Source organism: Nesoenas mayeri (assembly GCF_963082525.1).
Source record: "Nesoenas mayeri genome assembly, chromosome: 5".
NCBI lineage: Eukaryota > Metazoa > Chordata > Aves > Columbiformes > Columbidae > Nesoenas > Nesoenas mayeri.
The window spans coordinates 4,900,058-4,971,185 of NC_137548.1; the positions used below are offsets into that span (position 1 = coordinate 4,900,058).

A 71,128-nucleotide genomic window follows, 5' to 3' on the forward strand; every position below is an offset into this window, starting at 1 on the left:
GAGGTTCTTGGGGACATGGGTTAGTGCCAGGGTTGGGTTAATGGTTGGACTCAATCTTGAGGGTCCCTTCCAACCAAAATGATTCTATGATTCTATGTCTTGAGTTGATTTTGACCCCACTCCAGAGCACATCCATAGGGTTGGGAATGGTCCAGCAGGCGTCGGGGATGCCCTACACCTCCGCAGCCCTCGGGCCCCCTAATGAAACGCGACAGACGAGCTTCGCCTCGCTGCTCCCTGCACTGATAGAGGGAAAACCCATGGGCTGGGAGCCAGTTTCCCCAGACCGTTGGGGAGGGGAGAGCTGGGGCCGGAGAGATAACGGGAAACGCCGGTGCCAGGGCCCGGGGTGGGGGGTTGATGCTGGAGCGCTCGGTGATGCCGGCCACGAGGCTGCCGCTTTGCAAACACACGGGACAGATCTTAAAGGTCTTTTCCAAGCAAAATGATTCTAGGACGGGGCTACACAGGGTGCCAGGTGCATTTTTCCTCCCCTCCTTCTCAGCCTGGGGAGATGTGCTGGGTGCCAGCATAGGGTGCTTTCCCGCAACTCCGCTTCCCAGCAAGCGGCTGCCCTGAAAGGGCCTGAATAGCAGCTGTGAATAATTGATGGTGTGATTTGGGGATTATTTTTTTTTGTCTCCACTTCTTCCCAGTAAATCACTTCCAAACAGACACTTTCTACTGTCTGGCCGGCTCCGCAGACGATGGTGTTGGAGCCATCAGATGAATTATTTGGGACTCTTGGGTTTTTTCCTTCTTGCTGACTAGCAGTGGATAAATGATAGTGGGTGTTTCCTCTAACAGCCCAGAGACACCAGCTCCAGGGATGGTGATTGAGCATTGCGTGACATTTGGGTTTTCTTCAAACCCCAGCTCCATGGGAGGAATTCAGCCTTCCAGCCTGTACTTTGTACTTGTAAAGGCAAATGAATAGGAGGCCTTCTAGATGTGGAGAAAAGCCAGAATGGGACCAGCAAAGACTCAAAAAATCTGATGGACAATAGAAGGCGGTTTAATATGTTGTATATTACAGGAGAAACATGGGGGTGTGAGATATTTGAGCCTTTGGGATGGAGATACCCCCTGTCTCTTGGGCAAGTGCAAATCAGTAGTGTGGCAGCGTAGCCTTTGAGGTCACTTTCAGCCAAAAAAACTCTACAGATTGATCATGTTCTGGGATCAACTCAACAGAACATAGCATTTTCCATCTAGAATATAACTTAGACTGACTGCTTGCTGACAGCACCATGTAAAGCATCCACAGGTGAGCAGCCTCTGAGAGCTGGTGTAAGTGGTCAGGGAAAGCTCTGTTTGGGACAGGTTTTGCTGAAAGAATTTGCAAACTTGGGCGGTGTGCTGGATGGAGGAATTGATCCAACATCCCTGGAGGTCCTGGGGCTGTTTGAGAGGCCAATGGGGATAGCAGCAGCTGAGATGGAACATGTTCCTGCATCCCCGTGCAGCATTTCTGCCCCATCCTTTACTAAAACATGGGCTGTGCAGAGCAGTGTGATTTGCTGCTGCAAGTCTCCAGGTGACACTAAGAGTCCAAGGTGAGGATGACGAGTGGTACCAAACCCATGAGCCAGGCAACGGCGATGCAGAGGAAGATCAGGGACAAGAGTGGGGACCTGGGCACAGCTGTTGTGAGACACTCAGGCACTGGGCAGGGAGCTGGAAGGAGAATTTACCTGGGATTTATCACATTCTTCATCACATGGATTCAAACCTTCTGCTTACAACTCCTTCTGGCTAAAACAGATGTCAAGAGGGTGCTCCAGAACCCACCAGCCCCTTCAGACACAAAGTTCAAGGATCCTTCTGTCCTTGGGGATGACTGGAGGCTGATTTGGGGCACGTTGCCTCCTTTTTGGGCCAAGGCAAGAGTCACACTCGGTGGAGGTCACTCCTGGCAGCCGGAAACATCAGAAGGACAAAACTGCATGATAGAAAAAGGATAAATGATGGCACAGGGAATAATGTCAACAGGAAACTAGTGCCTGATATGCCGAGTCAGGAGAGCCAGCAGAGTTATTTGTTATGAAGAGCTGATTGCAGAAGAAGAGGCTGGGGAACAAACCTCCCAGCCTGAGTCTTCCAGAGCTCAATCGAGCCCGGTTCCTGGAAAGAAGGTGACAAGGGGACAGAAAAGAGCCCTGCAGGGAGGTTTGCCCTGCAGCACAAGCCCAGCAGGCTCCAGCACACCGCAGATGATGACAGGCACATGCAGAATGGAAATGAGATGTGATTTTGTAGCTGTAGGGCAACAAAACCTTGGCTTGACTTAACAAGGGAGGAGCAGCTCGCTCTGGCTCCACGTCTCTTATCTGAGCGTAGCTATCTCTTGCAAGCTCGGATTTCTTCCAGCTGCAGGGATGTATTTTGTAACCTTTGGGCATGAAGGACCAAGCTGGATCGTTGTGATATAGTCTCAAATCTTGGTTCCTAGCTTCATCGCATGTGTCCTGGACCATCAGGAGGAGAGATCTGGACACTTGATGGCTCTCGCTTTGGGTAAGGATGCCCATCTTGGCACCAGTACTGCCAGATGTGTTTCCACATCAGGTTGCCTGAACTTCCCTTGGAGCAACCAGGACAAATGTCCCATCCTGAAGACGTGAGGACTTGAGTACACAGCCCTGTTCCTGGTCCTCAGACTTTGTGAGGATACACAGTGCTGCTGTATGTGTCCAACCCCGGGCTCCATGTACCACCCCAGCTCTGATACCTGCAGTCATCTCCTTTCTCCCCACAGCCGGTGGTAAAACCCAAAGGCACCGCAACAGCTATGAACAGCCCAAAGATGAGACAAACCCCTGGGAATTTCTCTGACCTCATTCATCAGGAGCAAACATCACATCCAGCTGAGACGATAAGCCTGGAGTAAGACTACGCACGAGCAAAGTAATGCGATTGCATCGCTGGAGTTGTGTCCTAAGGGGCATAAGCGAATTTTATGGAGGTATTAGTAAGGTATAGAAATGCTGAATAATCTTTGCAAGATCACAAGAGGGAATTACTACAGTCTAGAAAGACTGAACCTCCACATCTCAAGTGCTTCTTCAAAAACTTGATCCCAAATATGACCCGTCCTTTCATTACAATGATGCTGAATGAATGCACGTTTGTACAATATGTAGCTGTAACAGCTTCATTACTGTGCATACACATTCAGAAAAATGAAAAAGCCAAGTCACACGGACATTTCCGAAATGACAAAATCAGGGAAGAATGAATGTGGCTGGGAATAAACAAGGAAGCGGAGTTACCCGGCATATTTCCTTTGCTGGGAGCGCGACCTTCTCTCTGCTGGGAAATGGTCATTTGTGACAAGCAAACCTTGGCGACATCCAAAAGATGTTTGGAGGTGGAAGGAGATGAAGAGACACACAGGAAAAAACACCCAGGTGGTTTGGACCCCTCTCACCTGCTCTTATGTGATGCTGGAGATGCGGGAGCGGGAGAGAAGTGGTTTGTGGTGTCCAGTCATTGACCAAGGTTATTTCTAGTAATGCATTTTAAAGGGACTCAAATAACACTCCAGGTTCCATGTTGCTTAAGGGATGTATGTAAAGAGCTCAGAGTAAAACTGAGGGAGGAGTAAAGAGCTTGCAAACCCCGTGTGAAGAGGTGTAAAGGAGCACATAGGCAGGGAGGTGTTAAACCCAAAAAGTGCTGGGGAAAAACAAGCATCTGCATTTCTCCTTTTTGGGGTTTTCTTTTGAAACTTTGCCCTTGTTAAGGAAGAATCTGCAGATGGGGAATATCGAGACCCAGGTGAACCAGAGGGATGACGGGGGCTGAGCAGGTCTGCCCACCCCCGGGTCAGAGCGCATCGTGCTCAGTCACGCTGGAGCATTTGAGGAAACGGAGCTTTTGTTTATGCGGAGGTTTGGGGAATTTCTCTGTCTCTGCATGTGCAGAGGGGCCCGGTGCTCAGTCCTGCTGCTTTTCCTGCTCCAGTCACCCAGCTGAGGCACCCAAATGCACAGAGCAGATTTCCAAGGCCGGTCACCCTGGAAAGAGCCAGTCTGACCGGCTTGCCCGGAGCAGCCGGGTAGGAAAACCAGCTGGTTCCAACAACCGCACAGTTTTAAAAACCAAAAAAAAAAGAAGGCAAAACAAGTCGAATAAACCCACGACAGGGAAGGAGCCTCTCAGCTTCATCGCTGATTTCCCAAAGATGCCCAGCTGAGTCATTTCATCGGAAAAGCATCCCGGCTTCCACGGAGCAGAGGCAGAAGGAGCGTCGGGCCGGGAGCTGCGCTGCCGGCAGATCTGGTAGGTATCATCCCCGTCCCGATGGAAGCGGCCGTGTGTTTCGGCACCTTATTTGGCTATTGCTGCTAGTGCAGAGCGAGGACTTCTTGCAAACAGTGGGAAGAGCCGTGGGGATGCTTGGCTGCCTCTGACGCAAGAGCCTCGCCGGTGCATTTTTGACCTTGCTTTGCGTCTCGGCCGAGTGTTGGAGATGACGCTGCCCGCCTCTCCGCACACCCACCGCTGATCCGCAGCGCTGGGAGGGACAGAGAGCCCTGGGGACGGCATTGCCCGGCCCAGCTGGGACAGAGAGCGCCCTTCCCCATCCTCAGTTAAAAAGAAACTCCGCGAATGGTTTTAAGAGTGTGAAAAACCGGCAGCTTCTACCCGACAGCGTGCAATCAGCTGTACTACAAGGTTACTAGCTCTGGAGGAGCCGTGTTGAATTGCATCAGCTGGGAACCTCGTCCAAACCGTTTGGGTTGAGAGTAACCCTTTCTATTTATTGCCCTATTGTTTTGCCCTGGAAGAACACTGAGATACAATCTCTGAAAGCTTTATTGTTACAGACCAGCTTTTCCCTGGCTTCCCAAGCGGTCAACCTGTAAATTACACTCCTGCTTCCAAGTCTGAGAGGATGAAATGGGGGTTACATTGACAGGGATTAAGGCCCTGGGAGGATTTGGTGGGGAAGGTCATCTGCTGCCCATCCTTCCAGCATTACCTAATTTCCCTATAGCAGCGTCAGCCACACTAGCCCAAAGCCCCTGTGCTGTTTATATGTCAAACCTGGCTTATTGTGCTCAGAGGAACTTTTGGAAAGCTTTATTAATGTGTATGGGAAGACAGAGGAACAGCCCTTTATAAGTATCTCCATTATAACAGCAAAAGTGAAAAGGTGGCCGGACTTTAACATCCCCATTAAGAGGTTTTGGTTGTCTCCATGACGGCAAAGCTCCCGCTGCCACTCGCAGCAGATAATGCGGGAATGGTGCTTGTGTGAAAGCTCTGGGCTGGCAGAGTCATCCTGGAGGGCACAGTTTTGTCGGGATGTGGCTTCCCACCGCCCGGCACAGTGTGGGACACATCCTGCCTGCTGCCACCAACCACTGTGTCGGTCCCCAACACGCAGCTCCTCCTGCGCGACGGTTTTTCAGGAAGCCCGGTTGCCTTGGCGGGATGTATGTATCATTGGGTGGAGAGCTACAGGAAGCGGATAATACTTTTTTTTCTCCATTTGTGCCGGTTCAGACTCTTTATTTGAAGACAGTTCCCATTTCCTACGCTCGCAGATGATACGGATGGAGGGAAGCAGTCTCAGCGCGGGCACGGCGCAGGCCATGAACGGCGATGCTAAGGTAAGGGGGATGCCTACGGAGAAATATTTTGCTGATGAATATGGGGTTTTTAAACACACAGTGTTTCAAGAAAAACACCGTAAAGGCAGCAGAGTGGGCAAGGCTGCCACGGAAATGTGCTCGCAGCATCCACGCGTGTTCGGGACAGGGAGTTTTCACGGGTCCTAGAGGATGCTGTGCGGGCCGGATCGGGGGGTTCCTCCTCCGCACACCCCGGGACCGCGGAACACCGCGCCGCGGGGGGAACGGGGCTCCACTGGCTGCGCCCCGAGGCGAGAGCCGAGGCGAGCCTTGCTAAGCCGAGTCGGGCCGAGCCTTGCTGAGCCGGGCCGAGCCGGGCCGCCCCCCGGCGAGTCCCGGATGTTGGAGCGGCCCCCGCTTGCTCCGTCCTTCGCTTCCATAAAAGGCCAAGGGGCCCGGCTGCGCGGGGCGCGTTTTTCCTTTAATTACTATCCCCCTCCTCCTCCTCCTCCCTCTCCACCCTCCTCCTCCTCCCTCTACCCGCCCGCCCCTTCTCCTCCCGCGGCGGCCCCGCAGGCAGCGGCTGGGGGGCGGCGGGGCAGCGCTGCACCCCCCCGATCCCGCCCCACCGCGCCCCCATCCCTCCCCCCCGGGGCGCGGAGGCGGGCTGAGCCGAGCCGTGCCGAGCCGGGCTGAGCCGAGCCGAGCCGGCGGGCGGGCGCTGAGGCGCGGCTGGCGGCGCAGGAGGCCGGGGCCATGGCGCTGGACGGGATCCGCATGCCGGACGGCTGCTACGCCGATGGGACGTGGGAGCTGAGCGTCCATGTCACCGACCTGGGCCGCGACGTCACCCTGCGGGTCACCGGCGAGATCCACATCGGCGGTGTCATGCTGCGCCTCGTCGAGAAGCTCGGTGAGTGTCCCCGGCACCCCCCACCCAGCACAGCACCCTGCCCCGGCACCCCCAGCACCCTGCCCCGGGGCTGTGCTTGTGCACCTAGCACCCAGCACCCTGCCACAGTGCTGTGCTTGAGCACCCTGCCCCAGCACCCCAGACCCATCCCCAGCATCCAGCACCCTACCCCAACGCTGTGCTTTGGTTTCCAGCACCCAGGACCCCGCACCAGTGCTATGCTTGAGCACCCAGGACCCTGCCACAGCGCCCAGGACCCTGCTCCAGTGCTGTGCTTTAGTTCCCCGCATCCAAGACCCCATCCCAGTGCTGTGCTTGAGCACTCTCTGCCCTGGCACCCAAAACCCTCCCCCACTGTTGTGCTTTTGCCCCCTGCGTCCAGGACCCTGCCCCACTACCGTGCTTCAGCTTCCAGCCCCCTCCCACAGCACGCAGGACCCCCTCACAGTGTGGTGCTGTAGTTCCCAGCACCCAGCATCCCACCCCAGTGCTGTGTTTCAGCACCCAGGACCCTGCTCTAGGACTGCTCTTTAGCACCCAGCACCCTGCACCAGTGCTGTGCTTGAGCACCCAGGACCCTGCCCCAGCACTCTGCTTAGCACCCTGCCCTGGCACACACACCCTGCCCTAGCACCCCATCCCAGCACCCTGCCCTAGCACCCCATCCCAGGCTGGGGCTGCCTCTCCCCCCTATGCCCTACCCAGATCCCCCTGCAGCTGCAGCACCCCCCATGCTCCCAGCCTGCACCCTCTACTGCCACCTCTCAACTTGCCTCGGCCCAAAATGACCCAAAGTTTTACACCCCAGGGCTGGTTTGCCTGTGGCAGGGCCTCAGCCCCTGTCCACCATCTGCTTTGCATGGAGGATTTTGCCCCAAGCTGGGAAACATCTTCATTTATGGAGTGAGGGGGTTGGATTCTTATGGGTGCCCTCCAGTATACAGAAAAACTTAATTCTGAAGTTGTAGCTTGTGCCGCGCGGCTTTGGACGAGGGAAGCGCCTCCGAGGGCCCTTTGCGAGCATGGGGTGGTGAACGGGGCAGTGTGGGTGAGGGGACGGGGGACACCGCGGTGTCCGATGGCTTTGGGTGCACCTGGACAAAGAGCCCGTTTGTCTGGGACGCGTGGGAACGCGCGGCCCGAGACGCCGGGGTGGCTTTGTGGCAGAGGAGCCAGCTCGGACGCGCTCCCCGCCGAAAGCGGGCACCCCGACTCGCCGGCCATGGGGAGCCCCGTCCCGCCAAACCTCCCCCTTGTCTTTTCTTTTATCAGCTCTTTAAGGCTCGGGTGTGTTTACTCAACGGTATAGTCCATGCTGATTACTGTAATTGCTCAAATAAAATATTAATTGCGAGGTCCCCGCGCGTGCCTGCGGCTGTGGGAGTAGCAGAGCTGTCAGCTGCGGGTCCCATTTGAATGCAGAGCCCTTGTGCGGCTTTAAAAACGCCGTCTTCCACCATGCTTCGGGTTTGATTTATTAATTATCTGAAGTTAAAGGAAGGAAGAGACAGATATAAATATGCTTGTTTCGAAAGGAAGCAAGCGCTCCCATCAAAGGGTCTCGTGCTGGAGATAGCCTTCACTCTCTGAAAACTTGATTTTTGTGTGTGTGTGTGTATTATTTTTATGCTGGAGCTGCAGAAAGATTTGCTGCAGTTGAGCACTTGGTGGCTGGGTGGAAAAAAACCACACATAGCTTTCTAGAAACGATAAAAAGTCAACCCGTTGATCACAAATGAATAAGCGATGCTCCCCTCAGTTTCATGCTGCGCTGGGTGCCGGGACCAACTCGGGTGCTGAGAGCCGGACGCGTGCATGGGGACGAAGCCCAGCGAGGACCTAAATTAGCGCCTGACGTAATGCATCTCCCCCCAAAAGTGTCTGCCCGGATCCTCTCCACTTGTTAAATTAGGGATTGTATTAGAGGGAAGGAATGCAGCGGCCACAGTGCTGGAGGGGGGAGCAGGACGGTGCTCCCGGGGGGCTCAGCCCCAAATCCCCCTCCCCAGGACCGTCAAGACCCGTGGATATCACCGGCTGTTGCCATCCCTTTCCCCTTGGCTTTTGTCGCTGAGCCAAGCTATACGTATATAGTTCCTTTTAATCTTCCTGCGTGTCAGCTCTTCCAGCCCTCTCATTATTTTTATGGCTCTTCTTTGAGCTCCTGCCAGTTATCGGGGTCGGGTTTAGCAGAGCGGGGTGGGCCGGGACTCGCTCCTCATGTGCCTCCTCAATGCCGTCCTTCATCCAGCCTCTGCTTCATCTCCAGATATATTAATTTTGCAGTTTTTCCATGTTGAAACCCTTTCCTTGCATTTTTAACCTGTTCCTCCCCAGTGTTAAAAAAAACATTCCTTTGTGAAGCAGATTTTCTTTTTTCTGTGAATTTTAAGGAAATGCCTTTAAAAAGTTTCCTTGCAGATCCCCTATGGACTGCTGTGTTGTGGGGGGGAGGGGAAAAAGTTGCCTTCGCCAACTCCATCCTTTGGGATAAACCTTCTGGAGGGCAGGGAAAGCAGATTCTTGTGGCCTGCCCAGAGCTTCACAGAAGTTTAGGGCATCGCTTTGAATTTGCAGCAGACCAGCCCCAGTCTGGTTGTGGGATGCTGGTAGAAGCTCTTCATTAATGAGAAGGGGGGGTAAAAATGCCTTCCCTCCTCCCAGGCTTGGAAAAAGGGAAAATCTGGATTTACATTAGTATTTTCTCATGTTTGTAGGAGAAAATCTGGTCAACTCAGTCCTTGCCTATGCGGAGGGGCTGCAGTCGGACTGTTTGGGAATAGGCAATTAAAATCTGTCATTAATGCAGGCAGGGATTTGGACAAAACCCAAGCGGCAGATAGAGATTCTGGTTACTCAAGTGAATTGCAATGACCTGGTCGCTCCCCTGTTATTTATCACCCCGCTGGATTAAGGCACTTCGTTAATTGAGCCGTGCTGTGTGCTTGGCAGAGTCCTCTCTGGAAAGTAGGCAGAAAAATGCTGAGGTTTTCAGAGCAGTAGTATTTAGCTGGTCTGTGGTGGTTGGGGTCTGTATTGGAAACTCCTGGTGCTTGCCCAGGGGTTTTTAGGAATTTTGCCACTATTGACTTACAAACAACAAAAAAATGAGGCTTAAAATCACTGGGAGCAGAGGAAGGAAGGAAGTGAACGCGGGTTATTGTTGTTGTCAACTTAAGGCAGTTTTAAACACATGCAAGAGAAAAAAACTCTGCTTTTTTGAAATGCGCTCGGGAGGAGCTTTGTGGGATATGCATTAAACGCAGGATTTGGGGGATGCTCTATATGGTAGTGGGAATAATGGATTAGCTGACAGAAATGGAGAAGGGGGGGACAAATGGTGGCTGGCAGAGGAATGGCTTAAGACAAATGACCTAAATGTGCACTGAGCAGATTCAGAAAGTCCGTGGATGGAAGTTTTGTAATGGAAATGCAGATTTTTCTCTAGGTTTCTTTTACAGGCGGTATATGTGTGGCAGCCGGCTCCAGCTGCTTGCTGGGAGTGCTGGGGGAGGACCGAGCACCTTTAGGGGTTTGTGCTGAAGAAAATAAGTGAATGAAGCAAAAAAAATCAGCTGGGTTTGGAATGAGGATAGTCCTTCTGGACTTGAAGGTGTTAACGCTTGCAGCATCACCCAGCCAAGGCAGCAAGACGGCTTGAGGTGCTGCATCTCCTTTTTATCCAGGCAGGATGGATGTGGGGACCGCACCTGGGATAAATGTCAAAGCAGATCCCTTACCCTCCATAGGCAGCAGCTGATAACACCGGGCAGTGATTACATCTTCTAAGGCCTTGGGGTTGTTTTTGTGAATCACATCATCAGGGTTTGGGCAACTCCATTGTTCCGCTATCTCCTTTCCATCACTTGGGGGATGTCACCTGAGGACTGGCACAGGAGTTGTCACATGCAAAGTGTTTTGTTTTAGCACATGGAGCTCTTTCTTTTGCAGGTTTTAGCCTGCAAATACGTCTGTGATTGACCAGAGAGGCTCTGTTCACCATGGGATGGACTCTGCCCTTGTTATCTTGCCAATGGCTTGAGCTGCACTCTTTTGCAAGATCGATTGAAAATATTAATGTTCTCTGTGTAAAGTCTCTTTTTCTTAATGGACCCCTTAAGGGGTTATCAATAAAATGCCAAGAAAGTGCAGCGTCATTGATTTCCCCAGGTTTGTGTTTGAGGTCTAGGTTTTGCAGTGCTTATAAATGCTCCAAGCTGTCGTGAGACTTGCTGGGCAAATTCTTTGCCTTGAAACTGGAACGAACTCTTTGAAACAGCTTAAGGCTATGTAAGAGAAATGCAGAATCCTTGCCCCAGCCCATTTCTGTTGCAAACACGAGGCAGGATGAGTCTGTGGTGCTGTTTTGCAGGTGACTTGCTCCTTTTGCTGTGGATTTGTCCCAGGAGACTTGGGTAGGGGCTCACTAGGTGGCCACCTGTGCTTTGCTGTTAGAGAAGGCAAGAGAAATGGCTGAAGGCTACAGAGAAATAAAGGAAGGAGTTTTATTGTAGCCATACTTTCCAAAAATACTTATTTGAGCATCAGTGCTTGCTGTATGGTCCGGGCATTTCTCCGGTCCTTGCCACCAGGATGACAATGAGCACCTTCATTTGCAAGATCTGCAGATACTTGTCTGGCTGTCAGTTGAGACAAGGAGGATGTTTTGCTTCAAAATCAGCGCTCGGTCACTCCTCAGTATTGCTTTTCAAGTCCATGACGTTCAGGAGAGGACTCTGAGTGCCATTTAATATGCCGGCAGGCTTGCGAGGAGCTGTTTGCATTCCCTTTGAGGCAGCGTGGTGAGTGCTTGACTCAAATAATGTGATAATTGGTGACGGTGTTTGCTGCCGCATTTTTGGCAGGCGGGACCCCTCCAACGCTCCTCACCGATCCCACTCCAGATTTCCCCAGGAAACCTCATCCCAGGCTTTTAAACAGCAAAACCTGCACGGGTGGGATGGTGAGCACAGAGTCCAGAGGGATCTGGCACACTGCCGAGCACAAAAGTCCTTCTGCTCCAGAAACAGGCAGTGATTTTGGGCCATTTTGAGGCAAAAGTGTTACCCTGGATGCTGCCCAGCAGAGATGCTCCAGGCAGGGATGCTCCTGCTTCAGCATCTTCAAGGAGACCAGCAGAGCTGCTAACACACCCGGTATTTACATATCACCACTTGATTAATATCTTTGCTAGTGACCTGTGCTGAATCTTTATGCCTGGAATAACACATTCTTAATAGCAGTTAGGTGAGAATATCCAAGTGCCTGTTAACGCACTCTCCGGCCGAGCACATTGATCCATGCAGGGCCGGCTCTTTACATCCAGCTTTTGCCTCCAGGAAGCTTCTGCATAGGGCCTACACCAAATTACAGGATCGTGGCTCAAATAATGTCCTCTTTGTTAGCATAAGTGGAATACTCAGCTGAACTGCCAATGACCAGAGGAATTCGGGGTGGGGGTAGGTAAAAGCCGTAGGCAGGCGGCTCCAAGCTGCGGTCACAGCAATTAATATTTCTACGTAGGGTGGCGATGACTCTTTGGAAGCCAGAAATGAAACTGAAATGTTAAATGTTTGTTTATTTATTTATTTATGTTTAATTCTTTCGCTACGAGTCGCCTGGTGTGACTCGAAAGAGCGCGGCCGATGACACAGATCCCAGTCAGAGGGGGAAGAGGACGGGGTGGGAGGTGGCAGCGGTGGCGTCCCCGCCAACACCAGAGCCTGGGTTTGTCGTACCACAGACAGGAAATTGTTGGGTTTGCTGCTCCCACCCAGCCCAAATCAGTAGTTTCCTCTTCCAGCTCCCTCAGGTTTCGATTTGACGTAAGGCGTGCGGGGAAGCCGGCGTGGGGAGCCGCGTCCACCACGCTCACGTCACTCCGAGAGAGCTAAAATTATAAAAAACATCACATTCGCACACTTCCCTTTTTTTAAAAAATAGATATATTTATTCTTTACACCCCCATAGCCATCCTTTCCTTTTCCCCACCGCTCTCCATCAGCGCTTGCATTTCACCCAGGCATCTGGCCGAGTCTCTCTCACCCATATAAAAACCCAAACAAATTGTACTCAAAATAGTTTAATATTTCTAGACAGAAGCCAAACGCCTCTGGGTGTTCCCTGGCAGGGCTTTTTGAACCTTCTTTCTGTGCTGTTACGTGTGCGATGGTTGCATTCATGGCAGGCACCGTCCTTCTCTGGGTATGGGGGTAAAATCATGGCCCACCGCTGATTTTTGGTGTAGAAAAATGGCAATGGGTAGTTGTCACTCTGCAGCTTGCAGGCCGCTGCGGGTTTATGAGCGAATTCTTGCAAACCCACTATGGGACGTTATAAAAAGCAAACCAGGAACCTTGACTTTAACCCTTGGTTTCTGATTATGGTGGGGGAAAAAAAGGATTGCGGACAAGTGCATGAAATTGTGGATGTGGAGAGTGTTTACCGAGTTGGGAAAGAGAAGAGGGAGTATTTGCACTGCAAACTTCAGTTGTTTCAACATCACTGGTGACACCACCACTGCGAGCTCCTATTTGGTGTATTTCGGGGAATTTTATTTTTGAATTCTCTTTTTTTGGTGGTGGTGGTTTTCCTTAGAGACAAGGGGAAAGGAAGGAGTTTTATGATGCTCATGGCACACAGACTTCAGCCCAGTGTCCAGCCCTGGGCATGCTTGGGGGAGAAAGTGTGTTAAAACATCTTAAAGATGATGCATTGATTTGTTCTCGTTCTGAAATGTTAATTAACCAATAGCTTAGAAAGGGCAGAAAAAACTGAGCAAAACTTCTCAGCTGCTGGGATTTGGTTCTGAATGTTCTCAAGGGCTTTCAAAGCTTTTCAGGTTTTATAATTTAGAAAATTACTGAAGGTCCCCAAATTTCTGCTGGATGGGGAAATAAAGAGCTTGAGCAGAATTGTTTTCTCTCCCCGGTTTGCTTTTGCACATTGCTCTGGTTTTGATTGTCCAGCTGGAGCTTCCACCAAGTAGAACTAATGGGGCAGGGGAAGCAAAGTGCCCAGCAAACCGGAGGAAAGCTTGTTTATTTTCTGTTTTATTTTTGGAGAACTGTGCTGCTCGGCTTTTCTTGTGCTCACCGGGTTTCCCAGCGAGTTTGCAGCAGCTCTGGGTGCAGCTCATGCTTATTGACTATTCACATATGATGGTCGGTCGGGAGCTGGTACACGGGATGTCCCTGGGCTGGTGTCAGTCCCTCTCCTGTGGACCAGGTATCTTGGAGACCTCTAAATTTCAGTAAAATGTGGCTGAACTTGGAGAACATGTTGGGAACAGCGTTGGGAGGGGGTGCGTGTAGGCGAACAGACACAGCAGCAGTTGCATAAACCTTCCCCTTTATCATCTCAGCTGGGTTTTAGCTTGCAAAACCAGACGGCAAGCAAAAATTCATCTTGCCAATTATTACATTTTAAATCTCTTACCAGCCGATTATATGTTTGTTTGTGGTTGGTTCCCCCCCCCTCTTTCTCCCTTCAGGCTTATGTACTTTTGGAAGAGTTAATTGCCGAAACTCCAAATTCAATTAGAAAGTCTGTGTTTTATGAAATTGCCTGGAAAGAGCTCTATCTCTGTCTTGCTGAGCTTCCCTTCCTCGCTGATAACACGCAGAGCTTTGCTCGGCACGACATCTGCAGCTACATTTGTCCTCGCTGCCACCCACGTGTCCTGCCCTACCAGGGGTGGGTTAATGTTTGGACTCGATGTTCTCAAGGGTCTACTCCAACCAAAATGATTCTGTTATCAATGAGCTTGGGCCAACATGCAGAAATAAGTAAGAAACATGGTGAGGTTTCCTCCGCTCCCCTTGGCTCTGCAAAGGACCTAGAGCAGGGACCAACTCCTCATCCTCATCTTGCTTTGCTCCAGGAGTTCATCCCAAAACACATGCAAGGGAAGGCTGGTGGCACCTGAAGCACTTCTGGCTGTTGTCACTGCGGGGGCAGGATGAGGCTCCTTTCCCTTATGCTCTGCCCAGGGTGTTGCACTTTGGGTGAAACCTGGAAGATCTGTTGTCCCCCTCTTGCAGACCAGTGTCCTGCCTGATCTCCAAGAGAGGGACAACTCTGGCTTGCAGCTTTGGTGTGGGGTGAGGCTGCCCGAGGCATCATGAGGGCTGCAAACCTTCCTTTCCAGGGGGCTAAACTTATCAGAATAACCATCCTTAAGGCACACTTGGGGAATTGCCTGAATTATATGTGAAGCCTCAGCTGAGAAACCAGGAATTCAGGTTGCCCATTCGGTCCTCCTTTAACTGCCATAGGGTCCCGCCAAATGTCCTCTGGCTCTGTTATTGGGTATGATGTCTTTTTGGCAGGGAAGGGTTCCCTTACGCCTTGCAGGTTCATTGGGGATGAGTCAGGGTTGCAAACTGCTGGCATCGTCACCCTGGGGCACTTTTCCTTGCTGGTGAGGGAAGGGAACAGGCTGGTAGTCAAGGCAGCTGAGTGCTCCCTGGAGAAGTGGTTTTCCTCCCTTCCTTCCTTCCTCTGCTGCTCTGTTGTGTCTGTGCTGCTTATTTTCTGCCGGATGAATCATGGAAACCACGCTTCTTAATTGAGTTTTCTGCCATTTCTAGTGGTTCCACAGGAGGCAAGGAACAAGCCAGCGAAAGCCTCCTCTGGAGGGATGCTTGCTGCAAAATCAGCTTGTTAAGATCCGCATTATAAAATAAAATATAAAATAATAAAATAATAATCCACCCTTGCTTTCCTTTATTCCCTCCTGTAGAAAAATGAGCGAGCGGAATTGCTCTGGTGCAAGGATTTAAAGCAAATCTGCACGGTGCTTGCAAAGACCTTCCCAAGCCGATGGGTGCTTGTCAGTGTCGGGGTGTTGGGGAGTGGAGGTGGCCCCAGTTTTCGTCTCCTCCGGAGGGTTTTCTGATGGTTCAGCTGGGTTCAGCATCACTGCAAAACTGCTCAGAGGTTACAACAGCGTTGGGTATGGCTGCACCTCACAGGTGAGCAGCTCCGAGAAACCCATAGACCTTCTGCTGCAAGAGATGCTGAGGAACAATGTAGATTTTGTTTTACATATGTGTATAATAAATGTATGCATAAAACCATAATAAAAGCCTGTAGGTACCTCTAGGGCAAACACCATATGCTCAGTTCGCGGCTTGTGATACACGTCATCCGTGCCTTTTGTGTTTGTGGAGTAGTATCAGTGGTGTAAAGCAAATTTAAAGGGCGTTTTGCTGCTCTTTCTGCAGGTGAGTGGCATCCATTCAGGGAAAAGGTGCCTGTCAGCATGGCCATCATGAGATAAATCATTTCGGCTCTAGTAGGAGGCGGCTTTTGTGTCGCAGCACAAGTAGTAGCTACTGCCATGGCATCTTAATAAATTAAATTTCCAAGTGGTAGTTGAGTGATCCTATTAACACTGAAAAGAGCTTCCTTCCTAGAGTTTACTCTAATAATAATAATTAAAAAAAAAGAGTAACTTTCAGGCTTGTCGGGATTGGCTTTTCTCCCCAAAGCCTGTGTGTGGACCCGGATCCAGCATCCCACAGGTTGAGCAGCTCCAACCCTGCAAAGATGCTCATTGATGTAAATGGCTTGTAAATGCCCCCGTTGTGCACGTGGATTGTAAAACACCACCGGTGGTTTAGAAAGCAAGCGGTAAAATGTCACCAAGTCTTTTGCGGTGCCTCGTTACTGGGCTGTGTAGGTGGTGGCATCTTCAGGAGGAGATTTTGGTTTTGAGCAACGCAAAGATTGGCTGCTGCATTTTTTGGTCACCTCCTCGGCGCTTCATTTACCGTCCCTGCCCTGTCAAGATGTGGGCTTACCCTTGTAAACCTCATTTATAAACCAAATAAAAGGGCGCTTCTTTTTCCAGCAGCGTAGCAGCACGTTTCTTCATTAGCAGAAGATGCTCTGTGATTTTTCCGAACAAGGACACATTGAACATCCACATTCAGCGTTGTGCCCTCGTATACTCAGTGTCCTCCATAGCTGTTGTTTTATTTTCTCGTCCTCCTTTTTTCATTGCTCTTGAATAGCTCTGCGAATACACAACGTGCTTTGACGTCTGGTTTTTGGGGTGGTGACCCATGTGTGTCCCCTGGCACGCTGGGAGGAGAGGGAGGTCAAGCTCACGGGAACCACAGTGTTGGGAACAAGGCTGCTTTTGTCCTCTTTTTTAATTATTATTTTATTTTTTAACAAGCCAAACTATTTTTCATGCAAGAAATTATGCTTTTAAATCTAAACTGCTGCACGGGTCCATTCTGTTTTGGACACCTCCATGGCTGTTGATATGTAGATGTTCTCCTCAACATTTGTTCTCCTGAAAACAAAGCAGGATAACATAGTAGTGAGAGTTGCCCACAGTGGTAAATAGGGGAGAATTCAAGGTACCACTTTGCATTCACCAGCGGGTCAAAGCCCTTTGGCAGCGTGGCTGCTGTACACGGTATTTTTCATGTCTTAGGTGCATCTGGGGCACACGATTAAAAACTCCTATTAAGTCTCATTAGTACCAAGAACATCAGATTGTCATGGCTACAGCTTTATTGCAGCAGTCTGATTATAATTTTATAGGATACTTATCTCCGCGTTTCAAAGTATCATTTTTCAAGTGTCGTGATGAAAAGCTGGAAGGGTTTTTTTTTGTCTTTTTTTCCATTTTGTACTTTGCTCTGCAATTAAATCTGTTATTGGGGGGTGGAGGGGAGTCTATTCCAATGTGTGCCATACTCCAAACCACTCAAATCTGCACTAAAAAATAGATTCTGTCCCAAAACAGCATCCATGTCACCCAGCAAAACACATCAGCGTTTCTGTTGGACTCAAGATAAATGAAAACAGCTCTGGTGTGGGTTTTTTGTTTGGTTCGTGTGTTTTTTTTCCCATAATAGTCCTAGAAGGAGTGGCTTTGGCATGTTTAAAGGAATCTGAGTTTAAAGAGGTCAGTCTGAGCAGCAGGGCAGTGATGTCCTGTCCCCTGCATAAGGAGCAATGGGTTCAGCTATATAGCTATATGTTTGTGGATATATATACACTCCCTCCTCCATATTTTTATATACATAATTATTATTTTAATTCTAGCTTGTTTTTATTCTTTGCATTATTTTTGACCGCAAAAATGGTAGCTCAAAATGAGCTGGTCACCTTGGTGACATTGTAGGGTCACAGAGCATCCTGAGCACACCTATCTCATCAAATCCCGGTCCCTGCGCTGGTTGGGAGGACGTTGTAAAAGCAAGCGATGCTCCTTCAGCTGTCCCCAGCAAACCACGCTGGTCTGGATCCGACCCGCTGAGATGCAGAAGCTGATCCCTGCACTGGGGGAAGGAAACACAGAGCTATTTAATGGCTGTATCAGGAGTTTCTGAAAAGTAAATAATATTAATGACCCACGAGAGCGGGCGCTGGCTGGAGTGGGCAACACCCTTGGCTGTAAAATGCTGCTTTATCCTCGCCCTAACCCGGCACTTCTGTCCTGTTTCGTGTGCCGGATTAGCCGTTTTTTGTTACTTCTGAACGTTTCAGGAACATTTGCAATGTTCTCCGCTTTTTGTTTTTAGCCATGTGAAGATAACGCCTCTAGACCTCAAGGGCACACACCGCTCGATAGTGCATGGGAAAACAAAACCTACCAATGCAACCACATGAGCTTACGTGTGGTGATTTTTGGTGGTTCATTTCTTTTTTTTATTTCCCCTCTGATTTACTTTGACTCCTAAATCGCTCTCCTTTTCATGTATTTAAACATTTCTTGTTTTCCGTGCCCGGTGGCCGTGCGGTGCGTCCCGATGGGCTGGGAGGATGGAGGGAAGCTGCATCCCCTCCCAGGGCACACCAGGCACTCCCCAGCTATTTATTGCATTTTGAATGATTTTCTTTTCCCCAGCAGCTTCCCCAGAGGGGTGTGTAACCAACCAACACCCACCCTCTGCCTTGCAAGCGCCGGATTAATGCTTTATCAGCAGGTATTTGGGCTTAAAGGTACTTTAATTTCCCAGCCGCCTCTCAAGCCGACTGCAGTCAGAGTTTTAAATGTGCTGTCTGCTCCTCTGTTTGTTGTTTTCATTTTATTTTTTATTTTTCAATAAAATGTGTATTGCATATTGTTTTTCTACAAAAAAGAGATGCCACCCACTTCTTTTTTTTCCCTTCCTTCCTTATAAAAACGCTCAACCAGTTTTGGCCCATCTGCACCAAATGCATTGAAAAGCTGTTTGGTGGGTCGGTTTGTTTTTCTCAGTAGATTACTGACTACAAAAATCACTTTTTGCAAGAGGAAGTACTGAGATTGTGAGTTAGTTTCAGTCCTTGCACCGTATCTTTATATATAAAGCATTTATATGGGTGTGCAATGTGTCTGTATATGTGTGTATGAGGGTCTCTTCCAACCCAAGCAATTATATGATCCTATGTGTATACATATTATATGTGCATATATTTTTATATGTGTGTATGTATATTTTATGCCTGCATATATTTTATGTGTATATATTATGTAAATGAGTATAAACCTACATTTATATACATCTTGTATATATATATATATGGATCAATTTGAGGTATTGTGTGGGTAATGGCATTTTGCTATGTTGCCTTCCCGGGCGTGACTAGACCAGAGCAGGAATAATCAGCATTAAAGGCCCCCGCTAATTCTGTTCCCATGGAAAAACAACCCGTGGGATGGATGGGCTTTACTTTGCCGTGGTTTGTACTGGAGGAGGATGGTCCTGTCGTATTGCTCCCCTGGGAGGGCTGAAGGCTTAAATCCGTTCTTCTAAAAGCCGCCACTTATAATTAAGAAATGAACTGAAAGCTCCGCTTTGGCTGCATCTGCTGCTATTCCTAAGGTGAAGAGTATTGCAGGGAAACCCACTTTAGCTGCAAATCTTTATTTCCAAAAATCAAACGAATAAAAATATTATGCAAACCATACGGGCTTGTAGAATTTCCCTATGTACCTGCTCAAGCTTATGCAGGAGCTTTTTAATAATCTGTCTCCGATGTGGAGGTGATGGAGGTTTAACCATGTGCCAGGAAGGGAGGAAAAACGAGGTTTATTTGGTTATATGGAGGCTTTGTTGTCCTGAGTGGTGCACAGGAGAAGTGCCCATCTGTGATAGGGGATATCCCGAAATAACAAGGCAAATGCAGTGTTTATGTAATGCCGGAGACTTGTATACTACTGGTAGTAAGTCCTAAGCTCGCCCGGAGAGCCTGCCAAGTAACAGTAATGCTTTTGAAGAAGGGAGGTTCAATAGCTGCTGCAGAAGTGGAGCAGAAAAGGGACTTTTTTCCACATCAAGTCCACGGAGATACAGTAGGAAAGTGTTTGGAGCAGGCACCCACTGGGATAAATGGGGCTGCCCCATCTTCTTTGCACTTGACCAACATTTGGCTTTGTTGCTTAAATGGTGATTGTGTATCTGTGCCAAGCAAGTCCAGAACTAAAATACACTTGGTATGCATCTCAATTAAGACTTGTTTTCTGCTACTTGAATTCTGGATGTGAATTTGGTGGTAGCAGGGGGAATAAAAAATCTGCAATTGTAATTGTGCTGGACAAGCTGATGTGATGTGGCTGCAGCGAGGCACTGGCATGAATTGGAAGCTAAGGATTTTTAAGGTTTAAAACACTTTACTGAGCAGCCCTTCACCTCGTGTCATAATGTTCTGTCCTCACAGAGGTCTCTGCAGTCGTCTGGGCAATTTAAGATGCCTCTTGCATTTGCAGGGCCGTCTGAACAGCTTTTCAAGGTGAAGAGCAGGCTTGTTGCATGGGTTTTGCTGTACAAAATGCCCTCAGCATCATGCGTGGCGCATCTCTTGGCACGGTTTTGGGAGACAAACGCAATACCATGTTCTTCTTCCAAAAAAATGATGTTAGGCTCCCAGGTTTCGGTTCGGGCTGCTCGGGGAGGTGGAGGAAGCGGGGAGCCGGGACTGTTTGTGATGCTGGGAAGGAAGCGCCGTGCTTCCCTTTCCCGCCAGGCGCCTGGAACTCCCCGTCCCCTCCAGTGTGACAGCTCCAGCCTCCCGGAAGGCCCCACAGCTGTCACTTGGACGGTTCCTCGCCTGGAAGGGGAGAATCCATGGCAGTGCTGTGCTCTGACCCTAGCAAATGTGTGCAGCTCATCTAAAGGAGTCACAGAATCATTTTGGTTGAAAAAGACCCTTGAGATCATCGATTCCAACCATTAACCCACCCTTGGCACTAACCCATGTCCCTGAGAACTTCATCTCTGTTTAACCCCTCCAGGGATGGCGACTCCACCACTGCCCTGGGCACCCTGTTCCAATGCCCAACAGCCCTTTGAGGAAGAAATTGTTCCCAAGATCCAACCTAAATTTGCCCTGGTGCAACTTGAGGCCATTTCCACTCGTCCCATCACTTGGGACCTGGAAGAAGAGACCAACACCCCCCCTGGCTCCAAGCTCCTTTCAGGCAGTTCAGAGATCAGAAGGTCTCCCCTCAGCTCCTGTTCTCCAGCTGAACCCCCCAGGTCCCTCAGCCGCTCCCATCACACTTGTGCTCCAGCCCCTCACCAGCTCCGTTCCCTTCTCTCAACTCGCTCCAGCACTGCATTGACTTGGATCCCTCTGTACTCTCCTTTGCCCAAGGTGACCATGATGGGAAGATGCTTTTTTATTGCACTGAGGACCGTAAATCCTGGTGGTTCTGTCATTCCTCCCCACCTGCCATTCCACTGCCAGGAATCAGCCTGGTTTAGACTAATACAGCTGGATTTTCCCACCCCACAGTTTCTTTTGCTATTCGCTTCTATCGAGATGCTGATGAACACTTGCCAGTTCTGACCATTTCTTTGCCCGGCAGCGTTGCTGTGAGGCTGGTGCACTTCACTGTTGGAAACGGCAGCTCAGGGATGTGCGAGTCGCATTGAGCAGCTCAGAAGCAGCTTCTGGATCTGCAAACGCCTCCGCTGAGATTTGCAGCGTGGCTTTGGACCCGTCGTAACCTTTTGAATCCGAGGTCTGGGGTCTCCAAAATGAGTTTGCAGTGCTCAGAGAGTGGTTAATATGAAACGGCCAGTCCTGACAGCAGTAAATTGGGAAGGACTGAGCCGAAATAACAAGTGTTGTCCTAAAGCTGTAACCCCGACAAATCAGTAACTCATGAATTGGGACCTTGGTGAAGATTTATAAACCTTTGATCAGATTTAACCAGGCGGTTGGCGTTCCCCGGGGTGCGAGGATTGCTCCAAACCCTGGGTTGCAGCTTTGCAAAGCACCAGAGGTTTCTTGTCAACGCGTTAGTGTTAAACTCAACCCCACAATTCCGCTGCTAAACATTTGCCAGGCTCTTTTATATGTAACTACCCCGTGGGGTAGCCACGGACCTTTACCTTTCTGAGCATAGCCAACATCTCCCTGTTAATTCAAAGTGTTAATTACCCTCAGGCCAAAAGACGATGCTGTGCATATTCGTGCCGTGGCCTGAAAGGTTAATCTGCAGCATAAACCCAAATCCCTTTCTGTTGGTGATTCAAAATACCTTTCTTTTTCCCTCCCCTCAAACTTTCAATGCCAATTTGTTCAGCTTTCAGTAGAGCAGAAGTTGGAATTCGTTACCAAAGTCCATTGTAATGATTTCTCAGATTTTTCTGAGAGTAGCCAAGGCTTGTGCAAGTTTGCATGCTTTTCTATATTTGGTTTTGTTTAATTTGATTGTACAAAGCTGTTGAAAAGTCTAGCTGAACATTTGCACTTTTCTGGCTGCGTGATTATACCATTATACCAAAGAAGAAAATAAGCTTCTGCTGGGTTTTCTCAGTAACGCTGAGGTCAAGATCCCATTTTCAGATAGGGACAGAAAAAAGTTCATTTGTCACACTATTCTCATTTTGATTAAGTTCAGACGTGGCTCATGGGAATATTTGTCATGATGTCTGTGCTGGAGTGTGTTCCTTGGTACCTTCAGCCTGTTTGGTGCTGTGTCTGCTGGGGCTTCACCCCTCGACCCCGCTGGGTTTGATTGAAGAAGGAGCTTTTGCAGTTTTAATCTGATGTTTCATGTTGGGAATCTGGGATCTGAGGAGAATCTGGAGCTGAAAACTGAATTATCTTGTTACTGGTGTCCTGGTGAACAGCAGGATGATGATGAGCCACCACTGTGCCCTTATGGCCAGGAAGGCCAATGGTACCCGGGGTGGATTAGAAGCGGGGTGGTCAGTAGGTCAGAGAGGTTCTCCTGCCCCTCTGCTCTGCCCTGGGGAGACCACACCTGGAATCTTGTGTCCAGTTGTGGCCCCTCAGTTCCAGCAGGACAGGGAACTACTGGAGAGAGTCCAGCGCAGCCACCAAGATGCTGAAGGGAGTGGAGCATCTCCCGTGTGAGGAAAGGCTGAGGGGTGACCTTATTAATGTTTACAGATATATAAAGGGTGAATGTCAGGAGGATGGAGCCAGGCTCTTCTCAGTGACAACCAATGCTAGGACAAGGGGTAATGGGGACAAACTGGAACACAAAAGGTTCCACTTAAATATGAGAAGAAACTTGTTCCTGGTGAGGGTGTCAGAGCCTGGCCCAGGCTGCCCAGGGGGTTGTGGAGTCTCCTTCTCTGCAGACATTCCAACCCGCCTGGACACCTTCCTGTGTAACCTCATCTGGGTGTTCCTGCTCCATGGGGGGATTGCACTGGATGAGCTTTCCAGGTCCCTTCCAACCCCTGACATTCTGTGATTCTGTGGTGCCTTAGCCTGGAAAGTACCATGCTTTTAAGCTTGTCTTTTTTTACAAATGTTAAAATAATCATACAGAGTCCATAAGCTCAAAACCTACTGATAACTCTATCATTTGCAATATCGAATGTCCCTGTAACTTGCCCTGCTGCCTCTCGAGGTTCTCGTGTGCTTGCCCAGATGACATCCTGCGGAAACATTTGGTTTTTCCTTTGAAACGAGTGCTTTGGCTGTCGCTGTCGATGCTGACACACACACACACACACCCACACACACCCCGGTCGGTATTTTTTGAGACTGAGAGTTTAAGCTAAACAAAGCTTTGTAAAACACAGCTGCAGCAGCTGGATCCTTCCCTTCCCTTCTCCTTCCCTTTCTCCTGCATGGTGGGGGGACATCACACCATTAATTCTGGTCGGTGGGTGTCAGGCTGGAAGATGCTCCACAGGAATGTCATGGGGCTGTGGGGAAGGCAGGTTTTAGTGGCAAATATTTCAGATATTAGGGAAAATATTGCACGGTGTCTGTCTTTTGGAGTTATCACCATGCTTTGGTGGTCCACAAACGCTTCCCAACTTGGACGTGGCCTTCAAGGAGTCCATGGTTACGTCCCTGCTGGAAGGAGATGTGGCTGTTGGGTTTTGCACTGTTGTTCCTTTGGGAAGTAATTTTTAGTTTCAGCTTTGTGTGTAGAAATGGCAAGACCTGGAGAAGACACGGTGTTGAACTCTTCTTGACAACCTCCTTCTACTTCTGCTTCCCATGTGGATTCACCTTCGGGTATCACATGTGTTTTACATGGTGGGGATGGGGAACCCAGGAATCGATATTTAAACCTAAAAACCTGTGTAAAGTCCCTCTCGGGGAAGGTGTCAGGTCATTCGCGACCCCTTGGCTTCGTGCTCCAGCCTCATCGCTGTGGGGCTGAGTGATCCATGGACACATCGTGTCTCATCCTTGTTCATCCTTGTCTCATCCTCTTGGGTTCTTTCCAACTTTTATCTCCAAGGTGGCTTCTAGGTGATATTGAATACAAGCCATTATACGTATCTGAAAAGGGCTGCTGGCATTCTTGGATCAATAGTCACTTCTCAATGAAACGCATTTAAACTTCTGCTTTTGTCTTTTGAAGGCTAATTCGGGCCCTAGTTTTAACTGGTAAAGTGGTTTCTTTGTTCTAGATGTCAAGAAGGACTGGTCGGATCACGCGCTGTGGTGGGAAAAGAAGAAAACTTGGCTCCTTAAAACGCACTGGACGTTGGACAAATACGGGATACAGGCGGATGCCAAGCTCCAGTTCACACCTCAGCACAAGCTGCTTCGCCTTCAGCTGCCCAACATGAAGTACGTCAAGGTGAAGGTCAACTTCTCAGACAGGGTCTTCAAGGCAGTTTCCGACATCTGCAAAACGTTCAGTAAGTAGCGAGCGCTGAAAAGCTGCTGGTGGGGACGTTGTTGTTTGGTTACCTCACGTGTTTTCATCGGTAAACTTATTAAATTAACGTTATTTTCCAGCTTCAAACACCCAGCGGTCACCTGGGCACCAAGCAGCCTGGTTGTCCACTCTTTTTTCCCTTGCAAATCTAACCTTTTCTGTGTAAATACTTAAATAATGGGACCGGTCGTACCGCAAATGTAAGAATATGGGGTTTTGTGCTGAATTCAGTTCCGTAGCAAGGCTGTTCTCAGTTTTACCTTAAGCTGTTGGTGTTAGGTCATGATTTTTTTTCCTGCAAATTTATGTGCGAGATGAAAAACAAACCCTGAAATAGGAAACCTGCCAGCTCTATGTGTTCTCTTCCAGTGGAAAATCATATTAGAGATTAAGTGATGATGCTTCACTGTAAAACTGCCTGGTGGAGGGAAGGAATTGAGTCTCCTTCTGTTCTCCCCAGTTCCCCTTCACTCTCCTTCCCTTGGCTGAGAAGAAGCCCCTGAAGAAAGGGTGGATCATTTCCTACCCGCTACACAGGGATTGTCCCAGGCTGCTGCTTTTGTGCCTCACTTTATACTCATCTTTACAGATTTCTCTGTAAAGATGAGCATATACAGATTTCTCATCCCAGAAGTTGGTGCTTCTTTCTCCCCCTCCTCAAAAAAAAACCAACAAAAGAAACGAGAGATGGTAACTCTGCTCCAAGAAATTCAATTAGGTCCTCAGTGTGGGCTCTGTACTGATGTCTTTCTTGCTTTCTCCCCTCTGAAAGGATCCTGCAACCCGACCTTGGCTGTAGTAAATCTATTTCTGCTCTCAAAAAGCATCCCGGGTTACTCTTGGCTGACCCAGTTATTTCATGAGACAGACAGAGCTCAGCCGTACGTGCGGTGTTACAGCGTGGCCTCCGGCACATCTGTGGTTAGCTCAGTATATAGAGCTGATTGTGAATCTTTGCTATTTCTTTCATGGGTTTTTTTTGTTGTTGTTTTTTTTAAAAAAAATATAAATATTGGGCAATTTCTCCTTAAAATAGAAAAGGCTTAGCCAGCATTATTTCCCAGCTGATTTTGCTTCCTTCCCTGTCTCCCGTTGCCATTTTTAATTTTGTGGTAGACGGAGAGGTCGCAGGCGTCGCTTGGTCGCTGATGAGTCTTTCTAGCAGTGAGTCACGTCAGGAAATTCTGATGTAGTTAATCACGTAATAAGAGATGTTTCAGTGATGCCACAGAGCAGCCAGAACCTTACATGGGCCTGAAGCAGCTATTTATTCAGCTCCAGTGCTCTTAGTGTATTTATGGACAAACTGGCAGAATAATGCTAATATTTAAAGATGTGGAAGGGGGAAAAAGCCTCTTGGAGAGCTGCAGCCCAGCTGTGGTTGAAGCTCTCTGCGGTATGCACATCTGTCCACGGTGGTTCTGACTTTCCTGATCTGCTGGAATAAATGTTCCCGATTTTGCAAAAAGCAGGATTTTCACTGGAAGCCTCACTCTGCTTTTAGTCACTCTTACCAAACCGAGCTGTTTGAGGACAGGCGGAAATTACGTGGCTGAATACAGCGATTAAATCTTGTTTAGCCCTTGTCTTTGTGTTTACTGGGAGCCAGATGTTCAGCAGAGCTATGGGGGAGATGATCACATCGGCTCAACATCAGCTCAAGGGGATTGGGATGCAGGGAGGTGGCGATGCTGGAGCCACCTGGACCACAGAGGTGTTAGTGCACCTGTATAATAGATATTTGTACATGATACAGGTGTCCAAATGCCACTATTTTTATAAGTAATAGAATATAACATCTAATAGATTTTAACTTTTATATCCATATTTTATATAAATAATATAGAGGTATTCTATTCATTGTATAGATATGTATAAATTTGTGCCCAAATAGCGCTATTTTATATATACACCCACACACATATATATGTATGATATAGATGTCCACATACGTCTCTGGTCCAGGGAAGAGCTTCCCAGTGGGAAGACATACATATATGTATATGTATAGTTTGGTGCTTGCCCCAAGGAGGTGTTGGTTCATATATATATATATATGTATATATATATATATGATCCAGAAGCTCTTTGGAGCAAACAGCGAGCCACTCCATGCAAATCCTGGTCACCACTTGTCCTTTCGTCCTCCACAGGTGACCTTTGGTGCTCAGAACTTTTCATGACTTCTGCAGCATCTCTGCACATGTTGGCTGCAGAGAGCACTCATAACCCCGTATTAATCACGCTAATTGTCTCCCCAAGGAAAACTGAGGAGGTGTTTCAAGGTAGAATGGGAAATAAGTAGTCAATGCCCTAACAGCAAAGCTCTTGTTTCTGCAAATCGCTCGATTTCTAGAGTTGGGTCCAATGTGTCCTGGACTAACATCCAGCAGAGAGAGCTATGCTTGTGAGTTGCTTGTATTTTGACTGTAACTGTTTGCTGTCTTTACCCCTGGAGCATTTAATTACACACTTCAGTAATTTTAGCATATGGCATCATTAATGAGTAATGTAAGTAATTCCTTGTGTTACCAGGACTCTAGCTGGTTGTGTTTATAAAATCCTCTATACACAAGCAGGAATGCACAGGGATGAATTATTTAAGGTTTGTGCTTTGTCTTATAGTGGCTTTAAATTATACCCGGCCATGTCACCGTTGCAGTGTGGGATCTCTGTTGTTGTGCAGAGCGAAGTTCTCGCAAAGGGCAGCTCTGGGGGGCAGCCAGGCGGTGGCTGTGGGGAGATGCTGGAGCCGCTCATACATCCCTCGCTTTGTTGGAGGTCATGCGAAGCTGGAAAAAACCCGGATCTCATTCCTAGTGGCTGGATTACAGCTCTTCCATTCCCACAGCAGCCGGCTAATGGCAGGGATTGACCCTGCCCGCTGTAGGAGGGTGGTGGATGGGTCGCGCAGCCCATCACCAGAAGGGTGGCCTGGAAAAGTGCCCGGGAGCAGCTGCTGGCAGGCGACGCGGCCTGAAGGGCCAGCTTTGATCTGCAATTAAAGAGCAGAGAAACAGAAAGTAAAACTTCACTTCTTTTTTGTTTGTTCATTTGTTTTTTGAGTGACAGGGATTTGTGCTGGGTGGGATGGGGTCTAGTTTGGGGGCTCCTGCGTGCCCCCCTCCTCTCATCATAGGGAGATATTTCTGCCCAGCAGACAGCCTGTCAGATATACAAATGCAATTTTCATGGGACTGAAATCAACACTTTATTGGTGTGGGTGGGAATAAGCTCGTTGGAAAATGGAATTTTGGGAGGCAAGAGATATGGCTGCATTGCAGAGCTCCCGCTGACCCATCATCACAGCATCACAGTATGTTTGGGATTGGAAGGGACCTCAAAAGATCATCCAGTCCAATCCCCCTGCTGGAGCAGGAATGCCCAGATGAGGTCGCACAGGACCATGTCCAGGCGGGTTTTGAATGTCTCCAGAGAAGGAGACTCCACAACCCCCCTGGGCAGCCTGGGCCAGGCTCTGCCACCCTCACCATGAAGAAGTTTCTTCTCAAATTTAAGCGGAACCTCTTGTGTTCCAGCTTGATCCCATTACCCCTTGTCCTATCATTGTTTGCCACCGAGAAGAGCCTGGCTCCATCCTCCTGACACTCACCCTTTATATATCTATAAACATTAATAAGGTCACCCCTCAGTCTCCTCTTCTCCAAGCTCCAGAGCCCCAGCACCCTCAGCCTTTCCTCACACGGGAGATGCTCCACTCCCTTCAGCATCTTTGTTGCCCTGCACTGGACTCTCTCCAGCAGTTCCCTGTCCTGCTGGAACTGAGGGGCCCACAACTGGACACAATATTCCAGATGTGGTCTCACCAGGGCGGAGTAGAGGGGCAGGAAAACCTCTCTCTGACCTACTGACCACCCCCCTTGTAATACACCCCAGGATGCCATTGGCCTTCCTGGCCACAAGGGCCCAGTGCTGGCTCATGGTCATCCTGTTGTCCACCAGGACCCCCAGGTCCCTTTCCCCTACACTACTCTCTAATATGTGATTTCCCAGCCTATACTGGAACCTGGGGTTGTTCCTGCCCAGATGCAGGACTCTACACTTTCCCTTGTTAAATTTCATCATCCTACATAACAACGAGTAGAAAAATCCACTTTTCCTCCACAACAGTTGCATTGCAGAGCTCCCGCTAACCCATCATCCTACAAGCAGAAAAATCCTCTTTTCCTCCACAAGAGCTTCATTTAATTCCAGGACAGCAGACGCCTTGCATCTGCTCATGCCTGTAAGCTGCTTCCTTGCGGCATTCCCTTTCTGCTGCCGCTGCCTCTGGTTTTTTCCATGTGTCCTGAGAGCAGTAAGGGACTCCAGGCAGGAACGTGAGCACGTGGGAGAGGAAAAGCAAACAGCAAGACGCGAGTGTGAAGGTTTTCTCCCATGCCTCGGCATTTCCTGCCCTGCTGATGCAGCTTCTCATGGGGAAAAGGCATGTGTTGCGGAGCCACAGGGTGAGGGGAGATGCTGTGGTGGGGTAGAAGTTTGCATCCTTCTCCTTTTCTTCTGGCTGTGAAGATGTGGGACATACGCTGCTCTCCAGCCTGAGCAGAGGAGCAGGGATCATTCCAGTTGATGCCGGAGCTGGGAGGAGGAAGCTCCACAAAATTCGTGACTGCTCCCTCCCTTACCCGCCCTGAGGCTGGGCAAGAGGCAGAAATTCCCTTCAAGGTCTTTTTTATTCATTTTCCCCAGAGGCTCGTGGGGCGTCACACCCAGCTCCTGCCTCCTCGTGCTCAAAGAGCTTTGTGTGTTAATCACCTGTTTTGGAAAACGAAGTCTGTGGAGCATCCTGTGTCGAGCAGCCGCGGTTTCTGTGCCCGCATCCCACAGAATCCCAGAATGTCAGGGGTTGGAAGGGACCTCAAAAGCTCACACAGGAAGGTGTCCAGGCGGGTTTGAATGTCTGTAGAGAAGGAGACTCCACAACCTCCCTGGGCAGCCTGGCACCCTCACTGGGAAGAAGTTTCTTCTCATATTTAAGTGGAACGTCTTGTGTTCCAGTTTGTACCCATTACCCTTTGTCTTACCATTGGTTGTCATCCTGTGTCGCTCTGGTTCCCAGCTCCCTGGGGGCGAGGGATGCTGAAAAATTGTGACCCCTTTTGCCTTGGGTAAGGGTGGTCCCATCGCTTGTGGGGCTGAGGGAGGAGGGACAGGATGTCCTATGAGGGTAACACGCTGCCCCCCTCCCCTCTCCTGCCCCAAAATGACGAGGCTGTGCGACCCATGGGGAGGCAAGAGCCAGGCTTTACTTCGGCCTCCGGCCAGCAAATGCAACCTGAGAGGAGGTGACAGTGGCATTTGGGAGCGGCGTGATGCAAGCCCAGCCCAAGCAAGGCGACACCATGCAGCAGTCTAGACATCGAATATGACCCTACCTTCTTTTTTTTTCTGTATAAATGGTCTCTGCTCCAGTACAGAACGTCCTCTGACTTCTGAAGTATTTGTAATATTTCCACGCCCTCAGTTGCCAAAAAAGCTTCTATAAAAAGCCGCTTTTTTTTTTTTCTTGCAAAACTGAAACCCTTTGGTATTGCGAGATGCGCAGCATTCCCAGGGCTCTGCCCGTGCCCGTCGGCACATGGATCCGCAGCCCTGCTACAGGTGCTTTCCAGGAGGAAAAGCTGAGTTCCTCCTCACCTCCTTAAACTTTTCTTTCTTTCTTTACACCCCATTGGAAAATAAAGTAGCATCTTTCCTTAAATAGCAGGGCTGACATGAAGTCCTTGTAGATGCATATGGGCGTTTCGGGGGTTATTTAGGGGGTGACGCCAACATCTGGTGATGACTCCAGATGCTCAGTAGCACCACAAAGATGCTTGGGGATGGATTCCGGGTACCAGCGCGGAGACAGACCCGGTGAAATCCCGAGGAAGGGTTTGCTGCCGTGAGCAGAGAGGTCTGGCAGTAGCGCAGCTATTTCTAAATATGTCTAGGGGATGGGTGGGGAAGGAAATCTTACCATTTAGAGAGTCGGCCAAATTGTAATGTACTCAGCTTTTTAAATTGCGAGGCCCAAGTGTGCCGCTGCCAACTTCTTCATTTCGCTCTTTTTCCTCTTTCATTGCTTGCCTAGATTCGGCTGCAGCTGTTGTGTAGGATCCAGACGGACACTAGAAACTGGACTGGAAGGGAAATAATGAGATTCAATTGAAAAGTGACTGAAATGGAAAAAAAATATTCCGCTTTCTCCCTCCACTCCCCACCCTGGTCCCTGTTCTCCCTCTTGAGTAGCATCAGCCTGTATGTCACCGCATGAGTCAGTGCATTTTTTCATCCTTACTCTGCTGTTGACAGAGACCCTTTAAATAGACTTTCATCCTGAAGACATTAGGAGATGCTGACAAACCCAGTGCCTTCCCTAAGATTGTTCTGAGTGCTCCTTATGGTCCGATGCAGAGGGTGTAACTGGATATTGTTTTTTTCTCTTGTTTGTGGTGCTTAATTTAATTGAGTTCAATTTGACTTCAGCTGCCGTTCAGACACTTCAGGGCCAAGGCTCAAAGTGCTGTCTGTGCTCTGAGAGGCACCCGGATGAGTGGAGTCTGGGGATTTCATCCCACTCGTGGAATAAAACATGCAAACATTCGGTGTTTGTTGACTCTTGTCTCTCTGATGACCCTTTTTATTCGCTTTGCAATAACTCTTGGCCCCATCACCACTGGCTGCCTCCTCCTGGATCCCAACCGATGGTTCCTGATTTTGGCTCCGGGTACCACTCGCCCAGATGGTGTTTGCAAGCAGCAATCGCATCACAGCAAACCCCACCGACCTCGTTTTTTTTGGGTGGTTTTGCAGATTGCTGCTGTTGTGGCGAGTCAGCAAAGTCAACAGACACTTGGATTTTCCACGCTGGATTTGGGAAGGTTCTGGCAAAGCACCTGACAGGGTCAGCCCCAGGTTGCTTTGCACTTGTTGGGCATCTCAGGAGGTTTTGCAGGATGTCCTGACAAAGCTACATGGCCCGGGGCAGCAAGTGGAGAACTTGGCTTTTACTCAAATAAATATTTAAGCAACCAGGCAGCTGAAGAGCCCATAATAAAATGTTCTGAATGTAGGCGGGTGTGCAAACCTAGTAAATTGCTAAGGGGCTGAGGACCTGCTCCTCTATCAGATACTGCCCAGTGTCTACAGCCATGGTCTTATCTCCAAGCACTTCAAAAGTTATACAAGTCTTTATATTTTTTTTCATTTTTGCCTGTTTTGCAAAACTTTATCTCAAGCGAACTTAAGTTGAAGATAAGTCATTCTGTAAACTTACACCATGAAACGCAATCCACAGAATTTACTCATTCCAAAGAAAAACACTTTATTTTCCTTTCTTTTCCTTTCTTGCTCTTCTTTCTTTTTCTTTCCTTCTTTCTTTCTTTCTCTTTCTTTCTTTATTTTTCTTTCCTTCTTTCCTTCTTTCCTTCTTTCTTTCCTTCTTTCCTTCTTTCCTTCCTTCCTTCTTTCCTTCCTTCTTTCCTTCTTTCCTTCTTTCCTTCTTTCTTTCCTTCTTTCCTTCTTTCCTTCTTTCTTTCCTTCTTTCCTTCTTTCCTTCTTTCTTTCCTTCTTTCCTTCTTTCTTTTCTTTCTTTCTTTCTTTCTTTCTTTCTTTCTTTCTTTCTTTCTTTCTCTCTCTCTCTCTTTCTTTCTCTCTTTCTCTCTTTCTCTCTTTCTTTTAAGTCTGAAATGGGAGAGAAATGGGGTTTGAGGTCTCATTTTTCTAAGAGCCATCATGGCGATGCGCACAGGCTGTAATAGTTGTGAGTCATTGCTCTGAGCCAGCCGCAATCCAGTGCAGAGATATCCCACTTCAAAACACATTTCCTAGCAGAGGGTAACTGCATCGGCATTAAAGAGAGGATTTCCCCTAAATGCTGTCTGTGCTACAAGTAAAATTATGGAGTTTTTATGCTTCAAGAGCTAATCAGGCGAACCAGCCCATTGACCTTTTAAGGGAGCCAGAAATTGAGTGGAAAAATGGATGTTAAGAGCTTCTTTGGATAATTATTTTTTCTTATATATCAAAACTGAATACTGAAACTAATGTGATTTCCCATAATTTTAATTTTGGGGGAAGTCGGAACATACTCAGACAGCACTTCCAGTCGGTGCCGTGTTGCTTATGTAGGTGATGCAAGAAAACCATAAATCTGATTTCTTCTTGGGAGTGAGAGCGCTAAAATTGTCAGTGTGTCCCCTGATCCCTTGACATGATGCCGGGCAGGGTCTGGGGGGGTCTTTGTCTTGGATGGGGAACAAAGCAGCAAAATCACCTCTTCTTCCATGCTGAGAAACGTGGATTTTATTCCCATCTCTGATTGCAGCAGCCTTCTCATCTCAATACACCGTGGTGGTTAAAAATGGAGCAGGTGCAAGATTTACTTGGTAGATTCAATGCAAAAGAGCATAAATTGTGAATTTTACACCCTGCCAGGCAGATATTTGTCTTTAAAGCCTGTTTTCTGAGCGCAGTTGCTGCGGTGTTCTGTGGAGAAGGAGGTTTCATCCCAGCTTTGCTGTTTGTCTCTGGGTGGGAGATAAATGGGCACAGCTGGGCTGGGTGAGCCGTGCAGGGTCTGGGCAAGAAATGAGGGATTACATGGGGAAAAAAAAGGCCATGGATTTGTTTTCAGCAGGAGACGGCACAGGCACAAGTGGGATCTTGCAGGCAGATGGAGAAGATGCTCTAGGGAGTAAAATGGCTTCATCCAACAGTTGGAAAAATTTTTCTTGGAGGTTGAAAACCACCTTCCTGGTCACATTTTTGAAATGTCACCTGTGAAATTTATATATGTGTGCTCCTCTCGTCAAAGGGCATTTCCCTCACTTGGTAACATCATAGAATCACAGAATGGTTTGGGTTGAAGGGACCTTCCCAGCTCCCCCAGTGCCACCCCTGCCATGAGCAGGGACATCTGCACCAGCTCAGGTTGCTCAGAGCCCCGTCCAGCCTGGCCTGGGATGTCTCCAGGGATGGTTCATCCACCACCTCTCTGGGCAACAAATCCCCTAAATTTGACGAAGCCCTTGTGCTGGGATGTGGATGTGGAGCTGCAGCAATGTTGGGGCTCAGACGCAACCACGTCTGGTCCGGTGTGGGCTGGAGGAGATATCAATATATGAACGGTTCCTGGTCAGATACAGCTGAAAAATGGTTTTGGATCAGATTTTGGTTGGTGTTCTCCCCTCCATGCCATGCATCATTGCAGATGGTTTCTCCTGGCAGCTGCCACCAGAGACAATCTGTAAGAGGCTGGATAGCTGCATTTTCACCCACTTACACAATAAATACCAATAAAAGGCTAAAAGGATTATTTACAGTAATTTCTAGTAGACGTTGCCAGTGCCATCTGTCTCGTGTACAGACAGGGAGTCTCTTCTAAAGCAAACACAGCCCTGACCAACACAGCAGCTGAAGAGTCAACACATCAGCCTTGCTCAGAAGGTCACTTCTCCACCCATGTCTCATTGACCCATTTTCCTTTGAAGTGACCTTTGGTGGGAGCAGCCTGGCTTCAGCTGGAAAACGGCGATGAATTAACAGAGTAATTAAGTAATTAACAGAGGGTTTCGAGGCTGAAGTCAAACCCTGGGGAGATGTTTTACCCCAGTAAATGGGCTTCTCCAAGTGCAGTGGGACTTAGTAAAAAGCCCAAACCTATACTGAGGACTTGAATTTTTTTGTACCACTTGGATACTTCAAGGATCTTTCTCTTATGACCAGAAAACAGGGGCTGGGGCTCTGGAGTGGTTCCTTGTCCTAGTTTCCAAATAACTGGAGCCCTACCATCTGCAAGCCCTTCCCTGCAAGCCCTGGAACAGGCTCTGCTTTAGCTTCAGTAGCTAAACACTGTGTTTATTAAGCCCAGCTCTATTCCATATGTGCTTAAAGACCCTTTGCACACTTATAAGCAGCGGCAAACACTTTTTTCACCAGCAGTTTACTGAAAGATTGAAACGTGTGAAGTTCCTTCATGTTTTTTCTCTTATTCTGGGGTAATATATACAAACAACATTGTGCTCTTGCTACGTTTCTGCTTCTCTGCTTTTTGGCACAATGGGGTTTATTTTTAATTTCTCTTGCAACCCTTAGTTGGTTTCAGTGGGTTTGTAAAGTCTTGGAGATCGTAGAGTCATAGAATCATTTGGGTTGGAAGAGATGCTCAAGATCATCAATTCCAACTGTTAATCCACCCCTGGCACTACCCCATGTCCCTGAGAACCTCATCTCTGTCCAACCCTCCAGGGATGGTGACTCCAGCACTGCCCTGGGCAGCCTGTTCCAATGCCCGACAGCCCTTTGGGGAAGAAATTGTTCCCAAGATCCAATCTAATGCTGGTATGTCCAGTGGATTGCTGTTCAGGATGAGTTTGCAGCTCATTGAGATGTGCTGGGCTGTGGGGAGCAGGGATGCTCCAGCATCGTGGGGATGCAGCTGTCCCGCAGCCGTGCGCCCTTTGGAAGCAGCTGCCGAAAAACTTGCCCGTATCCTTTGTAACCGGCCGATGGCGTCATGAACCGCTGAGGGACTATAAAAAGTCGCTTTGAAATCAGATGGTCAAGCTTTGGGCCGTTCTCCAACAGATTGCTGTCAGGAGCCGAGCTTGGCCCGGAGCCCTTCCCTTGGCCTCGCTGAATGGTTTCAGCTGAGCGGCTGTATCGGTTGCTAATGCACCATAAATAAACATCGGAGTATAAACCTTGCTAGCGAAATACCAGGGGAACTCCTCGTTTTAGGCTGTGCCTGCGTATTGTCCCTTGCGCATGACCCTGGTTGTCCCAGCGGATTTTTAATTCGTGAGGTAAGCTGGCTGTGATAAATGGGCACACAAATAGCTCGCTGGGTTCATACGCTAGGTATTTACTGCTAGAAATGGTCAAAAAGTTGCGCGGTGAAGCTAAGTGTTGGTTAGTGAGCGCAGGGAGGGAGTTTAGCGTGATAATGTGTACATAGTAATAATAAATCGGCGTTAAATTAAAGCTGAAAAGTAGCAAAGCTTATATATATACATAAATAAAAATATACATATAGAAATAAATATATATTAATACATAGATTAAAGCTTAAATTAAAGCTTTGCTAGATGATGGTTTGGGATGGAGACATGCAATATTATTATGGTTGGACTTGATGATTCTGAAGGTCTCTTCTGACTGAAATAGGGTGCCTGAATAAGGGTTTACATGCTGATTAATATATTTATGTGTAGATTTATATCTATATATTTCTATCTATTTGTATTTGTATTTCTATTTGTATTTCTATTTGTATTTCTATTTGTATTTCTATTTCTATTTCTATTTATATTTATATTTATATTTATATTTATATTTGATTCTATAATATGAGAGACGCTTAAATCCAGAGGTACCCAGCCTCTGGATTTGGGAACACTGAGGCTAGCAGGGTCTAAAATCAGCTAAAATCAACCCCCTCAAATGTGATGGATGGGGCTGGTGGTGGTGCACAGGCTGTTATTTAAAATAGCAGAAAATAAATAAGAGAAAAGCACGAGTTGATTTTTAAAATAGCATCGCGAGGAGGCTGTCAGGGTGTCCTCCCCAGGAGGGGACAGCCCGTGATGCTCATCGCGTCTGCAAACAAGGAGATGAAGCCCAGGAATGTGACTTGTACTGTTTGTAATGGCAGCCATCCCCTGACAAATGTGGAAAAGCACTTCTGGTGAATCGGTGTGTCCCGGGATGGGGTGAGGGGGGAGCGGAGCTCGCTGCCAGCCCCATGTTTGCGGTTGGGAGATGCTGGTGCGGGCAGAAGCATCCGCCGTGGAGATGCGTCCTGTTGGGGTCACATGTTGGGGACCAAATTCCAGTTTTAATTATAATCCCGCGCCTGGGAGTGTGCAGTGAACTCCCACTGCTGAGATATGAACTGTGTCACTTCTCCTCGTTAGAATAATGGCTTATTTTCTTGTTCAGCATTCATCTTGCGGGGGGAATAAGCCTCGCGGTGATGCTGCCAGCTCCTTCTCTGTATCCTGGTCTCCTGTGCAGCTCCAGGCTTCCCTGTGCGGCAGGGATGGGACTGGGGCTGCTTTCCTAAGGGCATCGCAAATTATGCATTTTCGGGTGATACATGCGAAAAACAGAATTAAAGAAAAGCAACACGGGGGTTTGAACATGGACAACGAGCTGCAGGGGAGAGCTGCGAAACTCTTCCTTCCAGGCTCAGTCATGACCCATCCAATCCAAGCTGTATTTCAGAGCTCCCTGAGCTTTTCGCAGCCTTTCATCATTGCAATGGGATGGCTTCGTGCCCCGGTGAATGCTTTCCCAGGTCGGTTCCCACATATCGACTGAGGACACTTCAGAGTCGATGGATTTTTCTGTTGTTTTTTTCCTCCGCTCTTCGTTTTTGCAGGACTGGCAAGGGACCCATTTCGGTGGTATGAGGGACCCCTTTTGGTGGTATGATGGACCCATTTCGGTGGTATGAGGGACCCCTTTTGGTGGTACGATGGACCCAATTCGGTAGTACAATGGACCATGGGCTCCACTTTCCCAAAAAGCTCCTTCCTGCTCAGAAGCGACTGCAGCAGGCAAAAGCAAAACCAAAACACCACTTCTGTGGGAAATGGCCCTAAAATTCTCTTTTTCATTAGCCCCCCCGTACTCCCATGGCTTAAAACACACACGCACACACGGGGATGCTCTTCACTTTAAATAACATGTATGTTAAATTATTCTGGGTATGGAAATGGGAGAGGCCAGAGTTTTGCTGTGAAAAGGAAACACTTGGGCCACGATCTCTTTAAAAAGTGGGTGTCTTAAATATAGGCTCTAAAATTTTCCAGTCGAACAAGTAAATAAATAGCTTGACTGTTGGAATGCTCCTACAGACTTTTACCTGGGTGCCTGAATAGGGGTTTACATGCTGATTAATATATTTATATGTAGATTTATATCTATATATTTCTATCTATTTGTATTTGTATTTGTATTTGTATTTCTATTTCTATTTCTATTTCTATTTCTATTTCTATTTCTATTTCTATTTATATTTATATTTATATTTATATTTATATTTATATTTATATTTATATTTATATTTATATTTATATTTATATTTATTATAATGGGTGGGAAAGGTATTAGATTGTCTAGGTTGTGGCCAGGAAGCCAATGGTACCTGGGATGGGTTAGAAGGGGGTGGTCAGTAGGTCAGAGAGGTTCTCCTGCCCCTCTGCTCTGCCCTGGGGAGACCACACCTGGAATCTTGTGTCCAGTTGTGGCCCCTCAGTTCCAGCAGGACAGGGAACTGCTGGAGAGAGTCCAGCGCAGCCACCAAGATGCTGAAGAGAGTGGAGCATCTCCCGTGTGAGGAAAGGCTGAGGGAGCTGGGGCTCTGGAGCTGGACAAGAGGACACTGAGGGGGGACTCATTCATGGGGATCAATATGTAAAGGATGAGTGTTAGGAGGATGGAGCCAGGCTCTTCTCGGTGACAACCAATGGTAGGACAAGGGGTAATGGGTTCAAACTGGAACACAGGAGGTTCCATTTAAATTTGAGAAGAAACTTCTTCGTGGTGAGGGTGCCGGAGCCTGGCCCAGGCTGCCCAGGGAGGCTGTGGAGTCTCCTTCTCTGCAGACATTCCAACCCGCCTGGACACCTTCCTGTGTAACCTCATCTGGGTGTTCCTGCTCCATGGGGGGATTGCACTGGATGAGCTTTCCAGGTCCCTTCCAATCCCTGACATCCTATGATTCTGTGATTCTGTGTCTCGCACGGTCCAGCAGAGCTTTTTATTTGCATTTGAGCAGCTGTGCCTGGGAAATTCTGCATTTTACCCAAATGCTGTGTTACCTCTCCAGCCAAGGACGGTGCTTGTTTCCAACAGGCTTGCCGGAAAAATGTTCTCAACTTGATTTTTAACCATTGCAAAGCAGGAAAATCAGCCAAGGGAGGTATTGCACATTGCTGAATGTTGTTCCTAAAGGAAGGATATTCCATTCTTTTTATCCTTTTATTCCACCCTGCCGTTGTAAAAATGGTCTGTTTTCTCCCCAGACATCAGGCATCCAGAAGAGCTCTCTCTTTTGAGGAAACCCAGAGATCCATCAAAGAAAAAAAAGAAGAAGCTGGATGATCAATGTGAAGACGACGCCTTCGAGCTGGAGGGTCCGCTGATCACGCCGGGGTCCGGTGAGCCAGGAATTGCTTTGTAAGGACGAGCTTGCCGGGCAGGGGTCGGCAGGAAGCAAACATAATAAAATGGGGGCGAAAATGACATAGGGGTACTGGTCTGACATAATTCCGCAAGAAACAGACCCCAAATAAATGTCACAAGTCCTGCAGGGCTGCAGCACTCGGTCGCGGTCGCACAGATGCATGCCTGGAGCTGTCACGCATAGAGGGGAGCAGAACAACGTCAGACCTTATAAAATAAACCAGAACTCAAGTGTGACCACTTTAACACTCGGATTGTGTTGCTGAAAGGTTTTCTTACCCTATTAAGCAAGGAGTTAAATGGAAAATCGCTCCTAATGTCAAATTCCAGGTGTGTTTTAGGCAGTAACGCTGTTCTATTCCTTATTTATAGCCCAGCAAAACCGGTGTTTTATTAATTGCGTTAGCGTTCCCTTATGTTAAGGGTGTAGCTATAGATCGTAATGCTAAAAGAAACTCCAGCTTTTATAGCTAGGGGTTTAGTTTGCCAGTCTGGCTTACAGAACCACAGTAGCATTGGTAAGAGAGTCACTAACAGAGTAATATCGCTAACGGAGCAGCGTCGCTGATGATGGAGTAACATCTCTGATGGAGTAACCTCTCTGATGGAGTAACGTCTCTGATGGAGTAACGTCTCTTGCCCCAGGCAGCAAATTGATGCTGAGAGGTGTGTGTTTGCAAGCAGAGAGGTTTTTGCAGGTTTGGTGTTTGAAAGCAAATGGCAGGAGCTTAAACCATCGATTCGGTCAAGCGGGAGCACTTTAGTGCAAGTGGATTTGTGGAGAAAGCCACAGGGATGCTTGGGGCCAGGCGGGTGAGACATGTCTGGCTGCCAAAGCTCTTGGTTTTAAATCCAGTGACAAGAAGGAAGCAGGGCAGCTTTAATTAAAAAAAAATCTTGAGATTCAGTAAACTTGTCTTAATTGGTCTTAAATTTACCGAAGTGCAAGTGCAGTGTGGTTAATGGCACTGGTGGCTCTGGGCTTGCATGGGTGAGGGTGATGATGCCGAAGCCACGTGCACCACGGGCTCTGCAGCAAACCCTGATCATGGGTCTGTAGCAAGGGAAAAATAATCCTTCTTTTCCTCTGCTCTCGCACCTTCTCCTCTCTGTTACTTAAAAATACTTGTGGGTTAGTCCTCTCCCACTCCTGGCTCGGGGAGTTTTCCTTGCATTGGGCAAGGCTCCAGTTCATTTTCATTTGGCATTTTCATCTTGAAAGTCCGTAATTTGCCTTTCCAAAAGTCAGCGTTCACTGAGAGCATCTCTGTTAGATTAATAGGAAATACTTGGCCTGCCTGGAGGGAAACGTACGTCAAAGATTTTTTTATTTTACTTATTTATTGGTCTTTCAGTGAGTCACTTTGAACTGTCTCGCTGGTTTTGCTTTGCCTGTGAATGAAATTACTTTTTGCTGTGGGTTAAATTACTACAGCCACCTGCCATACTTAGGTGCTATTAGGTAAAAGTCATGTTTTTAACCCAAATAAACTGTTTCAAGCATTGTTCCAAGTTGTAAAAAACAAGATAATATTTCAGGACCTGTGTATTTCAGTACACGTGGATTTAATGGTGGGTGTGTTTTGTCACTGAGCACCCTGTACCTGGCAGTGAAATCACTGAACTCACCGTAGGCAGAGCCATCAATACACCCACAGCAAGCGTTGCCCAACACTTTCCATTAGAAGACCTGTATTCACTTGTTTATAAGTTAGCCAAATTTATAGCTATTTCATCTGGAACTTTTCATGACATTGCCTCGGGCAAAATTTTTAAGGGAAACTTCTTCTGAGATGTTTCAGGTGTTTGGAGAAGGTGGTGAGGAGAACATCCGAGGGGAAGCTTTGCTCCCTCAGAGCAGACACTCAGAGGAATGTGGGGGGATGTCCACGGGAAAACCTGCCCAAATTGGGGCAAGAAGTGGGTTTTTGCTTTTGTTGGTGCAGTTAATGCTCAGCCCTGTCTGCTTCAGCCACGGGAAGGTTGAGGCTGCGAGGGTGGATGGGGAGGAGGCAAGAGCATCTTCAGGGATGCGGTTTGTGGATGGTGCTGGGGGTTTATTGCCGGTTCTTATTGGGCTGATCTGCTCCAGTGTTACAACAGTCCATAGAGACAGCACGTTTCTGCTGCCTTTATAATCATAGAATCACAAAGTATCTCCAGTTGGAAGAAACCATAAGGATCATCGAGTCCAACTCCCAAATTATAATTATCTGGTATAAATACCTGGCCAGTCACCCCCATCTTTCCCCTTGCAGGTGTGAAGTTTGAAGGTGGATATGTTCATGGCGTCACCATTTCTGCTGCTTTTTTGCTCATGCCTGGTTTGCTGGGTCTGTCTTGATGGCACGTACCCATGGTCATTAATCCAGACCGGGATGCAGGCAAAACAAGCAGGAGGATTGAAAGCATCCTGGTGCTTTTCTTATTCAATGGTGACAGACAGTTTTCACTTCTGTTTTCCATGCTGTCAGGCAGTTTAGAATCACTTTTCTATATTATTTAAGTTTCCTAACCAAGACGTTGGCTTGTCATTGGTGTGATGCTGCTGATTCAAACTGCTCCTTGAGATACCCATCGCAAAAAATGCGAGTTCTGGAAGGTTTGTCTGTTGTTTCAGTCTCAGACTTTTCCAGATGTTTAGCTCAGCTTTCTGTCATTTCTTGGGCATTCAAAGAGGAATCATTTGGACCAAGGAGCTGGAGGGTGGCACAGGAGACCCTGCTGCACTCATCCCTTCAACACCCTTAATAGTGCATATCTGAACAGGCTCGTGATTTTAAAAGGATGCAACTCTTTCCCAAAAAAGCCAGTTATTGGTCCTTCTTGATGCTGGTGTGCAGGTTTATGCCCAGCAAACGATGCTGAGCTCGTTGCTCAATGTACATACGCAGTGGAATTACTGACATTAGGATGTGGTCGTTGAACCTCCCGTATTTTGAAAATCCAGATTTTATATTCTTAACGTAAAAATCAGTCCTCCTGTGAGATGAATAGGAACTATTTAGCTCTGCATAGCTGGGTCCCCTTTATTCCCTTCATATTTATAATTTTAAAAGGATGGGGGGGTTGTTTGCTTTGAGTCTGTACGAGCTGTAAAGCTTTACAAGGCCTGGGATTAGCGTGTGCTTCGGGATCGGTTTTGCACCAAATCGCACCACTTGCTCAGCATATTAATACCGAATTTGTTTGGCCATCTCAGCAAGCTTTTCCGTCCATGAAATGCCGTGTTTCCATGTCTGGCTGTTCCTCGTAACGTGAATAAAATAACCATGGAGTCACTTCGGTTGCTTTGCCTGCTGAGTCCACCGGCGCTGCTGCAAACCACCCCGTTTGGGTGGTTAAACCTCACCTGTGCTATTCAGCCCTCATCCGAAAATGCCCATTTTTGGCTTCTGTCCTTTCCCACTCTCCCAATGACTTTCTCTCGCCTTCTCACTTCCCTCCTTTCTTTTCCCTCTCTATAGGCACCGATATTCTTTACATCGGCCCCGTCAAAGGTGAGCTCCACCTCAGTAGGACTTTTGTGCTCTGACCCTGGTCTCTTTGACTGCACCTTTAGTTTATTTTCCTGCTCCTCTAAAACTTTTGACTTCCAAAAATCTTTAAGCGACAGGTAATACCGGTAAGTCGGGGGCCGTTCGTGTCCCAGGTGACGCAGAAACCCCGGGCGCAGGAGTTTCCCGGCGTGGGAGACCTGCGCCTTTTCCCATGGATTTGGGCTGGAATGATGAGTTTTCCATCAGTTCTGCTCTCGGAGAAAGAGCTGAGAGAGAGGGACAGCTTTTCATGGGAAAACAAGCAACACAGTGTTTTCCAATTGCGGGACAAAAAAAAAGGGAAGGTTTTTCATCCGCTGGCTTCGGGTTCATGTCTGAGTTGGCTTGGTTGGGAGAGGGAGGGCTTGGCCGTGAGCTAATTCGTGTCTTTTTATTCCATTTACCGGTAGGAAACATATATTCAAGCCCAGGACTCTATAGCAAAACGATGACACCGACCTATGATGCTCACGACGGCAGTCCCTTGTCACCCACCTCGGCCTGGTTCGGTGACAGCGCCTTGTCGGAGGGGAACCCAGGCATCCTGGCCGTCAGCCAGCCCATCACCTCCCCGGAGTCCTTAGCGAAAATGTACAAGCCACAGGCGCTGCTCGATAAAGCCAAAATCAACCAAGGGTGAGTTAAGGATTTGGCTTTCTGCTTTTTGCTTCTTCTTTTCTTTTTTGTTTTTTCCCAATATGCGGTTTTAAATTGCATTCTTGAAAGCATCATCGCAACTTCACCAGACCTTTTTGTGTGTGTTATCCCGTGTTGACAATTTACAGATGGCTGGATTCGTCCCGATCTCTTATGGAGCAAGAGGTGAAAGAAAACGAAGCTTTGCTGCTCCGGTTCAAGTACTACAGCTTTTTTGACCTGAATCCAAAGGTACAGAGCTATTTATTTTACTCGCATCCTGCAGGCAAAGGCTTTGAGCAAAAAGCTGCCTCTGTTTCTAATGTGCTTTTGTATTGATAAATCCTCCACGGCTTTGGAAATTGATTTTGCAGGCATCAAACCTGGCTCTGCGTGCTCCCACGTAGCAGTTTGCTAATGCTTAGGTGTTGATAGGGATGCTCTCAGGGTTGCTTAGAGCCGCTCTGGCAGAGGCTTTACAGTCTTGGATTGAAGCATCGCATTGAAATCAAAGATGAGATGGTTTGTCTTGGACTCTGCATGTACATTTTACAACCGGTCGTTGTTCTTGCTCTGTGCCGTAGTATGACGCGATCCGGATCAACCAGCTGTATGAGCAGTCGAAATGGGCGATTCTGCTGGAGGAGATCGAGTGCACGGAGGAAGAAATGATGATGTTTGCGGCGCTGCAGGTAGGAGACAGCTCAAGACACTTAAATTTGTCGTTAAACTTGATTTTGTAGCTTTGCAGACTTCTCTGTTGGCAAATGCTGATTGACACGATCAGTGAGGTCTACAGTAATTGGTATTTTTAGCCTCTCCTTGTCTTCAGTGGGAGCTTGGACTTCTCGTGCTGGTAGAAGTCGTATTGTTTCTCATCTCCTAATCCTCACTTGAGCTTATTAGGTAACTTAAATATTTGCTGCTGATTGATTCTTATGAAAAGGAATTTGGCTTTCTTTTACTAAATATGTTTATGTCTATCTTAACTTTTAGTTTTGCCCTTCTTAAAAAACCCCAGCAAGTACTCGAGGTTACTGAACTGTGCATTTCTGGCACGCTGCCCCCCCAAACAGCTGGTGATAATCTGCGGGTTTCCCAGAACTATTTATTTATCTGTTTTATGAAATACTCGGCATGATTTGGCATAAATACTACACCTGCTATTGACTTCTGTAAGATGGATGGCAGGCTGTTTACTACATGTGGTCTGGCCTGCCTCAGCGTTGTAGGATGCGGAAATATCCCCATCAAGAGCAGGGCCGTCTGCTGCTACGGCCCCTCTTAGGAAAAAAAGAGTGAGAACAGAAATATAAAGATTCAGTTGACCTCTCCGAGAAGTCCAGTATGAATTTGGCATGGTCCTTTCTGTGAGATTTTATGGATGATTTGGTTTTCTGGGGTAAAAACAGATGTAGTGCATCCTCCTGAAGTGGGAGGAGTGGCTGATACACCAGAAGGTTGTGCTGCCATCCAGAGGGACCTCAACAGGCTGGAGACGTGGGCCAACATGAACCTCATGAAGTTCAACGAGGGGCCAACATGCACCTCATGAAGTTCAACGAGGGCGAGTGCAAAGTCCTGTCCCTGTGAGGAACAACCCCATGCACCAGTATATTCTGTGGGCCACCCTGCTGGGAAGCAGCTTGGCAGAAAAGGACACCAAGTTGAACATCAGCCAACAACGTGCCCTTGGGGCAAAGAGGGTGACTGATGTCCTGGGCTGCATTGGGCAAAACAAGTCGAGAGGGGATCCTTCCCATGAATTTTTCACTGGTGAGGCCATACCTGGAGTACTGGGTCCAGTTCTGGGCTCCTCAGTGCAAGAGAGACATGGACCATAGTGGAGAGAGCCCAGTGAAGGGCCGTGAGGATGATGAAGGTCCTGGAGCCTCTCTCCTTCGAGGAGAGGCTGAGGGAGCTGGGACTGTTCAGCCTGGAAAAGAGAAGGCTCAGGGGATTCTTACTAATGTAAATAAATACCTGCTGGGAGGCTGTGAAGGAGATGGAGCCCAGCTCTTCTCAGTGGTGCCCAATGAGAGGAGCAGAGGCCATTGGCACAAACTGAAACACGGGAGGTTCCCTCTGAACATCAGGAAACGCTTTTTTACTGTGAGGGTGACCAAGCGCTGGCACAGGTTGCTCAGAGAGGTTATGGAGTCTCCATCCTTGGAGATACTTAAAAGCCATCTGGACATGGTCCCAGGCAATCATAGAATCACAGAACAGTTCGGGTGGGAAGGGACCTTCAAAGCTCCCCCAGTGCCCCCCTGCCATGAGCAGGGACATCTTCACCAGCTCAGGTTGCTCAGAGCCCCGTCCAGCCTGGCCTGGGATGTCTCCAGGGATGGTTCACCCACCACCTCTCTGGCCAACCTGGGCCAGGCTCTCACCACCCTCAGGGCAACAATTTCTTCCTCATGTCTGGCCTGGATCTCCCTCCTTTAGTTTAAAACCATCACCCCTTGTCCTATCGTGGCACACCCTTCTAAAAGTCTGTCCTCAACATCTGTAGGTGGCCCTGCTTGAGTGGTGGGTAGGACCACATGATCTCCAGAGGTCCCTTTCGACCTCAACCAGTCTATGATGCTGTGAGAAGCGTAGCTCTGCCCTGCGGGTTCCAGAGAGGTCCTTCAGGTATTGGACCTTCAGGGATCGTACCACCAGATCTTTGGACTGGAAACAGCCGAGCTGGCCATTCCTGACTCCAGTTGTGGCCCCTCAGTTCCAGCAGGACAGGGAACTGCTGGAGAGAGTCCAGCGCAGCCACCAAGATGCTGCAGGGAGTGGAGCATCTCCCGTGTGAGGAAAGGCTGAGGGAGCTGGGGCTCTGGAGCTGGACAAGAGGACACTGAGGGGTGACCTCATTAATGGTTATAAATATGTAAAGGGTGAGTGTCAGGAGGATGGAGCCAGGCTCTTCTCGGTGACAACCAATGATAGGACAAGGGGCAATGGGTACAAACTGGAACACAAGAGGTTCCACTTAAATATGAGAAGAAACTTCTTCTCAGTGAGGGTGTCAGAGCCTGGAACAGGCTGCCCAGGGGGGTTGTGGAGTCTCCTTCTGTGCAGACATTCCAACCCGCCTGGACACCTTCCTGTGTAACCTCATCTGGGTGTTCCTGCTCCGGCAGGGGGATTGGAACAGATGATCTTTCGAGGTCCCTTACAGTCCCTGACATTCTGAGATTCTGTGACTCGAGTGTCCTCAGGTCTCAGCACTTGGTGGGTTCAGCTGGGCCCAGCTGAGCTTGTGGCGGGAGCGTCCTGCTGAGATGCTGTGCCTTGCCTTTCAGTACCACATCAACAAGCTGTCCATCATGTCCTCGGAAAACCACCTGAACAACAGCGACAAGGACGTGGATGAGGTGGACGCTGCGCTCTCGGATCTGGAAATTACTCTGGAAGGTGGCAAAACAGCGACAATCCTGGTAAGGGGCTGCAGGCACAGGGTGGCAGGCTGATTTGTGTCCCCTCCTCGCCTCGCAGGAGTCAGGAATAATGATCCTAAGGTGGGAATTTTTCCAGACATCCAACCTTTTTTATTTCCTTCCTCTCCCTTTTTCTCTCTTTCTGCTCTTACAGCATCAGAAAGTTGCCCACAGCCCAGTGAAACAACACAAAACATAGACCCCAGTAATATTTTCTTAAAAAAGGTATTTTTATTTAAATATCAAGGAGTGATTCTGGTAGGATGGGACCTTGGGCAGTGTCCGACACGGGGCCAGCACCGAGCTCTGCTCTGAGCCCACAAAAACCATTTTGAGCACCTGCATGTATTGAACCAAAGGCTTCATTTAGGCTATAAACCACCTTCTACTTTTTGGGGTGTTTGCAGTTAATTTAGCAAAGAGAGCTCAGTGCTCATGCCCAGCTCTGCATTCCCACCGAACTCAAGCGCAATGTTGCCTTTTTCCTGCTGGTTCCATAAGAACAAATGGTGTTGGAGAAGTCCCAAAGGAGCCAAGATCTTACTGACCCACCCCCCTCTGCACCAAGCCACCTTCTTGGTCAAATCATGGAACAATAAATTAAAATTAATTGAGTTTCTGTTCCCTTCCAACATACTGAATTCTTCACGCTGAGGTTTCTCTTCCACCGTTTCTAATTCATGGCAAAGGTTGACAGTACCTAAAACAGCTGCCGCAATTTTCAGAAATAACTTACGCTTATGAAACTCTATTTTATTAGACTGGATTTTAGCCTGGAGTGAGCCATGACTGTATTTCAGAGGATTTCGTATTTTTTTCCCTGATACGCTGTTTTAACGCTGCTTTTCCACCTTTAAAAATGTAAAGCCCAAAAACTGCCGAAAAAGGAGTGAGTCTGGTCCAACTTGGCACAGCTCAGCTTTTCCAGGCATTTTGCACATTTATACCATCCCTGAGTTTCATTTTAAGTTCTTTCAAACCCTAAAATCCCTGAAATTTTCCAGTCTTACACTTCGTATCATTTTTTTAAGTGTTTATGAACGGTCTTTTTGAAGTTAACATCCATACTTATCCTGCTTTACTGGCATTAGTAACTACAGAGGTTTACAGTATTAACCGCTTGCTGCAGGGAGAGCAGCGCTGCTTCAGTGATAATGACAAATTTCCATTGCTAAGAGATATTTTGTAATTATATAATTTTATAATTTAAAGCACGTTACGAAGGAACAGTCCCCAACAGATGGAAGTGAAGACGACAATGATTCATCAGAAAACCTCCGTCCCTTTCCGTCAGGGTTGCGAGCAGTAGCCATTTCCAGATGCATTCGAGTAATTGAATACGGATAATGGGCAATTACTGGATTGTTTGTTTAGGTTCTGCATTTTTTCCCCCTGGTATCTATAAACAGCGTTGTTGCTCATTGCAGGCGGGAAGTAAACTGGCTTGCTGCTGGAAGCTGTTGGAGCAGCTTTTGCTTTCGCTGTCTTTGGAAAACTCTTTAGCTGGAGCTCGTGGGAAATGCAAGTGCCGCCCTGTGTATTTTGCTCATGCAAAATGTGAAGATAAACTCAATATTAAAAAAGCTGGGGGGAAAAAGCCTTTCTAGAGAGTCAGAAATCCCTTCCCTAGTGCTCCGTGGAGGTGCAGAGCAGCATCTTTTTCCTTTTTATTTGGGAATAACGAAGGGAGGAGAAAAATGCCCGTGCAAGCAGGAGCCGGTGTGACCGCCAGTGACCTCGCGGGTGGGAATTGGCTCCAGCCGCAGCAGGAATTCCTCAAAGAAAAATAAAACCTTGTCTCTGGTTTCCAAACAGCACTTCTGCGCGATGGATTTTCCTCTGTTCGCTTCTCCCGTGAAGTGGATGGAGCTTTCTCAGGAGCGTTTTCCTGACCCCTGAGCCCCAGTGTTGGCTGATGAAGCTGATGTCGGCTTCCTCCTCGGTGCAGCTTCCCTCCCCTCCCGCACCCACCGTCCTACCTCCACTTGATTCATTCACCCAAATGCAATGATCTTTATTTTATTTTCAGGGTGACATCACTTCCATCCCAGAGCTCGCCGACTACATTAAAGTCTTCAAGTAAGTGCTGATGGGAAGAGGTGCTTGTGAAACTGGTAATGTCTATGAATAATTAATGGTCCTACCACCTAATATCCTATTGGGTTTTTTTTTTTTATTAATCTGGCTTTAAGATCTTGCTGTGCACCGCTACGTTATCTCGTGTGAAAAGCCGTGGAGCAGTCGCTGTGTAATACCACAGCTCAGAGCATCCGCCCTCTCTTGCTATTATAACGTTAGGGCAACAAAGATGCTGAAGGGAGTGGAGCATCTCCCGTGTGAGGAAAGGCTGAGGGAGCTGGGGCTCTGGAGCTGGACAAGAGGACACTGAGGGGTGACTCATTCATGGGGATCAGTATGGAAAGGGGGAGTGTCAGGAGGATGGAGCCAGGCTCTTCTTGGTGACAACCAATGATAGGACAAAGGGTAATGGGGACAAACTGGAACACAAGAGGTTCCACTTAAATTTGAGAAGAAACTTCTTCTCAGTGAGGGTGCCAGAGCCTGGCCCAGGCTGCCCAGGGAGGTTGTGGAGTCTCCTTCTGTGCAGACATTCAAACCCACCTGGACACCTTCCTGTGTAACCTCATCTGGGTGTTCCTGCTCTAGCAGGGGGGATTGCACTGGATGAGCTTTCCAGGTCCCTTCCAACCCCTGACATTCTGTGATTCTGTGATTTTACTGCTTTACCCCGTAGCACAGTCACTAAGTATTTCACACTATTCGAAATATTTGATACTGAAGTCGATCAGGACTTAAATATAAAACACAGTGTGTTTCCCACTGTCACCACCCCGGGAGAATTTGCTGCATCCCGTAGCCAGCAGCACATGCCAGGTTATTTCTGTAACACAATTAATACCCATTGGATAATCAAGCCATCCTAAAATTAGGAGCGAAACCTAGAAACCTTGCTCATATACTTCTCCAGCTTTGCAAGAGGCTTGATGAATTATAAACCACCAGGATCGCGGTGTCTCTGCCTCGTCCTTGCCAAAAGGAGCAGGTTATGCTGACCGGGCTCCTCTTCCAGCTCGCTCGGGATTTAGTTGTTTTGGGTTTTTAATTTTGCTTTGGCTTGGCCGGTGTTACGTGGAAACCGGGAACAGCGGTGTCTGGACTTTAAGTAACATTTTGGCAGCCACGGCCGTCTTTTGCAATTTATTGCTTGCTGCGGCAAGGGTTATGGTAAAAGTTCTGGAAACTGGAAATAATGATGAGATGTCACAGCACAGCTATACAATAGAGGAGAAAAGCTGTAGGCAGCGAAATGGGTCTGGAACAAGCCGTGATTTTATTAATTATTTCGTTCCGGAGCCAGAAGCTGCCACTTCTGTTCTGAGAAACTCTTTCTCCCTCTCTGAAAGCGAATGAATATTTTGTCTGCATCCATCTGGGCTTGCAGCCTGTCTTAACTTGGGCAAAGTTTCAGCGCTGCAGCCTGTGCCCTGCATCTGAGTGGATGAACAAACAGACAAAAACTTGCTCTTTCCTTCCATGTCCTTGTTTTCTGAATAAAATTAGGCACGTATTGGGGAGCTAATTGCTTGCAAACTGGAGCGTCGGTTGGTGGGGCTGGAGATGGAGCAGCAATAAGCCGCCGGTTCCTCAGCCGGTGCAGCCCTGAGCCCTAAGGCTGGGATGTGAGACTGTCCTGTCGCCATGAGGAAGCACAGAATTGCCTTTTGCCTCCTAAAAATGAGGGCCAGGCGGTATTTGACTGGCAGAATCCCAGTGTAAATGATGTGATGTTAGGAGCTGGTCCAGCTCTACGTGTGCCTCTTGTTGCACTTCACCAGGGAGGAGCTGCAATGTGAGTCTGTGTAGATGAGGGTTGAGCAGCTATTTGAAGGCGGTGAGAGCCTGGCCCAGGTTGGCCAGAGAGGTGGTGGCTGAACCATCCCTGGAGACATCCCAGGCCAGGCTGGACGGGGCTCTGAGCAACCTGAGCTGGTGAAGATGTCCCTGCTCATGGCAGGGGTGGCGCTGGATGGGCTTGGAATGTCTCTTCCAACCCAAACCATTCTGTGATTCTATTTCTGGGATGGAGATGTCAGAAATGCATTGCAGATACAGCCTTTGGATAAGGTTTAGAGATGAGAAGGGGTTAAGAAAAAGCAGAGTCTTGCAGCTTTTTGGAGATCTTGGGCTCGTGGTGGGATGAGCAGGCTCAGGATGACGCTTTGCGTTGCTGTGGGTTTGCGGGGCCATCGCTGCTTCTGCAGTTGGGCAGAATCCAGGTTTTCCATAGGAAGGAACTGAACCTTTTCTGATGTGAAGTATTTAAAAAGAAAACAACAAGTGCACTCATACGTGTGCTTGACTGACAAGTCTTAGGAGTACTGTGTCTTTTCAGAGCTCGAGCAAAGACGTTCCAGTTTAATGGAGCAGGTGAAGAGGAATATTTTCCAGCCGTTTGTGGACATGTCCATTTTTATAATACAGTTATCTGCTCCGTCCGCCTCTCCCCCAATTAGTGGGAGCTCCCTGTGACTGAAAAGTCCAAACTTTCAATTATAGCTCAATTTCTTGACCCAACATGGCAGCGAAGGGCTGGCGAGCAGTGGCTGAGCTCCCAGGCAGGGATTATCCCCGGGTGGGCATATCCCAAGCTTCTAACACCACATTTTCAAGGGTGAAAGGAGCTTCCCCGTGCAGCAGCTTGGCTTAGGAACTTAAACCAAATGTCACATCTCTTCACGTGTCCGGCAGGCCCAAGAAGCTGACATTGAAAGGCTACAAGCCCTATTGGTGCACCTTCAAAGATACCTCCATCTCCTGCTACAAAAGCAAAGAGGAATCCAATGGGACCCCTGCACACCAGATGAACCTGAGAGGTGAGAGAAGCATAAGCACTGTCGCATTTTAATTCGGTAATAACCTGTGCCTCTTGTATCTTGTTTTCCCATTGATTTATCTTCTTGGCATGCCATCCTGGGGTTGGGTAAATACAAGATGTTTCAAAAAGATGGACGCAACGTGTTACAATTACACAAAAATTTACAAATGGTTTAATGAGTTGTCAACCTTTATATAAATGCTTCATGTTCCCTGCATCTGCTGTATGGACTCTTTGTAGAGTTTCATTCATGATTGCAGAGATATAGTGATTTCAGATTGATTCCATCTGTTTTAAACACCCTGTGTGTTTAAAGGACTGAGGGTGACAGGGTTTGATGTCACGGCATATACTTAGACTTTTAGAAATTAAGCGATATGTGTGACCCCAAGGAGAATCCCCGCCAGTGCCCCAAAACCATGGGCAGACAACTTGCCGTTCTCCTTGTTTCTGTATCTATCCAAAAGAACTGAATAGAGAATAAGTCTGAGCTGGAGCAAACAGACCGTTCTCTTTCTCCACTGCCTTTACTAATGATTGTTTCCTCCTCTCCCCGGTGCTGGTTGTGAGCAGCCCCGCTCAAGCTCTCCCTGCCAACATTGCACATGAGTTTTTAAATTCCTCTGGTTGCTGACTTCTCTTTTGTTGAGTTAAACATTCCTGCTCCGGCAGCCACCAAACTGCACAAAGCTCATGTTTTTTCCCCGTGGAGACAGGAGCAGATGTGATGCCAAGTGACCTCAGGCTGCGGTCGGAGCAAGGCCCGGCCCGCAGGACCTTTTCGGGAGCTTTTGACGTATCTGCTGCGATGGCACTTTTAAAGAATCTCGGAGGCGGCGTTGAAGCGGCACCCGGGCTGACTTGGCTGCTTCGGTTCATCACTCCCAGTGTTTGTACAACCGCTTGTAGATCTGGGGTGATGGGGACAAACTGGAACACAAGAGGTTCCACTTAAATCTGAGGAGAAACTTAGGGTGGCAGAGCCTGGCCCAGGCTGCCCAGGGGGGTTGTGGAGTCTCCTTCTGTGCAGACATTCCAACCCGCCTGGACACCTTCCTGTGTAACCTCATCTGGGTGTTCCTGCTCCATGGGGGGATTGCACTGGATGAGCTTTCCAGGTCCCTTCCAACCCCTGGCATTCTGTGATCTCTCCAGACACCAAGAGCGGGATGTTCACACCTCAGCACTGACTGTAGCAGCCCGAAATAATGTATTATAGAGAGGTTTCAGGGTCAGCGCCCATCCAGACACATTTCCTACACTTGCGTGAAAATTTCAGGGCCATGGAGTGTTTGCCAATCACCGGGCCCATTTGCGAGGCCAGGCAGGGTCTATGAGATGCGTCCTGCAGGCACACATTGGCTTTGCTTTCAGATCAGGTCTTGCTTTTTCCCTCGGTTTTCCTGTCACACGGAAAAAGAAACGCCTGACATGGGTTTTTTCCCTGCTATGCAGTGTGGAAATGAGGTGCAAGAACTTTCAGCACTGAGATGCTGTTGGACACCCTTTAGTTGGAGTGCTTTGCCTTCTTTATTCTTTTCCTTTCTCTTCTTTTCTCTTCTTTTCTTTTCTTTTCTTTTCTTTTCTTTTCTTTTCTTTTCTTTTCTTTTCTTTTCTTTTCTTTTCTTTTCTTTTTTCTTTTCTTTTCTTTTCTTTCTTTTCTTTTTTCTTTTCTTTTCTTTTCTTTTCTTTTCTTTTCCTTTCTTTTCTTTTCTTTTCTTTTCTTTTCTTTTTCTCTTTTCTTTTCTTTTCTTTTCTTTTCTTTTCTTTTCTTTTTCTCTTTCTTTTCTTTTCTTTTCTTTTCTTTTCTTTTTTTTTCTTTTCTTTTCTTTTCTTTTCTTTTCTTTTCTTTTCTTTTCTTTTCTTTTCTTTTCTCCTTTCCTTTCCTTTCCTTTCCTTTCCTTCCCTTTCCCTTTCCCTTTCCCTTTCCCTTTCCCTTTCCCTTTCCCTTCCCTTTCCCTTTCCCTTCCCTTTCCTTCCCTTTCCTTTCCCTTTCCTTCCCTTTCCCTTTCCCTTTCCCTTTCCCTTTCCCTTTCCCTTTCCCTTTCCCTTTCCCTTTCCCTTCCCTTCCCTTCCCTTCCCTCTTCCTTTATTTTTTCTTTCTCCTTTTTTCTTCCTCCCTTTTCCCATTTTTAAAGCATATTTCTTCACACCCCTGTTAAAAAACGGCTCCTTCTTTGCAGGATGTGAAGTTACCCCTGACGTGAACATCTCTGGTCAGAAGTTTAACATCAAACTTCTGATTCCAGTGGCAGAGGGAATGAACGAAATCTGGCTTCGCTGCGATAACGTAAGTTGGTTGCTTGGACCAGCCATCTCTTTACCCTTCCCTTACACTTGGATGTACCGTGTAGCTGGTGTTAATTAAAAAAATATGCCTGGTCTCAGAGCATGTGTGTGAATTTGGAGTAGAAAATAAAGGGCTGTTGGGCACTGGAACAGGCTGCCCAGGGCAGTGCTGGAGTCACCATCCCTGGAGGGTTGAACAGACACAGAAATGAGGTTCTCAGGGACATGGGGTAGTGCCAAGAGTGGATTAATGGTTGGACTCGATGATCTTCAGGGTCTCTTCCAACCCAAATGATTCAGTGCTTCTATGCAAATCAGCTCCTGCTCTTCCACGGCTTTGTCCCATGGTTATAGGCTACACATTGGCTGGGTTTCTGCCCATCTTTGTGTGTTCTTGAGTCTCCTGTGGCTCGAAGGAAAATAATATTTCCCTGAAGGTTTATTTGTTGGGAGAAAGGTGGCACCCCCACCATTCTGATGGGCTTGGGTGTCTCTTTTGGGGGGCAGGAGACGCAGTACGCCAGCTGGATGGCCGCCTGCCGCCTGGCCTCCAAGGGCAAGACGATGGCCGACAGCTCCTACGGCATGGAAGTGCAGAACATCCTCTCCTTCCTGAAAATGCAGCATTTGAACCCCGACCCGCAGCTCATCCCGGAACAGATCAACACCGACATCAATCCCGAGTGTCTGGTTTCTCCTCGCTACCTGAAAAAGTATAAGAACAAGCAGGTACGTGCTCGCCCGCTCTCTCGGTGACATTGGTGTTGGTGTGACTGGCTTGGCCGTGCACCCGTTTTGGCAGTCACCGGTATTTAACACCCCGTGGTTTGGATGTTGTCACTTAATCGGATGCACGCGGTTACTAAAACGAAACGCCGACTGAAATATGTGGTTTCGATCCAGCACCTGGGGATGGCACCCACGACCTTAATTATGTTGTATATTATACGACGGTGAAAGTACACAGCCTCGGCGCTTTTTCTTTGCTTTGTTGCCATTTACTTTAAACACATTTTAAATTTATTTCCATTTATTTTAAATACGTTTTGGGAATGGTTTTTGCCAAGCGACGGTGCAGCAAAGCAGGGGCAGCTGCCCCCATCTCTCCCCACTCAGATGAGACAAAATTAATCCCTGGTGCTGGGATTCAAACCCCTTCCCTTGCACAGAGCCCGTGCAGAAAATCCTCAGGATCAGCGGAGTTGCAGTTGCTTGCAGTGCTTTATCCCAACTTGGCTGTAATGCCGTTTGCATATTTCTCTCTGTGCTTTTTTCCACTACTTCCAAATGCCAGTCCTTGAAACGTCGCTTCATTTTTGAGTTGCTGTGACTTGCGCTTGAACTCCACGCTACATTCGATCCGTGCATGACAGGGCTGAACTGTTCTGCGCTGGAAAGAAATGCATGGTTTTTCTGAAAGACATTATATGCCGAAAATAAGTAAGGCATTGCTCCTTGGCCTTTCGACTGTAGCTTCCAGCCTGTGTGCTCCAGGCTGGTTGTGGCTATATACAATTTTTCAAGACCCAGAAGAAGGCTGCAAGTCAGAGAAGCAGGAAAAATAGAACTTTTTATTGGCACAGCACGATGATTTCCTGGCAGTGGAGTTATATTTTATATAGCCCTTATTATTCTTCTGAATGAGCCTTTATGTCCACTTGGATGGAGGAGACGCTACATAAATATAACATTTTAACATATATAATACCTTCTAGGCTTGAACTCAGTAAAATGGAGGCACTTGGAAAAATATTAGCTTGCAGAACTTGCTTACCGTGCAGGTATCTTTATTATAAAAATAACCTCCATAGGTCCGTGGGGGCAGGCACAAGCTCTTGCCCTTCTCCAAGCCGGGCTGGATGCAAACATTGGGTCCCCTATAGACATCAGGTCACCTATGGACATCAGCTAAAGAGAAGATTTAGTGTTTTCTTTTATGGCCAGAGGCAGAGCTTGCTGCAATGGAGGATGTTTGCTGGCGGTGCTGGCGCAGCTGGAGGGGACAGAGGGATGGAGGCTGCGGGAATGCGAGGAATTCAGCCGAGAGGGTCCCTCTGCGCCCCAGCACTGGGGGAGGAGGAGGAGGAGGAGGTCACGCAGCCCACAAATGGTGCTGAAATGGGAATTGGCAGTGGGCCTGACCGGAGGATGTATAGAATCATAGAATCACAGGATGGTTTGGGATGGAAGGGACATTCGAAGCTCCCCCAGTGCCCCCCCTGCCATGAGCAGGGACATCTTCACCAGCTCAGGTTGCTCAGAGCCCCGTCCAGCCTGGCCTGGGATGTCTCCAGGGATGGTTCATTCACCACCTCTCTGCCGAACCTGGGCCAGGCTCTCACCACCCTCAGCGCCAACAATTTCTTCCTCATGTCCGGCCTGAATCTCCCTCCTTTAGTTTAAAACCATCACCCCTTGTGCTATCACAACAGGGTGTTACAGAGGCGCTGGATCCCAGCTGTTTGTCTCCACCACCCCTTGCAGCAGCGTTGGGTTGGTGAGCAACACATCTTAAACGCAGTTTAAAAAACCACCTCAAAATAAGCGTATTCACAGCTCTCCAGTGCCTGGCCGGGGTTCGATGTCAGAGCCACATCCAGCCCTGGCAGGGGCAGATGCGTCCTCAGGAAGCCCGGCTGATGTTCTCCTCCAACTCCTTATTACCCCGAGCAGCATCCCCTTCATCTCTCTGTGTGTCTCAAATAAAAGGAGCTACTGAGCTTCCTATTGAGCTTCCTTTGCCAGTAAGGGGGCTTGAGTTAGTGCAGGGGAGTGCGGGGACATGAATTCTCCTCTGAGACGGCAGCTTCACCCTCCCCTTCACCCACCAGCAGGACCAAAACCATCTCTACACGATACCAGGGCCAGCACGAGGGGCAAATCTCTGCTTCCTTATGTTCACTTCAGCTGCTTTTCTGCCTAAGAAATTGTGCATGTGGTTTTGTTTTTGCTTGAACTTTGGTTTGCAGTTAATTTACACTTTTTCTTTGCTTTATTGCCATATTTCTGATTGCCTTTTTTTCTTTCTGCCTCCTTTTCTTTTTTTTTTTATTTTTTCGCCTTGCCATCTACAGCCAGGCTATGTAAGAGACTTGGTAAGTGAGAGCAACAATAAAACTAAGATAAATTTAAGATAAAATAGTCTAGAACCCCTTTGGTTTGGAGTGCAATAATGAAAAAAACTAACAAAACCCACCCCCACCCTGAGAAACTTGGGCCCTGTTTGGTTTTTATACTGATCCCCGATGATTTATGCTGCGAAACTAGAAACCCTACACCAGAAATTTATCCGGCTGTTTGCTCACGTCCCGCGTCTTAAACTAAACGAACCCGAGCGGCTCTTCGCCCCCAGACAGCTCAGATCTATATTTGCTTTTTATACGTCTGGGGATGCGAAGCAAAAGCAACTCGGGGTAGAAATTATCGATCGTCCGCGTCGTCCCGAGTCGTTAACCCGTTGGCGTGACGGTCGCGGCGCCGCTAACGAACCCCCCGTTGTCTAAAGCCGGTGTGTCTCGCCACCCGCAGATCACGGCGCGCATCCTGGAAGCCCATCAGAACGTGGCCCAGATGAGCCTAATCGAGGCGAAGATGCGATTTATTCAAGCCTGGCAGTCGCTGCCGGAATTCGGCATCACGCATTTCATCGCAAGGTGGGTCCGCTGGGCGGGAATAAATATGCAGAATACGTTAAATACACAGCTGCAGAAGTTGCGCCAGACCTGAAATTAAAAGCGTTAATCGCATCAGCTTATAAAACCAATTTTATGAGTTAACTCTGATAACTGATTTAAGGTGCGTAGCTGTGTATTTATAAATCCCGGTGTTGCAGGTTCCAGGGAGGCAAAAAGGAGGAGCTGATCGGCATCGCCTACAACCGGCTGATCCGCATGGACGCCAGCACGGGCGACGCCGTCAAAACCTGGCGCTTCAGCAACATGAAGCAGTGGAACGTGAACTGGGAGATTAAAATGGTGAGAGGGGGTTGGACACCTCGGCCGCTTCCCCCGCTCGTGTTGTGCGAAACGGGCGATGCTCTGGGTTTTTTCTAAGTTAAATCGAAGTCGGGTTTTCACATCGCTGTTTTCTAAAGTGTGTCCCATTAGCGTAATTAATGTAATATAGTTTTTCCATCCTCCTTGGAGATCTAGCAGAGCTCATCCTGACTGCTGAGGGAGTTGAGTATGACACTTAAAAAGAAGAAAAAAGCCCTGAATCTTTCTTTAATGCAGCCAGTTACACACTTAATGCATTAACGATTTTCTCAGCCAAATAAAATCCACCTTCAGAACTGATGCTCGGGCTTGATACTAACCAGTAATATAAATGTACTGGGCCTTATCTATATTAAAATTAGTTTTATTTGCAGTACAGCTCAGACTTTCACGCAACATTTCATGCAACTTTCAAAGCAACAGAAGCCCCTTCTCTAGACTCCGAGATGGGCTTTTACCCAACCGTTCCGTTTGGATGCACAAACTTCTTGTGGTTCTTTTCAGCACAACAGTCGATGAAAATTGCCAGGGATACACCAGGGATGTTCTCCTTTGGAAAATACTCCGCTTGCCTTCTGCCTCAGTCTTTGTTTCAACCCAGTTGCAAGCCCCAGTATCCCATTTATTCAGCTCAGATGCGCTGCTGGGAATCCCCCTCCCTCCTGCAGAGCTGTCACTGATGGGGGGACAAAAAGACACCAGGCATCAATAAATGGACAGACTATTCAGTCACGCCAAAGGGAGCCCCCTCCAGCCCCCATAAAGCATTTCTATGGCCAGACTTCAACTTACAAAACCAGAATACACTCACAGGGAAGACTGGAAAGAAATTCAGCCTGTGTTATTTCTGTGCCCGGTGTCTGTTTCCCTTGAAGCAAAGACAGTGTCGCCGCGTGTTCACTGCCGAGAGGTGCAGAATTATCTCCAAGTCACAACAGAACAAAAGGTGTAATGATAATTTAAATGGATAGATAAATATAGATAAAATAGAACATTAAGTTAAAATAATAATTTTAAAAAATAATTTCTGTATCTAAACATTGGAACAATAATCATTGCATCATAGAATGACAGAGTATTTTGGGTTGGAAGACCTCAGGTTGCTCCAGGCGAGGTTGAGGTTGGATCTTGGGAACAATTTCTTCCCCAAAGGGCTGTCGGGCATTGGAACAGGCTGCCCAGGGCAGTGCTGGAGTCACCATCCCTGGAGGGTTGGGCAGAGATGAGGTTCTCAGGGACATGGGGTAGTGCCAGGGGTGGGATAACAGTTGGACTCAATCATCTTGAGGGTCTCTTCCAACCAAAATGCTTCTACGATCCATAAGGACCATTGAGTCCAAATGATCACTGATTTTTTGTTTAAGCCGTGGAAAAGGCACCTGGTTTATCAGAAAAGAAAAACAAAAGGTAGACAGGAACCCCTTTGGGAAGCGCCGGCGAGGTTAACCCCTGTGGTTTCGCCCTCCAGGTGACGGTGGAGTTTGCAGATGATGTCCGGGTGTCCTTCATTTGCACGGAGGTGGATTGCAAAGTGGTTCACGAGTTCATCGGCGGCTACATCTTCTTGTCAACGCGAGCGAAAGATCAGAACGAGAGTTTAGACGAAGAGATGTTCTACAAACTGACCAGTGGTTGGGTGTGAGGCCCACTTACTGTCCACTGAGAAGAAACCCCATGGCCATATTAATATTTAACTTTAAAAAGCTGTTCTTCGAAATATGCTGCTTAATAAAGTAAGCTTGAAATGTATCTTTTTTTTTTTATCATGGAAATTTTTGCATTACCAGACCAGTTAATCTGTGTGCACTAATGAGCACTTCTCTTAATTTGCTATAACCGGGCCGCCGGCCTTTAGATACCAAATCTGATGAGCAGATCAGGATAAGATTTGACTGACTAAAAATAGCCAATTTTCTACGAGAACTCTAAGCCATCTTCTTGTAAAGCCATCCAGGGCTTAACCTATATGAAGTCTATTTATCATGTTTAATGCATGAGTGTTTTCTTGCTTTTTATTTCGTGTGTTTTTTATTCTGTACATTTGACCTGTTTTGAAGTCGTCCTACCCGCGTCCTCCTTTCACACTACACGCACCGGGACTGCTACAGGTGCCTAACATGACTTCTTTGGAAACAATTGCGTGTGGCCTCGAAGACGATCCTCTGTTAGTCTGTTATAGCTTTGTTTTATTTGTTAACTTGCCTTTTGATAATCATTTATATTGTCTTTTTTTTTTTTTAATTTTATTTTATTTTTACACCGTATTGTATTATGACACTTTTAGTATTCACCAGCATAGTCACTGTTCTGCCTATGATATGCAAACTTTTTCATTACGATATGAAGTAAAGGTCTATGAAGTATAGGTTTTGTGTAACTAATGTAAAAAACACAAATTTTATAAAATTGTACAGTTTTTTTAACTAGTCTCACAAGCCAGCTAGAATATTGCATAGATCTGGTGTATCAGCATTAACTATAGTGTGCCTGTAAGGGGTAAGGGGAGTAACCAAGAAACAAAAAACACCCCCAAAAAGTAATCATTTCAGTCCAGTAAATTTTTATCCAAGTTAAATGGGATTTCAGAGCTGCGCCACATCACCCTCAATAACTGATACCCGGGGCCAGGACCTCCCCGTTCGTTAAGCCAGCGCCTCGTTAACGCTAACGAGGAGGGATCTTCTGCCCCACCTAATGCCGAGGAATAACCAGTGTTGCATTCCTGTAGTCTGTGGTTTCAAGACTATGTACAAATGCATTTTATTTTAAATAAAAGTCAAATCTTTTATTTAATATTCAGCTGCCGCTCCTGGTTTTTGTGGTTCAACTGTGCTATGGGAGGCCTGTAAGTATTAGGTTGGTGCAAAGGTAATTGTGATTTTTGCCATATTCACCTGACTTCTCGCCAACCGGTTACCACTTCTTCAAGCATCTCGACAGGTTTTTGCAGGGAAAACGCTTCCACAACCAGCAGGATGCAGAAAATGCTTTCCAAGAGTTCATTGAATCCTGAAGCACGGATTTTTATGCTACAGGAATAAACAAACCTGTTTCTTGTTGGCAAAAATGTGTTGACTGTAATGGTTCCTATTTTGATTAATAAAGATGTGTTTGAGCCTAGCTATACTGATTTAAAATTCACAGTGCCAAAGTGCAATTACTTTTGCACCAATCTAATAGATCCCAGATGGTGTAGTCACCCTGTGCCACCGCACCAGCCCGGGTGTAAAACTGTGCTCAAAACTGTGCTCAATTATGTCAATGAGAAGGAAAATTGATCTATTTGCAAGTTGGGCTTAAAATGTTGTATCTCAGCCCTTGAAGTGGTGGAGATGCTGCAGGGGAACGGGGATGCTGCCTGAGCAGAGGCACCGGCAAGGGATTCATCCACCTGTTCCGTGCCCAAAAATGCCCTGAGAGAGGGGCTGGCAATGCTGCTTGGCCACCTCTGGTCCATCTGTCAGTGCCAGGTTGTCCCCTCCTCACATGGCACCGCGGCAGTGGGGGTGGAGGGAGGTGATTTAGGACAGTAAAGCACCAGCAGCAGGCAAGGGTGGCAGCTCGATGCTGTCCCGAGGTCCTGGGGGGACAGAGAAGGGTGGTGACAGCAACGCCTGCAGCATTTTCCCAGTTGTGAGCTGAGTTTGCTCCTTGTCCTAACTGCTGGGGGACCTTAAAAAGAAAATAAAGAGCTGAATCTTTCTTTAATGCGGCCAGTTATGCACCTAATGTGTAATGATTTTCTCAGCTAAATAAAATAGAATCACAGAACAGTTTGGTTGGAAGAGACATTCCAAGCTCCCTCAGTGCCACCCCTGCCATGAGCAGGGACATCTTCACCCAGCTCAGGTTGCTCAGAGCCCCGTCCAGCCTGGCCTGGGATGTCTCCAGGAATGGTTCATCCACCACCTCTCTGCCCAACCTGGGCCAGGCTCTCACCACCCTCACTGCAAAAGATTTCTCAGAGGAAACCATGCATTTCCCCATTGCTGCTGCATTTCTGCAGCAATCCTCTGTTTTTTTGCACCACATGCTCCCGTACAGGTCACACCCTTGCTCAATAAAACCAAGAGGACGGGGTGGCCGGATGGTGCCGGGTGATTCCTCCCACTATTCCCACCACAAATGCAAATTGCGACTGGAGCAGAGGTTTGCTCAGGACGTGCCAGGGATGTTCCCAACCCTGCCCCACGCCCGCGGGTGTGTTTTTTGGGGTGCTGGCAGCTCCTGGCTGCCCGGCAAGTCCAGGCAGGACCGGCAGAGTGGCGGGCACGATCCTGGCAGGGATTTTGGCTGGATGCAGGAGCGAGTGAGGCCATAAGAACGTGCCTGGCCTGGAATAGCATGACGCTGGGCGTGTGACGGGGTTGGCTCGCTGAAAAATATTCACCTCCTATTTCACAGCCTGAGATTAGGCAGGTTGGGGAGGTGTAAAGTAGGGGGAGAAGATGCTCCCCCCGCACCCATCCATCTCCAGCTGCCTCCGCAGGGCTCTGCTACGCTGAATCGCGACCCAATTTTGCAGCTGGGGGAATGGATAAGGCAGGAAACGCTGAGCAGGAGAACAGAGGAGGTCGGGGAAGGGGCGTGGGAAGGCAGAGGCTGCTTCCCACCGCAGCACTTCCCTGCGTGGCCCCCGAGGACGAGGGACGGGAGACACTGGGTGAGACACGGGGTGCCATGTAGGTGCTTGCAGGAGGCTGGGGAGCAGCGATGGGGTCACAGGAGGCTCTGAGGTGACCCAGAGGAGGCCGCTGAGTTTTCTAAAATGTCTTTCGTTCCTCCTCGGATGAAAAAATGCGAATAAAAATGAGCTGTGGGAGTGGAGGGGGCAGAGAGAATGAAAAACAATAATCTGTGGTTTACCTAAAGTCTGGAGAAACACCAGGTAAAATAGAGAGGGAAGATAATCTCGAGCACCAGGATGGGAACTGCTGCACGCCCAGGATGGACACAGGGTGACGAAGAAGCCTGAGGAGCATGTTGCAAGAAGGTTTGGGGAGGGAAGTGACAAGGACGGGATGGACGAGTCACCCCAGGGACAGGCGGTGGCAGCAGAAGGACCATAGGACAAGGAGGACCATAGTGTTTGTTCTGCTGCTCTTTCCATCATCATCAGACATCGCTGGTGGGGTGATGCTGAGCCAAAGGGAAACCAAGACGTGGTGGGTGCAGAGAGTTTCCAGTGATGTGCTGGGTTGAGGTGTAAGGAGCCCGGTGCCTTTGGGGGTGTTTGCGCATTAAAGGCAACAACGGTGGATGAGAAGGGTCCTGGAAAGCCGAGGTAACACAAACCCCAGTTCCCGCAGCATCAGGGAGGTTTGTCCTGCTGATGCAGTGAAATCTGGCTGCGGTCGGAACTTTTGAATAAACAGAAAGAAGTAAACTGAATTAAACAACAAAAAAAAAGCAAACCCCAGCCTGTGGGTGTCCGCAGCCTTCTGGGGTGACTCAGCCTCAGGGAGGAAGAGCAGTAACCATCTGGCATCCATGAACTGGTGGCTGTCCTGGGGGAAAAAAACACTTATCTCCAGCTATTTTGATAAGCACATGATGGGGAGCAAGGTTCAGAGCCAACAGGGCTGCTTCAACCCCAGCTTAACCAAAACACGCCTGAAGACAGGATTACTCCAGCCCTACAACAGCGAGCAGGGCCAGGGAGGTGGATGCTCCTCCCTCGCTGACCCTGCTCGAGGACCTTGAGAGGAAAAAAGGGAAAAAATAAATCACTCCACTGAAAGGTACTGATGCAAACCGTCTGCCAGGGCGAAAAGCCCCTTTCCTTAACGCAGGCAGGGGGTTTGCATGATATCTGAGCAAGGGACGGGCCGGGGTGTCGGCGAGGATTCGTACGGCTTTTTAAGCCCTAAGTAATTTAATATCGTGCAGATGGGCAAGTCACGGAGAGGTTTTAAAGAAGGAATGGCAGAGTTTTGTATGAGGGAGAGATTTGCAGGCTTGAGGAGATTTAAACAAAAAAACCCACAAAACAAAGTAAAAGAGGAATATCTCCAAAACAAGGCTGTGTCCTGCGGTGAGCTGGGGTGCAGAGGCATATTCTGCTGCTGTGAATTGATGGAAAATGGACATTTGGAGAAGATGTTGGTTTTTTTGGGTGGGCACTAAGACAAATGGACCCCAAGGAGGGTTGTTGCCTGTGATGGGGACGCACAGTAGCGTGGGGCTGGTTTCCAAGGGTGCCAAGGGAAAGATGTGTCCTACCCCAGGCAGGGGCTGAAGAAAGCTCATCAAATTAATTTGTAATACAACCAAGCCAAATGAGTCATTTCGGTGTCCCAGCCCAGCGTCCCCAGCACATTGGGGAATTTCCAGCCTTCGGGCTGGGAAGGGGCTCCCGGTACCAGCTCCCCGGGGTCAGCTGGGTGCAAAGACATCTCCCAAATTCCCCATGCTCACACCCTGCAGGGGTGCAAGCACCTTCCCCTGCCTCATCCAGCCCCTCCAAGCCCCTCGCTTGGTCGAGCATCAGGGGCTGGAGTCCAGCAAACCCAGCGGGTTTGCAGCATCTTTCACCCTGACTTGCCCTGTGTGCTGCTTGAGATGGGCCCTTGGCAACCCCATGGGCACTCGTGGCCACCGAGGATTTACCCAGCGTTGACCAGGGACGCAGGAAACCCAGACCAGGCATCAGCAACGCCAAACAGGATCTGATCCAGAGACAAAACCACACTCAGATGTGAGTTACCTGCTTTGGCCCAGAGAAACCTTCACTTTGCCGCTGTATTAACCCTCATCTCTGATGCAGGAAAGGATGGTGAAGAGCCAAAGCCCTCAGCGACGGCACCAACTCGGACAGCACAAGAGGCTTCATCAGCCTAATTAAATTCAGACTGATCGGTGACCACACTCGCACGGCTCAAAACCTTTCTGGAAACCATTGGGGGCTTTTATTTGTTTGCTTTAAGTATCATGAAAGCACTGCACGCTTTTATTTGTGGCACCGAGGCACTAAAGAGATAAAAGATCTATAAATATCTGCTGGATGTTATAGATTAAAAAGAATAAGTGTCTCTCCGCTTGCGTGTTTTCCCGTAAGCACCAGTGCAGTGCGGTCCGGGCAGCCCAGCCTTGCTCCTGCTCCTGTTCCGACTGGCATCCCAGCCTTTCCTTTGAAATCCTCTGCATCCCTCCAGCTGTTCCACATATTTCAGGCTTGAGTCTCCCCCTGCCCCAGAAACTGCTCTTTTGGTTTCTCTTAAGCTCCTCGTCTGGTTTTCATCACTGCAGAACGCAAATGGGGACTTTTCCCAGGGTGTTATTGAGGCCGTGGGGCTGCGATGCCCCAGGGATGCAAACCTGGACCTTCCCCACAACAGCAGCCGGAAACTCACCCAGGAAACGCCATTTTAAGAACTCTTAAAAAATCTAAATTCACCACAAAAAAGCTGTTGGGGAGCTTACATCGGTTTGATCAGGATTTTATGTGATCCATGTAAGAGGCTGCTTACACTTTGGGGTGGGGGGGGTTCATTTTTAGCCTGACACAGGAGTATCAAAATATTTTCCTAGAGCCCAAGTGACTCAGAAAGGCCAAGCCCATATTTTACAGTGTAAAATATGTAAAAACCTGTCAGATACTGAAATCATTCATAAAGTTTTCCCTTTGATCCGTAGTTAAGACAAAGACCTGGAAGCAGAGCTGCGCCGCACTGTCGGCTCCCGGCGAGGCTGCAGATCCCCGGCTGGTGGGAAGCCTCCGGCTGGAGAACTCCCACTCCCCCTCCTCTGAGAAAGCAGCAGTTTGAGCAAACAATTAATGCATTTGCTCTGGGATTTTTTTTTTGTGGTGTGGGTTTTTTTTTTTGCTTCTGGTCAGCAGCTGGTCAGCCCCAAATGAGCAAACTGGGCTTTGATTTCCTGCCTGGGAAAGGGGGGTGTGAAAGAAACGGGAGAGGATCTGGGTTAGAAATTTGACTCACGGCTGGGAATCGCTCCCTTCATCGCATGCATGGGGACATGTCCTAGCGGGAGGCACCAGATCGGCTCGGGGACAAGAAGGATGGGAATTGCAGTGGTGCCTGGAGACAGTGAAGCCCCTTGGCCCCAGCCTGGCTGATATCACACGTCCCCTCAGTGTCCCCCAAACCAGCCTGGCACTGGCCGGGGCTCACAGACTGGGACAACAGCAGCTCTGTTATTCCTCTTGTGCAATTCCTAATCCCAGGGCAGAGCACTGCAGAATAAACTAATCTAAATCCTGCCCAAACCCTTCACCACCGCATTTCCAGTTGGCTCTGCCTCCTGCTCGCCCAGGGCACAAAGCTGGGGGGCAAACCCAGCAGTGGGGATCCCACAAACAGCTCCCAGACATTACACCTCCCACACGGCTCCTCTCCACGCCTGCTCCTCTTCGGGCTTTGGCACGCACCATGTCGAGCATCCTGAACACGATCTGCAGCACCTTACCCCAGCTAGGACATCCATTAACCCAGCCCTGGCACTGCCTCATGTCCCTCAGAACCTCATCTCCACATCTTTTCAACCTCTCCAGGGATGGTGGCTCCACCACTGTCCTGGGCAGCCTGTTCCAACGCCCGACTGCCCTTTGGGGATGAAATCATTCCCAAGATCCAACCTCAACCTCCCCTGGTGCAACTTGAGGTCGTTTCCTCTCATCCTCTCACTTGCTACCCGGGAGAACAGACCAACCCCCTCCATGCTCCAACCTCCTTTCAGGCAGTTGCAGAGAGCAAGAAGGTCTCCACTCAGCCTCCTGTTCTCCAGTAACTGTCTGCATTGTCTCTCCCAGGTGACAAGGATGGCCAGACCTCACGTGGGACACTTGGGGAAAATCAGGTTCCTGGTTTCCCTGATGGCTCTCAGCAGATTTCAGCAGGAGAGCAAACAAAGAGCTGCTGTTTGCTAGCAGTGACTTTGAGGGAAGATTTTTGTGTGTTGTGCTTTTGCCTGGACAAGGCAGTGAGGGCGAGGAGGGCTCTGCCGAATGGTAAACCTGGAAAGCAGCAGCCCAGAAAGTCTTGGGAAGGCTCGAGGTGTAATGCTGGAAGCCAGGAGGAAACTGCAACAGGTCTGAGACCAAACACAACCCAAACAGGAGATGTCACTTCCTAGAGCCTGGGGACAATGAGATCAGCCTGTCCACTCTGCCTGGCTTCCCTCACAATGACAAACACCCCCCCAAAGCAAATACACAGTAAAAACGTCCTCAGCTAGCCCAGACCCCAAAGTATCCCCATCCCTGCTTATCCTGCCAGAGGAACAGAGCTGCCCCGAGGCCACCTCCAGCCCCTCTCCATGCTGGGTCCCATCCTGGGCGGCCATCTGAAGGGACCACATCTGATTCACATTGCCCCGCAGCTGAAAATCGTGTGTCAGGCGCTTCAAAGGACACGGCTTGAGAGCCAAGGGGCTCCCCTTGAACTCAATGATGACGGTCGCAGGGTCTGGGTGATGGCCAGGGGTGGCTGTTTTTATCTCCTCAATGTTTTTCCCCTTCCCATAAACAGGAGGAATGGATGGGAACATGTCTGAGACCAAAGGGGAAAAGATGAGGGGTGTTAAATCTTCAAAAGCGCCCAAGTGCCAGATCCTGGAAGAGGTGCTGGGAGCAGGGAACGTCACTGGGCGGAGAAAGGAGCTGAGCGCCAGGGAGAGCACCAGGCGAGCACTTCTGACATTTTTCTCTTACGCAGTTGCTAAAAAAAAAAAGAAAAATTAAATACTTTCTATGACCTAAAATATGAGTGGACCAACCCCCCAGCCCTGCAACAGCAGCACATGGCAGAGATGAGGAGCCGGGGTACGCCGAGGGCCGAGTCCGACCCGACCGCCCCGGCATCCGCAGTCAAAGCCGGTGCTATCTCAGATGTCCACACAGCCTGGGAACAAGCACATCTGGAACTAGCGCCTCCCAAATCGTCCTTCAAATCCCCTGCAGCCAAGCCAACCCCGGCCGCTTAACGATGTTGCTAATTAATGCAGAGTTCAAAAATAGCTCTGCAGGATTTCCTGCCTCCCCTCCCTCCCCTCTAACTGCACTGCAAGGTAAGACGAAGGAGGAGAAGCTTGTAAAGCAGAATTAATGGAAGATGCTCCGCAGAGCCCATGGTACATCCCTGCATTATTGCTCTCATTTCATTTGGAGCAGCCCTCGTCCTTCCCCTCCCCATGCCCACCCAAAGCACAGCTCGTCCTTCCCATCCCACACATGCAACCTGCAGGCGTAAACAGTCCAAGGCGTGCTGGGCTTCACTAAATTTAGGTTATTAAATTCCTGTGACATCCAGGGTGATGGGGATGCAGGCAGAGTGGCAGGGACCTTACTGTCTGCTCTGTGGGAGCGTGTCCAGACACAGAGTGAGCCAAAATCTGATGTATAATAACTCCATTCAGAGAGAAAAGGGATGGGCGGGTGCGACGGGCCATGGGAGACCATGGCATGTCTGAGCACATTCCCTGTCACCTGGGACAGAGGTGGGATCACTGCCTGGACATGGGGATGGCCCTGGGCAGGTGGCCCCAGGACACCAGAGCAGGTGTCACTCGCTGTGGCGGTGGAACCATGCTCAGTCCCATGGGTGTATCAGCCACCATCCCTGCTCAGAGAGCCCCCAACCAAAAGTCCTTTCCACCCCCAGCACCAATTGTCGTTCACTGGTCTCACACATGAAATTCATGACCATCTTACGGGCAATTCTCTGAGTCCTTCTCTCAGGGCCTTTCCTTTTGCACTTCTGCGTCGCTGAGTCCAGCTCTGGGTCCTCAGCACAGGACACACATGGACCTGCTGGAGAGGGGCCAGAGGAGCCACAGAAATGATCTGAGGCTGGAACAGCTCTGCTGGGAGGACAGGCTGAGAGAGCTGGGGTGTTCAGCTGCAGAAGAGAAGCTCCAGGGAGACCTTATTGTGGCCTTTCTGGACTTAAAAGGGGCCAATAAGAAAGATGGAGACAGACTTCTTAGCAGGGCCTGTCGTGATAGGACAAGGCTTGATGGTTTTAAACTAAAGGAGAGGAGATTCAGGCTGGACATGAGGAAGAAATTGTTGTCCCTGAGGGTGCTGAGAGCCTGGCCCAGGTTGGCCAGAGAGGTGGTGGATGAACCATCCCTGGAGACATCCCAGGCCAGGCTGGACGGGGCTCTGAGCAACCTGAGCTGGTGAAGATGTCCCTGCTCATGGCAGGGGGGGCACTGGATGAGCTTTGAAGGTCCCTTCCAGCCCAAACTGTTCTGTGGTTCTCTGATGGAGAATGTGAATACATCCACATATGGAGGGATGGAGGAAAGAATGGAAGGATGGATGGATGCTGGAAGGATCGATGATGTATGGATGGGGTGGAGCCACTGGCACAAACTGTAATACTTTTTCCCAACAGTCACCAGCTGCCACAAGTTCTGGTTGGTGTCCAGGACCATCACCCGGGCAGGGAGGTGGGAGCATCACACACGAGCAGCCTCCTCCAGCACAGCCCGTGCTGAGCCCTTAGCAAACTATTGGAATCTGCACAGCATTGCTCATCCACTCCAGGCATGAGAAAGCCCCTGTGTTTTCTCCTCCTGCCCTTCCCAGGCCCTCATCTTCACCGACCAGCTGCTCAGCCTCTTTCCAGCTCCACAGGACTCTTGCCCACACCGTGCCAGCTCTGGGCACAGGAATCAACTGCTGTGTTGGTTTTTTTTCCTCTGTAACCTTGGAAAACGGAGCCCAAAGGAATATCAGCTTCAGCTTCTGTTTAACAACCACCTCTTATCACCACTCGCACAGCGCAGCCTGGGCAGAAGATAAAGCATTTCCACCGCGATGGATAAACAGAGATCAAGCCTGCCCAGCGGCTCGCACGGCAATACTGTCTCTGCCCGCCCAGCTGCCCAGATTCGGGGTGTGCTTCTTCCCAAGCGCCTCGTTCCCCAGCATGGTGCAAACTCTCAGCCCATTGTTAATCACTTATTTCCAAATTATTGCACAGCTGAGGGAGCATCAAGGCTCTTCTGCTGGCCGGGGTGGCCACGCTGAAGCTGCTGTGCTGGGACTCACATACAACCGAGGTGCAAGAGCTCCCTCCTGTGCGGCTCCTCTCCAAAGATCTCACTGCTCATCCCACCGGGCCATGATTTTGTCTTCAGGTTTCAGATGAAAAGGAAAAAATGTCTTCCTGGAAAGGGCTGTGGGGCATTGGAACAGGCTGCCCAGGGCAGTGGTGGAGTCACCATCCCTGGAGAGGTTTAAAAGACATGGAGATGAGGTTCTCAGGGACATGGGTTAGTGTCAGGGTTGGATTAATGTTTGGACTCGATGATCTTGAGGGTCTCTTCCAAACAAAATGATTCTATGACTCGACAGACCCAAACCCCAGCTGCAGAAAGGCCAGTTTTGTCCCTTAAGTGAACCCCCCAGCATGCATGGAAGGGGAGGACAAGAAATCAGAGCTGTATTTCCTTTGAGAAGGCTTCCATCCTGAATTTAATTGTGCTCAAAGAAATACAACCTTTGGGAAAGACAAGAAGGTCCTTCTTACCTGGCCTGTTGATGGGATGCTGGGTGAGACAGCACGTTTGCAGAGACAATCACTAGCTAAATGCCGTTTTGGTGCCACCAGCTTGTATTTGGTGGAAGGGAAAAGAGCTAAAAGCTGTTATTTACTCACTAATCCACTCAGAGAAAATGGCTTATTTAATCCATGGAGCACTTATTTTGTATGGGAAGGCTGAGAAGATCTGTCACCCGCAGTACTCTGCCTGTGGTTGATGAGAAAATGTCCTTTTACTTGCAGGGACCATAAATCTGTGGAGTCACCTGCAACGCTTGCACCCTCATACCCACTGGGCACAGGCCCAGGATACTTTGGGATCAGAAGTACCATCTTGGTCACGCTCCCTATTTCTCAGCTTGAGGCGGGATCTCTGCTTGATCTCACTCCTTCTCTAATTTTTAGGGGTGATCTGATGCTATTTTATATCTCACAAAATATCCGCATCCAAAGGAAAGCGATAAATAGGTTTCTTGCTGGAGCTGCTTTCACAGGTTTTTAAGCCCTGGCTCAGACTTTGAGCTGGGATGTTTGAGTATTAATGAGGCATGATGCCGTTCGCTTCAGGTGGGGATTTTCTCCATTAAAAACAAAAAATAATGTTTCCAGGCCATGGGCAGGAGAAAGAAGAAAACCTGAAGACATGAACAGGCACTTATTCCACCTTTTGCTTCCTTTTGAAAGTGATTGCTGGGGCAGGGGGATGTGTCACACCTGTGATTCTTAACACCTCCCCTGCAGTTAAATTACATTTACCTTCTTGGTTAAAGGTGGGATAATTATTTCCAGCGAGGCACACATGTTCCAGATGCACTTCTCCTTTCAGAACTGCACTAATTCTGTCATAAACCCCAAAGAAATTCCATTTCCCAGGTCCCAGGCAGCCATCTGGATGGCGGCAGAGCTTTGCCAAAGACTGCCAGGTTTTGCCGATGACTTTATTAATTTCTAGTAGGTATTTAGTTTCTCGTTATCCACCCACAGGCAACATTTGGGGAGAGACAGCAGCATCTTTCCTTCCTC

At 48.5% G+C, this 71,128-nt stretch overlaps 1 protein-coding gene across 2 annotated transcripts; it reads left to right on the forward strand.

The window, feature by feature from the left end:
* Positions 1–6,338: 6,338 nt before the first annotated feature.
* Positions 6,339–59,238, forward strand: FERMT2 (FERM domain containing kindlin 2; the record flags this gene model as incomplete). 2 transcript variants are annotated; one of them, XM_080344895.1, is made up of 15 exons in its annotated part: positions 6,339–6,495; positions 24,360–24,593; positions 38,647–38,781; positions 42,756–42,981; positions 43,131–43,233; positions 43,566–43,673; positions 46,281–46,415; positions 48,445–48,494; positions 51,186–51,310; positions 53,496–53,602; positions 54,109–54,330; positions 56,676–56,696; positions 57,130–57,254; positions 57,434–57,575; positions 59,065–59,238. In XM_080344895.1, the coding sequence occupies 15 exons, from the start codon at positions 6,339–6,341 to the stop codon at positions 59,236–59,238; spliced, it is 2,064 nt and encodes a 687-aa protein (XP_080201021.1). The 2 variants fall into 2 exon arrangements, with proteins under 2 accessions (XP_080201021.1, XP_080201022.1); XM_080344896.1 differs by lacking the exon at positions 56,676–56,696.
* Positions 59,239–71,128: the final 11,890 nt, after the last annotated feature.